General features: G+C 33.9%; 4 protein-coding genes across 5 annotated transcripts; 2 read left to right on the forward strand and 2 right to left on the reverse strand.

The window, feature by feature from the left end:
- Nucleotides 1-1,100: 1,100 nt before the first annotated feature.
- Nucleotides 1,101-37,591, reverse strand: LOC126886616 (retinol dehydrogenase 11-like). Its single transcript, XM_050653606.1, has 4 exons — nucleotides 37,300-37,591; nucleotides 14,185-14,547; nucleotides 3,708-3,833; nucleotides 1,101-1,632 (listed from the first exon to the last, which is right to left on the reverse strand). The coding sequence occupies exons 1-4, from the start codon at nucleotides 37,418-37,420 to the stop codon at nucleotides 1,292-1,294; spliced, it is 951 nt and encodes a 316-aa protein (XP_050509563.1). The 5' UTR covers nucleotides 37,421-37,591; the 3' UTR covers nucleotides 1,101-1,291.
- A 2,544-nt stretch (nucleotides 37,592-40,135) lies between these two features.
- On the forward strand, nucleotides 40,136-42,679 carry LOC114342282 (uncharacterized). Of its 2 annotated transcripts, XM_050653603.1 has the most exons (5): nucleotides 40,136-40,636; nucleotides 41,040-41,554; nucleotides 41,624-41,917; nucleotides 41,981-42,362; nucleotides 42,414-42,679. In XM_050653603.1, exons 1-5 carry the CDS (start codon nucleotides 40,618-40,620, stop codon nucleotides 42,581-42,583), a joined length of 1,380 nt encoding a protein of 459 aa, XP_050509560.1. In that variant the 5' UTR covers nucleotides 40,136-40,617; the 3' UTR covers nucleotides 42,584-42,679. The 2 variants fall into 2 exon arrangements, with proteins under 2 accessions (XP_050509560.1, XP_050509559.1); XM_050653602.1 differs by having other exon boundaries at nucleotides 41,981-42,679.
- LOC126886267 (uncharacterized) lies at nucleotides 42,610-44,488 on the reverse strand. The gene is made up of 2 exons (XM_050653136.1): nucleotides 43,870-44,488; nucleotides 42,610-43,820 (listed from the first exon to the last, which is right to left on the reverse strand). The coding sequence occupies exons 1-2, from the start codon at nucleotides 44,486-44,488 to the stop codon at nucleotides 42,610-42,612; spliced, it is 1,830 nt and encodes a 609-aa protein (XP_050509093.1).
- Nucleotides 44,489-46,304: 1,816 nt separating this feature from the next.
- On the forward strand, nucleotides 46,305-47,496 carry LOC126886615 (mitotic checkpoint protein BUB3). The gene has a single exon (XM_050653605.1). It carries the CDS (start codon nucleotides 46,385-46,387, stop codon nucleotides 47,381-47,383), a length of 999 nt encoding a protein of 332 aa, XP_050509562.1. The 5' UTR covers nucleotides 46,305-46,384; the 3' UTR covers nucleotides 47,384-47,496.
- Nucleotides 47,497-52,518: the final 5,022 nt, after the last annotated feature.

The following is a 52,518-nucleotide window of genomic DNA, read 5'->3' on the forward strand; positions in this document are numbered from 1 at the left end:
GATACTATTACTGTTTGATAGAAACAAGTAAAAGCCTTAGTTTATAATAAAAAAATGTGTATTTATACATATATTAAAGTAATACAAATTGAAACTTACTTCTTCCGTAGTTTCACATTTATTATTAACGGGTTTTTCATTGATGGAATTATTATCCAATGAGGAATTTTTCGCTACTAACCCAAGTATTTTTGTGCTCTAGACTAGAAGACGCCACTCTAAAACAAGAGTATAAATATTATACCGGTTAGTTAGACAAGAAGCTGATAGTCAACAAGAATCTAATTAAATTGGATTATCAAAAAATAAGTACATAACTATCAATACAAACATCAAACCATTGCATATTAAAAGTATTACTATTACAATAATTATTGTTGATTTTATAATAAAGTGAAACAAGTCAAAAACGTGAAGGTTTCTAACTACCTATCTAATAAAATAATAGTAGAATATTGAAATAATACTTATTGTACTTTAGTAATTTTTTAAATTTTTAATTAGAAACTGCATAAAGTTGAAATAATACGGCACATAATAAGAAATAATTTCTACTAAAATGAACTAACTCATAAATGAACTAACAAATCTTCAACTAGTTTTCTAATAAAGTGAAATAAATCTGAAAGAATACACTTTTCTAAAAAGCGATAGCAAATAATATACTTACTCGTTAGTAAAACACAGAATTGTTTCGTATTGTATCACTTTCTTTGAAAATACCGGATATCTTACCTCCAAACACAGCCGGAGTATAACTGAATTCCACCACTTTACCGGTACCGGTTTGTGCAAAGGCGTTAGTAAAAAAGAGCGGGAAAAACATTTATTTTTCTCATTTTCATCATTTTAACCTGGCTGTTAAACGGAACAGGTTCTTCTCGTCTAGTTATTTCACTTTATGATTAAATCTCGAAAACCATGAATTTTGAGTTATTTCGCTTTTTTATTAAAGGTGCGTTATGTCAATCAGCCAGTCACAACATGACTACCTACTATATCAAGAAGAATAAATTATAATAGAAGATTTAATATAAAATGGGAAAGTAAGATGTCTGAATTATCAAATCTATCAAATTATCAGTGAATAAAAGTAAAGATGATATTATGCAAAAATATATTTAGACTTACCTATATACAGAAACTATTATCAATAATAGACATGAATCAAATAATATAAATGTTAATTATACTCCGAAGATAAAATAGTTGATAAGGAAGAATTATATTCATTTTTCAGGAGCGTGTAACACTTAAACTTAATAAGTACATATACCTACTTAAATCAAATTCATAACTTTCTAAAAGGATTAAAGTCTTCTTTTAAACCAACCAATTTCCAACTGACCTCCCATAACTCTTTTGCTGCTGTTTCATTTCTTGCAGCTTGCGATGGAGATACTGGTGCACATTCTGCATAATAAAGCCCTGTTTCGTTTGCACATTTTTCATCTACTGAGCAGTATATTGATGTTTGTGCACCTTGTTTAGGGCTTTTGGCAAACAATCCAAGTACATTCGACCAGATCCAATAACTTCCTGGAAACCATGCGTCATCTAAATTCCTGCCCACCTCTGATCTTACTAGGCCTGGATGCAATGAATAGACATTTACATTATTTATATTCTTTTCTGAAAAAAAGTAATGCACGTAACCATACCACACTACCACAATCAATAATAAAATAGACATTTTGACGTGTAGTTTAAATTGCAAAGCGGTATAGCTGGAGCTAAGAAGAAAAGTCACGAGAGACAGAGGGAGGCATCGAGTGATGGAAGAGATGGTAGAAAGACCAAAATAAAGCCGCCAAAAAAGAGCTGGGTAATAGTGAGTATTTTGTATTTCAGGTCATTGTATCAACTGTCATTTATTTCCTGTCGTTCGTTACTTCAAAAACCTCGAACTTTTCAAATTCTCGGTCCATAAAGCCGAGCTGTCTGTTCGAGTTGGCGCCCTTCTTCTTCGTTCCTTGTCGCACCTTCATATCACTCTATCTCCATCGTTCTTATCTAGTTGCTTTAAATTTTTGTATTGATAGGTCTCATTTTCTCCCTTGTTTCTATCATTTCATTATCCCATATATCTGTTTTATATCTCAGAGCCCATATTCAGTGTATTGAAGCTAGCCCGAATACTCACTTGAGATTTAGTGTCTCTCTGCCCATTTGATTTGTTCTTCTGAGCTAAGCCACTCTTCTTAGTATCTTAAATCACTTCTCTTCCGGGTTTTCCCCTATTTCGTCAGTTCTTCCTCTTCAAAATCTCAATACCCAGAGTATAGAGGTTTCAATTGGAGAAATAAATGTCGAAAAAAGGAGATGTTGCGAAAAACTTGAAAAGGATACCTAGGGAGACGCCTACCGAATAGTTGTCATGGGTTTTAAAGGGGGCTTCTTTAAGATCGAAGAGAGCTGGAGAAAGGAATTGGTCAAGGCTCTGTTTCCACAGAGGGAAGAAGTAATCTTTATACGTCACTCCAGGTGGAGATATTCGTGACTGAATTCATAAGGGATGAAGTGTCGGAAGCTGGGAAAACGCTCCACGCAGGACAAGCGCCTGGAGCTAATAGCGTCCGAGATAAAAACCATAATTGAGGTGAAAGTACAATGGGCACAGGATATTATGAACAAGCTGCTAAGAAGACAAGAGTTCCCAGAAGGTCTGAAAACGGCAAATCTCATACTTATCCCGAAACCGGGAAAGGAATTTGAGGAGCCTGGGTGGTGATACACCGGTCTGTAGAGAACCTACCGCAAGAGTATCTCAGATGAGGGGGTGGACTTTAGTTGGTAAGAAGGGAGCTATGGGTGAATCTATGAGGACGACTACTCTAGGAGGACTGCGTGCGAATGGACCCTTCCACCCTAGATCCAACACACGCTAGGACATCCTTAACGGGACACGGCTTGGTACGGTCCTTGAAGTATTTACCATCTGCTTCCCATAAAAAAGCGGCGTAGCAACTATTTTCAGTTAAAGCATGTTAAAGATACTTATCCCGAAACCGGGAAAGGAATTTGAGGAGCCTGGGTGGTGATCCACCGGTCTGGAGAGGACCTATCGCAAGAGTATCTGAGATGAGGGGGTGGACTTTAGTTGGTAAGCAGGGAGCTATGGGTGCATCTGTGAGCACGACTCCTCTAGGGGGACTACGTGCGAATGAACCCTTCCACGCTGGATCCAACACACGCTAGGGCGTCCTTAGAGTATTTACCACCTGCTTCCCATAAAAAAAGCGGCCACACTGGATCCAACACACGCTAGGACGTCCTTAACGGGACACAGCTTGGTACGGTCCTTAGAGTATTTACCACTTGCTTCCCATTAAAATAGCAGCGTAGCAATTATTTTCAGTTAAAGCATGTTAAAGATACTTATCCCAAAACCGGGAAAGGAATTTGAGGAGCCTGGTTGGTGATCCACCGGTCTGGAGAGGACCTACCGCAAGAGTATCTGAGATGAGGGGGTGGACTTTAGTTGGTAAGCAGGGAGCTATGGATGCATCTGTGAGCACGACTCCTTCTAGGGGGACTACGTGCAAATGGACCCTTCCACCATGGATCCAACACACGCTAGAGTAGTGTTCCTTTACGCAACACGGCTTGGTTTGGTATGATCCTTAGATAAGAGTATTTACCATCTGCTTCCCATAAAAAAGCGGCGTAGCAATTTTCAGTTAAAGTATGTTAAAACATTATTTTACCTTTTAATTTCCTAGCCAACTCATTCATAAATAAAATATTCGCCAGTTTTGATTCAGAGTACGCTTTTATGGCACCGTATGTTCTTCTTTCATAATGTAAGTCACTGAAGTCCAGGCTGGATGCCGCTAAAAAATTTTTGTAATAATTATCTAGAATAACAAAAATATAAAATAATAACACATTATAATATGTATATTTCAGCGCGCGGAAAAGGCGTTCCAAGATTGCAGCTTTATAATTTTAAATATTTTGTCGAGACATTTGGCAAACATACGTAATATAGTAAAGAATGGCGGTACAGAACCCAATTTAAGAAATACCGGGTGTCCCAGACTAATTTATCTAGGCTATATTTCTTAAACGAATAGAGATTTTCGAATGGGACAAAAACTGATCTATTCCCATAGGCGCCCATACACACGGGCAGGGGGGGCCGTGGCCCCCCTAGCATTTCGGGAAAGAACAAAAATTAAAATTATATTACAAAACGTATTTTTATCAAAAAATTATTGGATAATTTTGAGAGATAAATTGGAAACAACATATTTATTAATAAAAAATTCACATATTGGGTAATTAATAGTTTAACAGAAAATAAATCTGTGTGTCTGTGACAGCGGTCTATATGGAATGTGCATAATACACATTTCGCACAGTCACGGTATGCGATTAACGAAAACATTGAAAGATATTAGAAACGTGGAAACATAATATATCTATACTGTAATCGACACCCAAAATTACAAATTAAATGAATTATTTATAATACTGCAAAGCAAATCATATCAGCAAGAAATCCGATCTCTGGCCGATAATTACTAATAGTATAAGTAATGAAGCTTAAAATAGGACAAAACCTCGCAATTTTTACAGAATGGATCGATTTGCTTGAAAATTTTTGAGAAGTAAGTAGTGGATAGTCCAAGGATCAAAATCTATGTCATGCCGAAAGGCGCTTTTACCATGGGGGTGGTTGCCACCGCATCTCGGGGGTGAAAATTTTTTATTATATTTTAATTGCAAAAGTTGGTGAAAACGTTCATTCTAAACAAAAAACGTTCTATACATTTTTTGCCAAAATTGATAATTTTCGATTTATTCGCTATCAAAAGTGTTAGTTTTATATCGAAAAAATCAATGTTTTTAATAAGTTTTCTGCTAATAACTCCAAAAGTTTTCGTTTATCAAAACAATTTTACTTAACAAAATGTACGTTTTGAAAAAATAAACAAAACCATTTTTTTAAATTTTCTTTAAGACCAATAGTAATCGATCTAATGCTAAATATTGTAGATTCGAAGTCAAACGACGGAAAAACAATGCATTTTTCGAGGACAATTTGTTGAAACTAATTTAAAGTACTTAAAAATATTGATCTCCAGAAATTAAAAAGGAGTCTCTAGCTCAAAAATTAAGTGACTTATACTGAAAAGAGTGTCAGTCCCCATTTTTTTCAGCGGAAAAGTGATCGCAAGCAGAGGGTTGATCTTTTAAAAGCCTACAAAATCATTTTTACAAAACTTTCTAAGATAAAAATAAAAAAGTTACGGTTAAAAAATAATATATGTATACACCGTTCTTAGGCGTCAACGCCCTTCGGTAGGGATCTATGGAGGAGTATCACCAAGCCGGAAGCCCTTATCCCTTCCCGTACCGCTCCTCCATAGGCCGATCAGACGCCAGTTTATTCCAGACCAAACCGTAGACTCTATTGAGTTTTATACTACGGCGTTGGCCTTTTATAAATTTCATGACCTAGCTGAGGCTCGAACCAGCGACCGCAAATCGCAAATCCACTAAACTTGTCGATCGACTGAGCCCCAGCTAACTGGACCGTCAAGACCGACGAAAAAATAATATATCTTTTTGAAAAAAAAAAGGAGAAATCCAATTGAAAGCATAATAATGTAAGTTAGCGGTATTTTTAGTCATTGGACTTATTACTTCTTATTTATTTATGCATTAATGATAGATTCTAGAAGTTTGACTGGCTTAGAATGATTAGTTTTAAAAAAACTAGAGTTAAAAGCGAATAAGGAATTTTTGTATTTTGGTAAAAAATGCCATTTTCTTCAGAATAGAAAGATTAGCATCAGAGATACGAAAAAATGTTTCGATATAAAATTGCAGGTTATTTAGGTAATTCCCAAGAACTTGGTTTGAGAAAAATTTTTCTACGGCAAAAATTGAGTGAATCGTAAATGAGTATATCGAAAAACATTGATTTTTTTTTATACAAAACTAACACTTTCGATAGCGAATAAATCGGAAACTATTAATTTTATCAAGAAAATGTATAGAACATTTTTTGCTTAGAATGAACGATTTTATCAACTTTTGAGGTCAAAATATAATAAAAAATTTCCACCCCCCGAGATAGGGTGGCAACCAGCCCCATGGTAAAAGCGCCTTTTGAAATCATATAGATTTTGATCCTTGGACTATCCACTACTTATTCTCAAATTTTTAAGCAAATCGATCCATTCTGTAAAAATTGCGAGATGAAAAGCTTCGGTTCCTGGCCTATAATGAGCCATTTTTTTTAAATTTATTGAACATAGTCAAATTTTAGTTTGCAAAAGTATTTTTTTAGTAAGTAGATTATTGTAAAGTGTATAGTATGATGAACAGAACAATTTTATTTAAATGAAAACAGGTGATCTTTCATGACGAATGAGTGTTATATACAGGGTGTCCCAAAAGTAGCGGAAAGGTCGAATAATTCGCGAAATGAACATCAGATCGAAAAACTGAAAAATATGTGTTAAATATTTCTCAAAAATCTATGCGATGACACTAAACCTGTCCACCACTTTAAACCCTGGGTGTGAAGCATTAAAATCTTAAATGGAACCCCTAATTTTTGTTGCAGATTTGGATTTTCCTTGTAAAAATAAGCAAATTTTATTCGAGCCATTTTGCGAATTGTGGATAGAGAGCGCTATAATCGGAAAAACGATATATCGTGATGCCATAGCAAAATTATAGAAACGGTTTAATATCTGGAGAAATATACTTCCAAATGAAAAACTAAAAAACACGTGTTTAATATTTTTAAAAAATCTATAGAATGACATTAAACAGGATTTTTCATTCCACACTCTGGAGGTGGGGGTGAGAATTAACTTTAAAATCTTAAATAGGAACCCCCGTTTTTTTATTGCAGATTGAGTTTCCTCCTCAAAAAATAAGTAACATTTATTCGAAACTTTTTTTAGAATTGTTGAGGATGCCGCTATAATCGGAAAATGCGATTTATTTGCGCCATCTATCAACGATTCTAAAAATGTTTGGAATATATGTGACTTATTTTTCATAAGGATTCTAAATCTGCAAAAATAAAGGGGGCTCCTTTTTAAGATTATAAAGTAAAACCTTGGTTCGACAAATACTCATGGTTAGTCTACTAGCCAAAGTTGAAGGCAGGGCTTTGCAAGCATTGTATTCTTTTCAAACGGGTTTTAAAGAGAGGCACAACTTTTGTGGTACCCATTACATTTGCATTTAAAAACCTGGTCTAGTATTTAAATGTATGAATAATTTCTCACAACAGGTTCAAATTAGGTTTTTTAGGTAGTTTAAACTACAGTAGACTCCCTCTATATCGAGAACTGAAATGGTGGACTAATTATCTCGTTATAAGCGGATCTCGTTATATCAAACAACAATAATATTGAACTACTTTAAATGGGAAATAATAATTTAAAATAATTTAAAAACAATAATATTGAAATGTTTTGATGCCTCTTACGTAGTTTATTAGGTGTCGATGGTCAACCTGAACAGTAAACAATGAGACTTCGCCGTCATAAATTGTAAATTTCCTATAATATTCAATATCGGTCGATAAACAGGCAGAAGTTTATTACAGGTGGCCGAGTTTATTACAGCACTGGCCTCGATAATAAGACAGATGTTGGGCATTTCTATGTACAGGCAGTTGAGGCATTTATTTATTTATGACCATTACAACGCTAAAAACAGGTAAAGACACGTATTCTTCGATTTCAATTTTCTTCGTTGTAACCAAATATGCCTCGTTGTAAAGCGTTATAGTTCAATAGGAATTTCATGGGACACCTAATGTACCTCGTTATAAGCGAAACCTCGTTATATCCGTGTTCGTTATAGAGAGAGTCTCCTGTATATATTGTCATCCGAAATATACAAAATGTAATGTGCAACATCTTCACGTTTGCCCCCCCTAAAAATTTTTATATGGGCGCCCTTGTCTATTCCATTTGTAATACACTTTAATATGGAGTAGAAAAAGTTCATTCCCTAAATATTCATCCCTTAGTTACTACAGGGTGCTATTAAAAAAATTAAAGTTAGGGGTTGTAACTATAATGATCTAAGAGCTAGCAACGTTTTCGGAAAATCATTTTAAGACGGCTGATTCTTTCATATATTGTTCCCCATGCTTCCTCGAACACCGTACCGGCCATCTGGCTGCTGATACAGGTTGCGTTCATTACTTCGCAGCACACCTGTACAGGTAAACACAAAATCAAAGTGATTGATTAGTGTGAAAAAGCTTAGTAGATCCGCTATAGTAATAGATAGCAATAAAAGTTAATAACAAAAATTGTAGCTAACTTTGCGCTTCACATTATAAAATTAGTTATCGATAACATAGTGGCAGACCAAACTTTTGTTTTTTTAAATGGAACACCCCATATTTTATTTTATATTCGAAATCTTCTTAACATCCCATCACAAAAATATAAAGGTTTGCTATGTTATACAGGGTATTTACAAAGTTATAACCAATGTTCTGTGAAAATCGTAATAAGTTCAGCTCCCTGTATAAATAAAAATAAGCACAACGGCAATGGTTTATTGGTGCCATATTTTTTTGTTGATTGTCAAAATTTATAAAAATGATTGATATTGCTAATTTTCTTTATATCGAATACAGGGTGAGTCAAAACGCAAGTACATTATTTTCACAGTAATTTTAAATAGAACACCCTAATTAATAACTTGCTCTGAAAAACGAAAATATCTCGAAAACTGACAAATTTAGACATAGGGAATATTATACAAAAATTAAAGTACGGTAATAATATTTTTCGATAGTAATATAAAATACAGGGTGATCCATTTAAAATTTCTGAGAAAAGAATGTACTTGCGTTTTGACTCACCCTGTATTCGATATAAGAAAAATTAGCAATATCAACAATTCTTAAACATTTTCACAATCAACAAAAAAATATGGCACCAATAAACCATCGCTGTTGTGCTTTTTTTATTTATACAGGGAGCTGATCTTGTTACGCTTTTCATAAAAAATTGTTTATAACTTTGTAAAAGCCCTATACAGGGTGAGTCATGAGGAACTGTACATACTCCTACCTCGTATAGAGACTCCTATGGGAAATAACAAATGACCATTAAAAAGTGTCTGCTCCCATTGTTTAATAATATACAGGGCGAGTTTCGCATTTTGACAGAAATTTGTATTCGTCATAATTTTTGAACGGTCAGATCGATGTGTCTCTTATTTTGGTGAATCGTTACACTATTACCACCTAATCAACTAATTTATTCAAACTAGAAAAAAATCAGGTCCGGCTTCAAAAAAATTAGTTCGTTTGGGTCTTAGAAAAAATTTCACCCTGTATACGCTTTTTGAAAACTATAATATGAATTTTACAAATTAGACAAATAAGCAATTAAAATGACATATTTATTTTTTTCCCCACACGATTACTTAATTTTTTATAAAAAAATCAAATTTGACTATGAATTAAAAGTTTGGTAAGGTGAACCATAGATTTTAAAAAAATAACTTTTATTACAAAAATTCATTTCTTTTAACAAATATTTAATTTATGTTACCACCCAATCAACTTATTTATACAAAACTAGAAAAATATCAGGCCTGGATTTAAAAAATTAGTTCGTGTTAGTCTTAGAAAAAATTTCACCCTGTATACGCTTTTTGAAAACTCTAATATGAATTTTACAAATTAAACAAATAGGCAATTAAAATGGCATATTTATTTTTTTCTTCACACGATTACTTAATTTTTTATAAAAAACATCAAATTTGACTATGAATAATTAAAAGTTTGGTAAAGTGAACCATAGATTTTAAAAAAATAACTTTTATTACAAAAATTAATTTTTTTTGAACAAATATTTAATTTATGTTACCACCCAATCAACTGTTTTATTCAAACTAAAAAAAGTCAGGCCCGGATTTAAAAAATTAGTTCATTTTGGTCTAAAAAAAAATTTCACCCTGTATACGCTTTCTGAAATGTCTAATATGAATTTTAAAATTGCATATTTATTTTTCTCCCCGCACGATCACTTAATTTTTTATTAAAAAATCAAATTTGTCAAAAACGGAATTTTAACTTAAAAATGAAAAAAAAAATTAAATCACGGTTTAACTCGGTACAACTCTGTTCCATTTTAATATTTTTTTTCTGAAATTTTTACAGCACATATCTCTTACCATTGTGAAGGTTATGAAAATTATTGTAGACTTTCGGTCTTCTTCTCGTAAAAGTTATGAATTTTTAAAAATAAAAGTTGCAGACTCGTGAATTGCAAAGTTAAATCGCAAAAATTAAGTGGAAAAATTTAAAATTTATCTATTTGATCACGTCTATGTTAAACTATAGAATCCAAAGAGAAGTGTTATGGGTTTTATATCTAGACGTGGTATAGAAAAAAAATGGTGAAGCTTTTAATTTTAAGAAAAACGTTGTTTAATTTTTTTTATCTTTATGGTAAAATTCCGATTTTGACAAATTTGACTTTTTAATAAAAAATGAAATAATCGTGCGGGGAAAAAATAAATACGCCATTTTAATTGCCTATCTGTCTAATTTGTAAAATTCATACTAGAGTTTTCAAAAAGCGTATACAGGGTGAAATTTTTTCTAAGACCAAAACGAACTAGTTTTTTAGATCCGGACCTGATTTTTTTCTAGTTTGAGAAAATCAGTTGATTGGGTGGTAACCTAAATTAAATATTTGTTCAAAAAAAAATTAATTTTTGTAATAAAAGTTAATTTTTTTAAATCTGGTTTCTAGTAAATATGGGCCACTTTACCAAACTTTTAATTATTCATAGTCAAATTTGATGTTTTTATAAAAAATTAAGTAATCATGTGGGGAAAACAATAAATATGCCATTTTAATTGCCTATTTGTCTAATTTGTAAAATTCATATTAGAGTTTTCAAAAAGCTTATACAGGGTGAAATTTTTTCTAAGACTAAAACGAACTAATTTTTTAAATCCGGGCCTGATTTTTTTCTAGTTTGTATAAATCAGTTGATTGGGTGGTAGCAATTTTTGTAATAAAAGTTATTTTTTTAAAATCTATGGTTCACTTTACCAAACTTTTAATTCATAGTCAAATTTGATTTTTTTATAAAAAATTAAGTAATCGTGTGGGGAAAATATAAATATGTCATTTTAATTGCTTATTTGTCTAATTTGTAAAATTCATATAATAGTTTTTAAAAAGCGTATAAAGGGTGAAATTTTTTCTAAGACCCAAACGAACTAATTTTTTTGAAGCCGGACCTGATTTTTTTCTAGTTTGAATAAATTAGTTGATTAGGTGGTAATAGTGTAACGATTAACCAAAATAAGAGACACATCGATCGGACCGTTCAAAAATGATGACGAATACAAATTTCTGTCAAAATGCGAAACTCTCCCTGTATATTATTAAACAATGGGAGCAGATACTTTTTAATGGTCATTTGATATTCCCCATAGGAGCCTCTATACGAGGTAGGAGTATGTACAGTTCCTCATGACTCACCCTGTATAACATAACAAACCTTTATATTTTTGTGATGGGGAAGTTAAGAGGATTTCGAATATAAAATAAAATATAGGGTGTTCCGTTTAAAAAAACATAAGTTTGGTCTGCCACTATGTTATCGAACACCCTGTAACAATCTAACTAATTTCGTAATGGGGTGGGTGCCACCTCATCCCGGGGGTGGAAATTTTTTATTATATTTTGACTGCAAAAGTTGATAAAAACATTAATTCTAAGCAAAAAATGCTCTATACATTTTTTTGATAAAATGAATAGTTTTAGATTTATGCGCTATCGAAAGTGTTAGTTTTATATCGAAAAAATAAGTGTTTTTCAATAATATACTAATTTACGATTCACTCAATTTTTGCCGTAGAAAAAATTTATTTAAACCAAGTTCTTGGGAATTAAATAAAAATAACAATTTCATATTTAAACATTTTTTCGTATCTCTGATGCTAATCTTTCTATTCTGAAGAAATCGACATTTTTACCAAACTACAAAAATTCGTTATTCGCTTTTAACTCGTTTTTTTAAACTAATCTTTCTAAGCCAGTCAAACTTCTAGAATCTATTAATAATACATAAATAAAGAAGAATGAATAAGGCCAATGACTAAAAACACCCCTAACTTACATTATTATGCTTCCAATTGGATTTCTCCTTTTTTTTTTCAAAAAATATATTGATTTTTTAGCCGTAACTTTTCTATTTTTTATCTTAGAAAGTTTGGTAAAAAAGAGTTTTGTAGGTTTTTATAAGGTATATAAGCCTATTGATATTAAATCTTTCTAAAATCCTCAGTCGCAAAAAGAGGTGACTTTGAAAGGGTTGGTAAAGGTGGATTTTGCATGTTATTACAAGTTTTAATTATCAATAGCTCACTCAATTTTTGCCGTAGTAAAAATTTTTGCAAACCAGTTTCTTGGGAATTAAATAAGCTAAAATTTCATATTTAAACATTTTTTCGTATCTCTGATGCTAATCTTTCTATTCTGAAGAAAAGGCCATTTTTTTCCAAACTACAAAAATTCGTTATTCGCTTAGAACTCCATTTTTTTAAAAACTAATCATTCTAAGCCGGTCAAACTTCTAGAACCTATTATTAATATACAAATAAGGAAGACCAAATAAGGTTAATGACTAATTTTAATTAGGGTGGCACTTAATTTTTGAGCTAGAGACTTTGTTTTTATTTCTGGATATTTTTAAAATGCTTTAAATTGGTTTGAACAAGTTATACTCGAAAAATGCATAGTTTTCCCGTCTTTTGACTTTGAAACTACACTATTTAGCATTTGACGAAGAAGAGCTAAATTTAATAGTGTATAGCTCGATTATTATTGGTCTTAAAAAAATTAAAAGAAACGGTTTTGTTTATTTTTTCAAACGGTACATTTTTGTTAAGTGAAGTTGTTTTGATAAAACGAAAACTTTTGGAGTTATTAGCCGAAAACTTATTAACAACATTGATTTTTTTCTATATAAAATTAACACTTTCGATAGCGAATAAATCGAAAACTGTTGATTTTATCAAAAAATGTAAAGAACGTTTTTTGCTTAGAGTGAATGTTTTTACTTTTTGCGGTCAAAATACAATAAAAAATTTTGGGGTGGTCAACCACCCCCATGGTAAAAGCTCCTTTGGCATTATATAGATTTTGATCCTTGGACTATCCACTACTTATTCTCAGATTTTCAAGCAAATCGATCCATTCTGTAAAAATTGCGAGGTTTTGTCCTATTTTAAGCTTCATTACTTGGACTAGAATTTGACAATAGACGACGACGCTAATATAGAAGTAGTAAAACATCTTATATACCTGGGTGTAAGAATAAATAAATAAAATAAACTGAGGATGGCAGCGAGAAGGAGGAAATACGGAAACGGATGATGCCAAAGGCACCCATAGGCGACATATGGCGAAGAAATCTAGATCATGACTAAAAATACAATAAACCTTAGGTATTTGAAAGAAAGATATTTAGGAGGATATTTGGACTAATTTGTGACAATGGTATATTGAGAATAGGGTTCAACCACTAGTTATAATAATACCTAGCACAAAGAACCTTCTATTGCAAATTATGCAAAAATACAAAGATTGCACTGGGCAGGCCACCTTATTATGGATAACGACAGAATACCTAGTAGAACGCTTAGCGGAACTATGCTGGGACGTCGGTCAGAAGGAAGATCAATAAAGAGGTGGATAGACCGATCAAAATGCCAAAGAGATATTGAGGGTGGACAACTGGAGGAGAACAGCCAGGAACAAAGATACTTGGATACGAATGCTGAGAGAGGCCAGGGCCAGATTTGGGCTATAGCGCTATGGGAGAGAGAGAATAAATGTAATTTAATAATCTGACAGTACGAATATACAATCCGAACCATCCATCGTATACAAAAATAGCAGAACCATAATAGAAGAATACATAATAAGAAATACATACAAGCAGAGATAGACAAATACATGATAAGAAATACAGACACAAAACGACTTTTTCCAATATTATTTATTATTTTTTCCAAAATATTTTTTTTGTATTAACCTTGTTTTGAAGGTATATTTAACCTGTTACAAAAAATAAACATATTACCTAAGTTTACTAATAGAAATCTAGATCTAAATAAGAAATTTGAGTTCGGTGAATTCAGATATTATAACTTACATGTATGCAATCTTGAAGAAACAGTAACTATTCTGGCAGGACCACTTTTAATTATTATTGGTAGTAGTAACAAAGTAAATAAAAAATGCCCCAAATGATTGGTTGCAAAATTCAGTTCATAGTTTTCTTTACTTCTTCCATATGGAATTCCAAATAGTCCAGCGTTATTGACTAATATATGAATTTGTTTTTCAGTTTTGAGCAATTCTTCAGCACATGATCTGACAGATTTTAAACTCGAGAGGTCGAGACATACAGCTAGTAGTTCGCCCAAGTCTTGTTGACCTATACACTCCGCCTTGATTTTTTCGATGGCTTCATTTGCTCTTTTTATATTTCTGCATGCCAAAATTACTCTACCACCTATAATAAAAACGAACAGTAAATGTTTAATGAATAATAGTAGGAATGACAAAAACTATTGTAATAAAACGAGCGATTCGTATTTATATACGACTTTATTAATTATTTATTTATACAAGTTTTCTTTTACAAACTCTAGCTTAAACTAAAATTATTTACAAAATCCGTTCCTATTTATAGCCCAGCCGTTATTCTGGAACAATCCACGCTCATCTCTAACTATCAGCTTGTCACGCCTACTTGAGGTACTTTCTCGAACACTCTTTACCGCTCCGCCACCGCCTCGAACATTCAATAGCGTCATTATCGAGTTATGTACCGTTATACGGGGGTCGGTCAAGAGTTCTCTTTCGTTACACTATGTTTATTAGGTGATTTGTAGAGAAAGATAATAATTTTTTATAATAATTCGAAGTTATATTTCCGGAGAGATAAAACCTCTAATGGTACCAAGTTTCTGATTACTCCTATTCGTGGTTTCTATTACTTACAAACCAAGCGAATGATGGATAAAGGAAGTCACGGGGAGGTCTTAAAATTGCATGTCGTTACCTGTCTGTTTCAGTCACACTTAAAAATATTAAAAGACGTCAAAGAACTCCTACAATAGACACAAGCAAGCTACACAACAACACGTAAAAGAATGCCTCCAACACGAACTGCATATGAACTGTAGCAAACTGAATATAGACACCAATGATATTGACGAGCACTGGGATCGACTAAAACATTGTCTACTAGAACCGTGCAAAGAAATACTGAAGACTTCCACAAAAAGAAAAGAAGACTGGATGAACGACGAGGTAATCAATATGATGGAACAATGGAGACAATATAAGAACAAAGATAACAATAAATACAGGATGCTAAAGCAGGCAAATGAAAAACACTTTGAAGAGAAATGCAAAGAGATCGAGGACCTTCAAAAAAGATACGATCTATTTAATCTACACAAGAAAGTAAAAGAAATGACAGGGCTAAGAAAACAAAATCTCACTGGTGCACTTCTGGACCCCTATTTTTGACCCTTCGCTTCGTTATCGATCATTCGCTATCTGTATCTGTAGAGTGTACAGATAGCGAATATCCGGAATATCGATAACGAAGCGAAGGATCAAAAATCGGGGTCCTGGGTAGGCACGGGATTACTATAACACAGACCGATGAGAAAGTACAACGCTGGGCAAAATCAGGCGCGGATCCAAGGGGGGTCAATGGAGTCAATTGCCCCCTCCTTGAGACTTCGCCTGGTGTTGCATTTTTTTTTAAGAAAGAGATAATTACGATTGAAAATAAATAGTGGGTTTTGTGTCCTGTTGATAACTAAATAACTGAAACATAAAACAGAATTCCTTCTCCGAAGTACGTGTTCTCAGTCGTACTGTATGGTGTCGAGTCTTGGACTGTGAATAAAATCGATCTAGGAAGGAGGAAAAGGCAGTTTTTGTTTTTATTTGCTTCAGAGTTGGACCAAAATCTCCAGATAGCTATTTATGCATCTCATGCGTCCTCGGTGGAGCTATGCAGTCACAAATCTAAACCAAATATCAACAGCCTGCCTATTTAAGGGAAATCACCGCGATGCAATGATTCCACCTTTGAGATGCAAAACAGCAACATCTCTCGTAAAACAAGGAAGACCAAAGCATACAAAGTTTACTACAATTAAACAATTAAAATAACTGAAATAAAAATAATAAACAATATTTTAAATTCAAGACTTTTCGTTAAAATCGATCTTCGCATTGAGGTTATGAAGGTCGAAATGTGGTGCTATAGAAGAATTTTAAAAGTATCTTGGGTGAAGAAGATTCTAAACTCCACCATACTAGAACTTCTCAGCAAGACTACTGAGATTACAGAAGGCATCAAGAAGAGAAAAGTGGAGTATTTTGGACATGTAATGAGAACTTTCAAATATAGGTTGCTATAAAATATTATGCAAGTGAAAATAGAAGCCAAATGCAGTCCAGAACGAAGAAACACTTCGTGGTTGATTTAGGGTGGCAGTGAATAAAATAATTAAGATAGCTATGATATAAACCAACGTTCTGAAAGGACATGGTACATGAAGAAAAAGAAAGTAACAGCCCATTCCGAAAAAGAATCCTGCGTACGCGAGTGACGAGAAAATTTTTATTTCATTGCCCCCTCCTTGCAAGGTTGCTGGATCCGCCGTTGGGCAAAATACATAGATGAACTGTTCGATGATGAAAGAGGAGACCTGGAAAACATAGAATTTACTTTAGAAGAAATAGGTCCAGATATCACAAGAGAAGAAATAGCACACGCATTAAAAAATGAAGAACGGAAAAAGCCCTGGACCTGACATGCTTCCTATCGAATTAATAAAAATTATAGATGAGCAGCACATTGATGTTCTAGTGATACTCTTGAACCAAATTTATAGCTCAGGCGTATTACCTACCCAAAGAATGGTTAACGTCGATCTTTGTTTGTCTCCCCAAAAAGAAAAACGCAAGAGAATGCGCCGATTACCGCACCATTAGCTTGATGTCCCATGTGCTAAAGTTGCTACTGAAAGTCATCCATAAACGAATATATCATAAACTGGACATACAGTAGGAAAAATGAAAGAATACCCATGAACGAACATATAAAACACGCTGTATTTTCCTGTCACCGTGTCACACAAAAAATTGACCAGCGCAAGTACATTTAATAATTGTTACATGTACTTGCACTGGACAATTTTCTTTGTGACACGGTGACAGGAAAATACAGCGTGTTTTATATGTTCGTTCATGGGTATTCTTTCATTTTTCCGACTGTAGACATTAATGATACTGATACACAGTTTGGGTTTCGCAAAGGCCTAGGAACGAGTGAAGCTCTTTTCTCACTTAATATCCTCATACAAAGGTGCCTAGACGTCAATCAAGATATACGAGTACACTGTGGGCCCAAATAAAGGAGTACATTTTTTAGTTGAAAATAACTTTTTTGTTTTTTGGGCGATTCAATTTCTTTTTGCAGGGCTAATAGCCCAACATATGCTCAATATGACTGCAAATTTGGAAGCAAAAATAACGTACAGGGTCGGACTTATAAAAAAATATGTAACGGTGCATTTGAGCTCGTTGCAAATGAAAACTGTCTTAGCTAAAATTGAACAGATATACTCTTTTGTTGGGTTAACTATCCAGAACACTTCAGTAAAAAGGAAATTTTTCAAAATTGTCGGATTCGCATATCATTTTTTTAAATTAGGAAATATAATATTTTAACAAATAACACATTTATGAAAACAGTTTAATAATTTTAAAACTTAGACTAAAATATTATGAATGTGGCCACCATTATTGTTTACCACTTCTTGAAGTCATCTGCGCCATAAATTGATAGCCCCATTTACTATACCCTGTTCAAAATTGTTCCAAACAAACTGCATTCTTTCTTTGAGCTGTTCGATGGTTTCAAATTGTTGTCCGTCATACAAATTTTGTTCGAAAATTCCCCAAATAGAATAGCCAACCGGATTTAATTCTGAACTGTTAGGTGGCCACATCTCTGGCTCAATATAGTCCGGTCAATTTTCGCTCAAGAATATCCTTGTATTGTGGGAAGTGTGCGAAGGAGCACCATCCTGCTGTAAAGTGTAATCATCGCATACTTCTTCAATTTCAGGTAATAGGTGCTGCAAGATTTGCTCTTGATATGTTTCTGAATTAAGTTTTACCCCGGCATCAACAAAAATCAGACGAGATTTTCCCAACATGGATACTGCAACAGAGATCATTACACCTTTTGAGAAATGACTTTTTTCAAATAAAAGATGCTCTAGTGGAATTTCTCTCTTAAATTGTACGTCAGAATACACCCTATTATTTTGGGTATTTTTAGGAGGCTGTAAATAAAACATTTTTCCATCTGAAAACCATATTTTTCTAATGTCTTTACGAGAGCGGAATCTTCTTAGTAGCAAATTACATCTTTCCAGTCGTTTTTCTCTTACATTGGCAGTAAGTCTTTGACAGTAAACTTTTTTAAATACTTTCAGATGGCAATCTTCTTTAATGATTCTTCGAACTGATGTGCGGGAAGTCCTAGTTTCTTTTGCGATTTTCCTTGTTCCAACAGATTGGCCAGGTTGCATATTTCCTAAAACAACCCTTACTCTTGCAATATTTTCTTCAGTTCTTGAGGTTCGCTTCCTTCCTCTTCCACTTTTATGTTCAATGGACCCATGGGTTTCCCTTAGATGTCTTAACTTTCCTATCGGTCCAATAAGCCATTTTTTTTCAGGAAATGCATTTACAATTTTTCTTGCACCATAATTATATTTTTCACGGTAATATTTAATTAATATGCTGTCCTCTTTGCTTAGAAGTGGCATTATGAACTAGCTAATATACTTATTTAACTATAAAAATGTCAAACAAATTCCATGGCAACCTAAGCAGTCATGGCTTACTAAGTATAATTGACATATTTGAGCGTTTGAGAAATTCCTTTAACAAAAATTACTGCTAATATGACGCAAAAACGATGGAAAAGATGTAATTTAGTGTTAAGAGGATTTCGTTCTGGTGAAAATATTAGAAAAGTACTCGAATAAGATTTCTCAATTTAAGAAAAAAACGATATTTTACAAATTCGGGATTATTTTAAATTTTGTGGTGAAGGCGCTTTCGGAACATTATTTAAATTAACAAATGATATTTTGTGAATCCGGTAATTTTGAAAAATTTTATGTTTACTGAAGTGTTCTGGATAGTTAACCTACCAAAAGAGCATATCAGTTCAATTTTAGCTACGACAGGTTTTATTTGCAACGAGCTCAAATGCACCGTTACATCAATTTTTTATAAGTCCGAACCTGTACGTTATTTTTGTTTCCAAATTTGCAAAATTAGTCCTGCAAAAAAAATTAAATTTCCCAAAAAACAAAAAAAATATTTTGAACTAAAAAATGTACTCCTTTATTTCGGCCCACAGTGTATATCTGTGTTTTATTGACTATATAATAAAGCTTTGGATAAAGTACGACATGAACAATTAATGAATGTCCTGAAATTTATTTATTTATTTAGCGTATGGCTTAAGTATATCACAGAATATAGTTAGATTTATGCATTATACAATGCATCACAAACAGATGTCCAATTTTTTTATATATTCGATTGACCCTTCGGTTGCCATTACAAAGTCTATAGGGTCGCCTGTGTATGCTCTGCGTGGGCAGTCCTGAACAATGTGACTGATCGTCTGTCTTGCAGCGCCGCAGTCACAAGAAGGCGAGGGGAGTTTACCCCATCTGTGGAGGGAGTCGGCGCATCTTCCACAGTTTGTTCGAATTCGATTAAGGGCTGCCCAAATCTTACGGGGACGTTCAAATTCGCCAGGTTTCCCTATGATGTCCGGTAGACTATGGTAATGCGGATCTGTCCTACTTTCCCAATCTTCTCTCCATCGGGTATTTAAGTCAAAGTTGGATTGCTGCAGCGCTTGAGCAGATTGTAGAGGGGGTAACCTGGATCGGAGACGGTTTCCAAGAATATCGGGGATGTCGTTGTGGACTAGAAGCTGGCGACTGTCCATTATTTTGTTATATTCTTTAACCAATGCATGTTCGCGGCGTAGGTTGGGTGGTGCTATATTACTAAGGGTAGGTAGCCACATTGTAGGGGTGGGCTTAATTGTGCCTGTTATCATACGCATAGTACGGTTTAGTTGGGTGTCGACCAGGTGGGTATGCCTGCTATTTAGCCACACTGGAGCACAGTATTCTGCCACCGGATATATCAGGCCAAGAGCAGAGGATCTTAATGTTGATGCTGTGGACCCCCATGTAGTGCCGCAGAGTTTCTGTATTATATTGTTGCGTGTTTTCAATTTTGCTGCTGTTTTCGTCAGGTGTTCTCTGAATGTGAGCGTTCTGTCTAGAGTAACCCCAAGGTATTTCGGGTATTTATTGTGTTTTAACAGCTTGTTATTAAAATACACTCGCAATTCTCTGTTTGCCAACTTGTTGTTTAGATGAAAAGCTGATACTTCAGTTTTTGTAGTACTTGGCTGTAGTCTCCATTTCTTAAGGTATTCGCTGAGGATGGATAAGTCATTCGTGAGAGTGATTTCTGTAGTTTCTAAAGATTGGTGGCTTGTTGCAAGAGTCCAGTCGTCAGCATATCCAAACTTCCGAGATTCGGTTTCAGGCATGTCAGCAATATAGAGGCTGAAAAGTAAAGGGGCAAGGACAGAACCCTGTGGAAGACCATTGTTAAGTTTCATCTGTCTACTCGTCTCCTTTCCCATTATAACCTGGAAGGCTCTGTTGGTCAGCATGTTGTCAATGAGGTTAATTATCTTTCTGCAGGGGATAATGCGGGCCAGTTTATTTATTAATCCCTGTCTCCAAACAGTATCATATGCTGCTGTTAGATCTATAAATACTGTTGCTGTCTTTTGTTTCTTTTGAAAAGTAGCTTCTATAAAAGTTGTTAATGACAGCACTTGGTCCGTACAGCTTCGATGAGGGCGGAAGCCAGCTTGTTCAATGGGGACATTTTCTAGTATCCTGTGACTAATTCTGTTGAGGAGAAGCTTTTCTAATAGTTTATATACCATGCTGAGTAGAGCTATGGGGCGGTAGTTTTCTGGCTTATCGTTTGATTTGCCCGGTTTCGGAATTGCAATTATCTTTGTTCGCTTAAGTGAGAAAGGAATGTTACCTGACTGAAGTATATCATTAAAGAACATTGCAAGCCACTGTTTCGTGTATGCACCACTGTGTATCAAGAACTCTGGATGGATACCATCAAACCCAGGTGCTTTACTGATTTCATTTCTTTCAGCGCATGTGTGATTTCAGAAATAAGTATTCTTGCTGAATATTCGGAGTTCGTTCTGTTCATTTGTTTTAATGCCCTGAAATTAAAGAAGATAGACTACAATAGCCTCAGGATCATATCTAATTTATACTATAAGCAGCGAGCGAAAGTACGTGTTAACGAACAGTTGTCAGAGGAAACTAAAATTAGACGTGGGGTGAGACAGGGATGCGTATTGTCGCCAGTTCTCTTTAATGCCTACTCGGAAGAGATCCTAAAAAGGGTATCCAGGGTGAAACATCTAGAATAAAGGTGAACGGAGTTCCCATTAACAACATTAGATATGCGGATGATACTGTCGTCTTAGCCGAAAATATTGAAGATCTTCAGAGGCTGGTTAACAGAATAGCGATAGATAGGCAAGAATAAGGTCTAACAACGAACATCAAGAAGACAAAATTTATGAGAATATCTAAAACTCAAAGACATAACCAGAATCTCCAATCTCCTCATAAACGGAACCAGTGTCGAACGAGTAGACCAATATGCATATCTTGGAAAAATTATCAACTCCACAAATGATTACTTCCAGGAGATTAAAATTAGAATAGAAAGGGCTAGAGCGAATTTTAACAAAATGAGAAAAGTGCTCTGCACAAGAAATCTAAGAGCTAAGAGTAAGGTTGGCTATGTGCTACGTTTTCTCGACTCTGTTTTACGGAATGGAAGCTTGGTCCTTGAGTGCGGCATCAATGAAAAACTGGAATCATTCGAGTTGTGGGTATATAGAAGAATTCTGAAAATATCATGGACAGAACACGTCACCAACAAAGAGGTTCTGAGAAAGATGAATAAAGAAATGGAAGTCTTAAACACAATCAAAACCAAAAAAATTGGAATATCTCAGACATATTACACGTGGAGAGAGATAAAACTTGCTCCAATTGATTATGCAGGGAAAGATTCAAGGAAAAAGAAGCATAGGAAGACGCAGAATATCGTGGCTGCGCAACCTGAGAGAATGGTACGGATGTACATCAAATGAACTTTTCAGAGAAGCCGTCTCCAAAGTCCGAATGGCTATGATGATTGTCGACCTCCATCGCGGAGATGGCACTTGAAGAAGACCTGTCTATTCATTATGGCCAAATTCCAACCAAAACTTGGTTCCGATACTCAGTTAGGAGTAAAACTAATACAAAACAATTCACTGTAAAACCAAATCAAGAGACGTCATTTATTTCAGTTCGTTCAGAGAGCGCCTTTACGTATGTTTCACTCTCGTTAGAGATCTTCAGGGGGTGTATATTTTTAAAATGTACCACATATTTGTAAATGGTTAAGTAAGATTATAGAGACCTGGTAATAATATGAAATTTTTTTTAAATTTATATTTTTAGGCATTAAACAAACACAACTCGATAAAAACTGGCTTATCGAAAAAATACTATGAGGCAAAATAGTTTTAAAACATGGTGTTTAACAAATGGTACCAGAATAATAATTTAATTGGAATATACACAAAAATTTATAGGGTTTAAGGGAACAAAACCTCCATAACATTTTTATGTATAGGTACATATTAAAAAGAAGCCGCATCTCGATAAAAACTGGCTTATCGAAAAAATACTGAGAGGCAAAAAAGTTTTAAAAACATTTTGTCTAACTAATTGTACCACAATAATAATTTAATTGGAACGTACACAAAAGTTTGGGGAGGTTTAAAGGAACAAATATCATTGTATTATATATTTTTTAAGATGTTTAAGATATCATAAGAATGCCATATGTCCAGTTTCAATAAAAAAGCTGTAACAGTTTCCGATATATTGGAAAAAATCGATTTTCATTTTGTAACTTCAAAGGGCTGTAACTATTTTTTGTGCACATTTGTACTAAGGTAAGTTAGGTTCAATCGAACTATTTTAGTACGTTCTTTAAAGGTAAAAAATTGCAAATCCTCTAAATTTTAAAGAACCGATTGGATTGACATGAAATTTGGCATACACATAGCCAACATGTCAAAGAAAAAAAGTGATATTGTGCCGATATGTGCTTTTGCCCTGGGGGTGGTTTTCACCCCCTCTTGGAGGTGAAAAAATATTCGTCCAAAGAAAGTTGAAACAGGCTGGAAGAATCACAATCTAAATATCGCAAAAGTCCGTCTCTGTCGTTATAGATAGAAGTAAGACGAAATGTACTTCCCAACGCGTTTCTCTTGGGCCACCCACAAGAAAGCGGAAGGATTAATATTTTAAGAAATTCTAGACGCCTAAGCTGATAATTTAGCTATTGCAGGCAGTAAAATTACAAAGACACTTTAGAGCTCGAAGACAGCTTTCCTAAGAATTATTTACTTTGCACAGGATATGCCTCATAAAAAGAAGAATAGGAAAGATTGCTAAGTGTTTGAGTGATAGAAATCTCAGAATTCCACAAGGTTACAACGCAGTAACTTTCGTGGGAACCCTTAAACGGTTACAAAAAGGACACTCGTGGTGATTGGCCGAAAAAGAAACGTATGATCATAATAAGGCTGGTCTAAACATTATTTCCCAGCTATGTGATTGGTACGAAAATTTCGGAATGATGATTATTGGTCAATTAGGTGATAGCTGTGAAAAAGGGAGGTGAATATAGAGAGCAGAGAGGAATCTTGTCGGAGATTAGGACAAGAAGGAAGAAACTTAAGTTCTAGCGGTCATGCAGTAAAGACCTGCATTTTTTCTTGTCTGTGCCTAAATAGGCAAGATGGAATCTTAAAGATTCTGTAGTGAAACTCGCAAGTGCGATATGTTGTCTTAAATACCATACCGGTATATTCTCTGTGTTGTGTCCGGTACGATAAAATAATAGTTTTCTTAGTACAGCGTGTAATATTTTTCGTTCAAACAGAATTTAGTTCAACATTTGCGGATAAGACTTCCGTTTAATATGTCTCATATAAACCACACTTAATTCAATCTTCGTGGAACGCCGTTCCATTCTTTTTTAAGACAATGGTCTAAATAAAATATGTTTAATTATCAAGTCAGTGAGAAGTATCACTCATAATCATGAATACAGTTATTTTCTTTTCATAAAACAAAAAGAACTATGGAATTTTTATTTTTCGTATAATATAATAACAACTATGTAACAGTACTTTAACTCTAAAAATGAAAGTGAAAAGTGAAAGTGATTTCGTCGTATCCACAACTCTGGCGAGCTAACCTGATTCCAGCAATTCAACAACAATGGATCATCACCAGGTATTTTGCAATAAACTGTTTCGTTCCTTTTTCTTTTTTTTGAACTTTTAAGATGAAACGCGAAAGACTTATTTTTTTATTTTTCTAATCAACTCAGTTTAATGACTATTTTCTATCTAAATAAATGGTAACTATGTTAAAACTTATTTCGTCTTTTTCTGTTCGCACAATCCATCTATGTATCCTTATTGTATTAGGAAACGCAGCCTACTACAGACAACAAGGGTAAGTACCATTAGTAGTCAAAGGGATACCATTTTTTTTTTCGTAACATTTTTGTAATTTTTATATAGATAAATAGTAATAGATTCTGATCTATTAATGGCGCCCAAAAAATTAATAATTTCTTTTCTCTAGCATAAATATTATTGTATGAACTCACACCCTAAAATCTCTTGATGATTAGAGCCGCCGGTGCGATTTTAAATTATGTAGCACGTATTTTTTTAAGTTTATGTACATCACATGTTTAGCTAATTTGCCGTGCTTCATAAAATGGCACCCTAGAACGTGGGGCTATCTTTTGTCTAATTCTTATTAGTTTGTTTTCTTATTTTGTCCACGTTGTTCTGCTCACTATTGATTCATAAAATAACGCTAAGTTTTTCATATAACTCTTAATTAGTAATGTCACAAAAAGGCTTTTTTATTTTTAACGCAACCTAAGTTTTATTCATAAAACGGCGACCGCACCTAGAGGTTTCTGTCATTTTTTTGTTTCTTTTTGCTCCGTGTTAACGAGTACTTAAAAACAACGTCATTGCATTCCTTTTTTTGTTTTACACGTAAATGGTATTTTTCCCAGCACTAATTTAAAATGTGGCTCCTTGTTGTCTAAAGGTGTCTGAATAGAGATTTTATACTGTTTATAAAATTTCGATGGATGCGCAGATAAGAAATAAGATAGTAATGTAAATACGAAAAGAGAAAATTCCAAAGGTAAATAAAATAATAACTGCTAGTTTCCAATTCCAAGTTTACAGTAAATTTTGAGTTTAAATATTTTTGTTGAATTTTTTTGCATAATTTTTGAAAGAATATAATTCAAAATGGAATCCTCCGTGGTTCAATACTTAAAAAATGACGAAATTGATTATGAATTGTTTATACGAGGGGTTAAGACTAAGAAAAATCTTAGTGACAAAAAAACAATGCTTCGTAAATTACTTAGTAAAAAGGCCGTTATTGATTTAGAGGAAAATAGGTTAATATTCAACGATGAGAAGAAGCAGATAGACGAAACTGCTGTTGACATCCGTAGTTTAATTGGAGATTTCGAAGGAGACGTTAGAGATTCGGTCTATCGTAGGGCAAAGGCTCATCTTACGCATTTATCTTTTAGAATAGCTAGGTTACCCGTAGAATTTGAGGAAGAAGAAGAGTATAAGGCAGAGGCTTCTGCAGATTGTTTACTTTTAGAAGGGCAATTAGATGACAAAGTCGTTCCTGTTGGGCCATCAGTTTCTTCGAATATAATTCCTTCACAGCCGGTCGTTAATATTCCAGCTCCCGTCGTTCAGGTGTCGCATCCAACTAATTTAGCTGATTGGAACATTAAGTTTAGTGGAGATTCTAAAGGAGTTTTCCCTTTCATAGAAAAAGTTAGAGACCTGGCTGAATCCCGTAATGTAGGACAAGAGGTTCTTTTCAGATCAGCTGTCGAGTTATTTACAGGTAGCGCTGCTGTGTGGTTCAGGAGTGTTCGTAGTACCGTTTCTTCATGGAACGAATTGATTGGTCTTTTGAAGGCTACGTTTCTTCCCCAAGACTACGACGAGGATTTATGGAACCAGATCAAATCCAGGAAGCAGAAGAAAAATGAGTCGTTCGCTTTATTTCAGGCACAGGTTATGTCTTTGGCAAAACGGCTGACGGTGCAGCCTTTAGAGAAAACTATCGTGAAACACTTGAGGCAAAATATTATCCCTGAATATATTCCGTTGATTGCATTAGTCGATACCAATACTGTTGAGGAGTTGTCTGCTGTTATTCGTAAACTAGGGAATAATGTGGTCGTGCCTAGTGTCAAGAAGGAAACGTCCGTCGCTTATGTTAATCATGAGTTCCCCGGTCCCTCCAGAAAAGCCAATGTTCCTAACGGAAAAACAAATTTTAAAAATAATGACGACCGTTCGGCTCCGCGAAATTCTGAGGCGAAAAACCTTAGTAAAAGTATTTCGAATAAATCGAAGATGATCGTTTGTTTTAATTGCCGAAGACGCGGGCACAATTTCAACGACTGTAAACAGCGTTTTGATAGATATTTTTGTTTCCGATGTGGCGCAGATAATGTTACGGTAAGGACATGCCCAAACTGTGTCAAACCTTCAAAAAACGAATAACCAACACCCTTAAGTTCGGTAAGAGTGTTCACAATAAAATTTCAAACCCCGAACATTCATGTTTTGCGGCCGATAATAAGTTTCCAGAAAATTTTAATGTCTCTGATTGGTACAAATGGCTAGGTACAGTAAAAAATTTTTATAAACATTCGTCAAAATTATCTCCGGTCATTGCTTCAAAGCCATTCGATAACAGACCTTACTTGGAGGTTCAAATTCTTTCGCAACCCTTTACGCTTTTATTAGATACCGGGTGTTCCACTACTGTAGTCGGATCCAAGGGATTGGATTTTCTTGAGAGAAACAACATTGAGATCGATTTACCGTGTAGTCAGAATGTGTCTTTAGCCGACGGATCGAGTAAAAAGGTTTCTGGTATTGTAAATTTGCCGTTTGTGGCGAATGGAATTTGTCATGTGATTAGTTGTCTTGTAGTGCCATCGCTACCAATAAATTTTATTTTAGGAAGTAACTTTATTTCAAAATTTTCTTTAGCGATAAATTTCGAACAAAATAAATGGAGTGTTAGAAATCCTTGTTGCGAGATAGTAGTAACTTCAAAACCTGAAGGCGATGTTTCGTTCCCACAATCTTTGTGTTCGATTGATTCTCTTGCCGCCGAGTTAAGACCTCTTGCGGATGCTGTCATCCATAGTTTTCAGGAGGTAGACAAAAAGAATGGTATAGGAAGAACAGATAAGATCAAAATGACTATCGATACGGGTGACGCAAAGCCTTTTCGACAACGTCCTTTTCCTATGTCGCCATACATGTCAGATATTTTAAATCGCGAATTAGATGAGATGCTCAAACTTAAAGTTATAGAACCGAGTAACAGTCCTTGGTGTAGTCCAGTCTTGCTTGTAAAGAAAAAGACAGGCGAGTTTAGGTTTTGTTTTGATGGCAGGAATCTTAATGAAGTTACTCGTCATGACACATATCCTCTCCCCAATATTGACCGAATTTTGTCATTATTGCGTAACGCTAAATATATAAGTTCGATAGATTTGAAAAAAGCTTTTTGGCAGATCCCTCTTGATCCATCTTCGCGAGAAAAAACTGCTTTTGCTGTTGTTGGCCGTGGATCATTTCAATTTACTGTGATGCCTTTTGGTCTTTGTAATAGTGCTCAAACCCAGCAAAGATTAGTAGATCAAATTTTTGGACCAGAATTCGAACCTTTTATTTTTACTTACTTGGATGATATTATTGTTTGTTCTTCCACTGCTGAGGAACACGTTGCCTTGTTAGGACAAGTGCGAGATAAACTAAAGGATGCTAACCTTACGATAAATGTAGACAAATGTGAATTTTTCAAAACAACTCTGAAGTATTTAGGCTATATCGTTGGTGATAACTCTCTTCGGTCGGACCCCGACAAAATTTCCACTATGGTTAATTATCCCCGTCCAACTAACACAACGGAGATTAAACGTTTTATTGGTCTTTGTTCTTGGTATAGACGCTTCGTCAAAGATTTTTCTACCCTTGTTTCCCCTATCAATGATCTTTTGAAAGGAAAGAAAAAGAAAGAACCTATAGTTTGGACATCAGAAGCTGAGAATGCTTTTGGTGGACGGTGGAGAAAAGGTGATTTCCTATGCTAGTCGGTCTTTGACAAGAGCAGAACGTTCGTATGGAACCACCGAGAAAGAGGCCCTTGCAGCTTTGTTTGCTGTTGAAAAATTTCGTCCTTACGTAGATGGTGTTGAATTTACTCTCATCACTGACCATTATTCGTTGTTATGGCTTAGAAATTTAAAAAATCCCACAGGCCGTTTAGCTCGTTGGGCTATGCGTCTCAAACAGTTTGATTTCCGAATCGTCCATCGTAAAGGAGCATGTCATAAGGTGCCTGATGCACTTAGTAGGATTCATGAGAATGATCAAATTGCTTATCTTGAAGTTGATACTGATCGCATCGATCCTTGGTACGATGATTTGCGTACAAAGATTTTGTCTAACCCAGAAAGTTTTCCACAGTGGAAAGTAGAGAACGACCTCATATACAAATTTATTCCGGCTTGTCTTCCTTTTAATTCAAATTTAATCGAGTGGAAAGTCCTTGTTCCCAAACCTCAACGTGAGGATGTTATTAAGTCGTGTCATGATCCTGCAACTTGTGCCCATCCTGGTGTTTATAAAACTCTTGCTCGAATCCAAGAAAATTATTACTGGCCAAAAATGCGAAGAGATGTTGTTAAATATGTCCGTGCCTGCAAAACGTGTGGAGCACAAAAAGCACCAAATATGGCGCAAATGGGTAAAATGGGTAAAGAGAAAAAAGCCGAATACCCATGGCAAATTATCGCCGTTGATTTAATAGGCCCTTTAACCAGAAGTAGAAACGGTTTTACGTGGTTGCTGGTGGTCTCAGATTGGTTTTCTAAGTACACTTTGTTACATCCTCTTCGCAAGGCTACTGCTTCAAATATCTGTAAATTTTTAGAGGAACAGGTGTTTCTCATATTTGGAGTTCCACAACATCTCATGTGTGATAATGCCTCTAATTTAAATTGTAAAATAATGAAAGATCTTTGTGAGAGATATGCAGTCCAAAAAATCTGGTTCTCTGCGGTTTATTCTCCCCAAGTAAATTTTGTTGAAAGGAGCAATCGTACTATTGGTACGGCAATCAGAAGTTATATTGACGAACATCGCGATTGGGACAAACACATACATGAAATTCGGCAAGCCATGAACACAGCGAAACATGAAGTAACCAAATATTCACCGGCATTTTTAAATTTTGCTAGACACGTACCGTTGTCTGGAAATTATTACGGTCAAATACCCCATGATTTTGTTGATATAGAAATCCTACCGGGTGATCGCGATAATTACGCGTCCGAAGTAACGGGAATAAAAGAAGTTTTCACGGCCGTGCGTAAAAATTTGTCTCGTGCATATCAGAGAAATGCAAAAACATATAATTTGCGTAAACGCGACGTACAGTTTAACGTTGGCGATCAAGTTTGGAGAAAAAATATGGTTTTATCTAGCGCCCCGAAACATTTCATGGTAAAATTGGCTCCCAAATATATTTTATGTACCATAATTAAAAAACTATCCTCGTTAGTTTACGTTCTTAGGAATCCAGATGGTTCCAATGCTGGAAATTGGCATATTAAAGATTTAAAAGCTTATTCATCCGTCAATGTTTCGTCAGATGTTTCAGATCTGTCCGATAACGAATAGAAATGTATATTCCGTTATTTACAGGGCGATATGAACCAACTTTAAATAATTTTTTTAGATATTTTTGATTTTTTTATTTTATAGTACAGGTGCTTAAAGTTTTTTGAGAGAAATAATTTTTTTGTTTTGTGCACCAAATTTTTTTATTAGTCGAAATTCTTAAATTTTGGAAAGTGTGATTTCAAATAAATGATTTTGGACATATGAATTTTTGATCTGAAAGCCTATTATAATCTAAATACTTCGGTAATTTTTTTAGCGACACCCCCATTTCCTCCGTGGTCCGTGTTAAAGGAAAAGTCGCGCAAATTGCGAACTTTTTCCTGGAAGGGATTTGTTTCTCTTCCAACAAATTTTGGCGTGGGATCAGTAATGCACTGATACCCTAGTACGTAGTACGTTGAATACAACTTTGCTTCGGCAAAACCGTCCCCAAGTGCCTCGTTCCCTTCAGGACGAGAGACGCGCATTAATTTTTTTTAGAGCTGTCTCGACAACCTTTTTTTTTGATGTGTGGTGTAGACCAATAGTAGGGAATTGTCCCGCTGCGGTCAATGTTTATCTATTTGATATATTTTTTTGATGTTGTCGCGAAGGAGACGAGCCTCTGGAAGTAGTGTAGGGGATTCCGCACGTTGATCTCCAGAGCAACTCAGTTTGGCTCACACCCCAGTTCTTTGAACTGTTTTACCTAGTTATAAGAATAAAATTTTTTTGTTTTGTTGAAAGGAAATATTAAAAATCCTTCTTCTAATGTTTTTATGTCGTGCGTTAGTCCGATATAGAAGTAAAACTTTCTTTTACATAATAAAAAGTTTGAATTTTTTTTTATTTTTTTTTGGTAGGTATCCTTCCAGGATATACTACCTTCGCTTATATGCAATCCAGCTTAAGCTTAGGGCAAATGTTTTTTATATTTTTTTGAAAAATGTTTTTTATTTTTTTGGTATCTAGATTGATATCAGAAGTCCTTAGTACAGTTACTAGTGATAGTTCGTAATAGAACCTATTTGTTTTGCCTAAGTTTATTCTTACTTCAAGGACCTATGAATTTCAGCCCCCTCTATTAAAGTATGTTGTCTAACCCCCTTTACGGTATGGATGGCCAGACACTGAGAAAGGCTAGGGATGAAGTGAGCGGATTCCCGCCAGTTGACTCGTCGGAATGAGAAGCCATTCATAATCGCAATTTAGCCACAGACCTTAGGTGATGACTTCCTATGTCATTTCCTAAAACTTCCGTTTGGTTGTGTAACTTTGAATAATAGACTCTACCGACTATGACCCTACCTTAAGTTGACCCCACCGAAAATGTTCCTATGATAGGCGTATGATACGCGTCAGTTATCGCTTGTTCTGGTTACCACAACGAAGTTAAAATATCAATATTTTCCTAATCCCCCCTGTTCTTAAAAGAGTAGTAAGTGTCTGAAAAGCAATGTGTCCATTTTTCCACAATAAACTAATTACAGGTTTATCTTTATAGAATTACAAGGTCCAACTTAGAACTATCAGTAACTCCTTTTTTTTTGTTTTTTTGTCCGTAAGTAATAACTGCCTATGGCGTTATTATATTGTGTTATCTCTGGAATAAGTCATGAATGAGAGACTTTATGCATCCAAGTCAAGGATAACATGTTAATTTTTTATGGCGTTAATGATACTAAGACATCATTATTCTTATGTTATTCGTGGTGTTAGTCTAGGTTGAAAGAAACCTATGCATCCGAAAAAACGTTAACATATCTTGCCCTATTTTTGTGTTTTTATTTTTTTGTGTCTACGATGACGAATTGCGTCGTTGTATTCTTGTGAATTTTTTGTGTTATGATTAACGCGTCCATGTCTAGATTGTAAGACATGTATTGATCGTTAGAGAAAGCCTAAGGCCTCTGAACGATATTACGATATGGTGACTAACAAATGTTGGTTTTCATTTTTTTTTTGCTGTTTCATTTTTTTTTTTGTTTGTTCCTTTTTCGATTTCAAACTGGTTAGCACGAAGTTGAAATCGTGGGGGAGGCAGTGAAACAGGCTGGAAGAATCACAATCTAAATATCGCAAAAGTCCGTCTCTGTCGTTATAGATAGAAGTAAGACGAAATGTACTTCCCAACGCGTTTCTCTTGGGCCACCCACAAGAAAGCGGAAGGATTAATATTTTAAGAAATTCTAGACGTCTAAGCTGATAATTTAGCTATTGCAGGCAGTAAAATTACAAAGACACTTTAGAGCTCGAAGACAGCTTTCCTAAGAATTATTTACTTTGCACAGGATATGCCTCATAAAAAGAAGAATAGGAAAGATTGCTAAGTGTTTGAGTGATAGAAATCTCAGAATTCCACAAGGTTACAACGCAGTAACTTTCGTGGGAACCCTTAAACGGTTACAAAAAGGACACTCGTGGTGATTGGCCGAAAAAGAAACGTATGATCATAATAAGGCTGGTCTAAACATTATTTCCCAGCTATGTGATTGGTACGAAAATTTCGGAATGATGATTATTGGTCAATTAGGTGATAGCTGTGAAAAAGGGAGGTGAATATAGAGAGCAGAGAGGAATCTTGTCGGAGATTAGGACAAGAAGGAAGAAACTTAAGTTCTAGCGGTCATGCAGTAAAGACCTGCATTTTTTCTTGTCTGTGCCTAAATAGGCAAGATGGAATCTTAAAGATTCTGTAGTGAAACTCGCAAGTGCGATATGTTGTCTTCAATACCATACCGGTATATTCTCTGTGTTGTGTCCGGTACGATAAAATAATAGTTTTCTTAGTACAGCGTGTAATATTTTTCGTTCAAACAGAATTTAGTTCAACATTTGCGGATAAGACTTCCGTTTAATATGTCTCATATAAACCACACTTAATTCAATCTTCGTGGAACGCCGTTCCATTCTTTTTTAAGACAATGGTCTAAATAAAATATGTTTAATTATCAAGTCAGTGAGAAGTATCACTCATAATCATGAATACAGTTATTTTCTTTTCATAAAACAAAAAGAACTATGGAATTTTTATTTTTCGTATAATATAATAACAACTATGTAACAGTACTTTAACTCTAAAAATGAAAGTGAAAAGTGAAAGTGATTTCGTCGTATCCACAACTCTGGCGAGCTAACCTGATTCCAGCAATTCAACAACAATGGATCATCACCAGGTATTTTGCAATAAACTGTTTCGTTCCTTTTTCTTTTTTTTGAACTTTTAAGATGAAACGCGAAAGACTTATTTTTTATTTTTCTAATCAACTCAGTTTAATGACTATTTTCTATCTAAATAAATGGTAACTATGTTAAAACTTATTTCGTCTTTTTCTGTTCGCACAATCCATCTATGTATCCTTATTGTATTAGGAAACGCAGCCTACTACAGACAACAAGGGTAAGTACCATTTGTAGTCAAAGGGATACCATTTTTTTTTTTCGTAACATTTTTGTAATTTTTATATAGATAAATAGTAATAGATTCTGATCTATTAATGGCGCCCAAAAAATTAATAATTTCTTTTCTCTAGCATAAATATTATTGTATGAACTCACACCCTAAAATCTCTTGATGATTAGAGCCGCCGGTGCGATTTTAAATTATGTAGCACGTATTTTTTTAAGTTTATGTACATCACATGTTTAGCTAATTTGCCGTGCTTCAAAGTCAGGAAATGGATAAACTGGCTAATTATAAGTAACTTTTGTTCTATAGAGTTTTTTCACTAAGTCAAAGAAAAAAAGTGATATTGTGCCAATGTGGGCTTTTGCCCTAGGGGTGAGTGTCACCCCTATTGAGGGTGAAAAATATATGTTCGAAATAAGTCCGGAAATAGATAAATAACTAATTCTAAGCAACTTTTGTTCTATAAAGTTTTTTCACCAAATTAATACTTTTCGAGTTATTTGCGAGTGAATATGTTAATTTTTCTACAAAATAGCCACGTTTTCAGACGGTTTTTCGCATATAACTAAAAAGTAAGTATTTGCTCGAAAAAAAATTCTTATCAAAAATATAGCACGTAAAAAAGTGAAAAACAAGGTGTATATAAATAGGTCACTATACCTAGTAGAAGCAGAGTTATAGCTAATAAAATATAGGTTCAGGTTCATATTCGTCAAATTCCAAATCGAATATTTTAACGTGCCATAACCAAAAAACGAAACACTTATTTTGGAAAAACTCATTTTAACTTTTTTAAAGTGTTTAAAAATGCTTATTTTTGTTTAAAAAAAAATTTTTAGCATCAAAAGTAAACAAGTTACGCTCAAAATAAAGAGTTGGTCTCTTTTTTTTTGGTAAGAAATCTGGAAAATCACCCCCTAATTAGCATTTCAAATGAACTTAATTGTTACTCCTTCACAAGTTTTTTACTCGCGTATGTACTGATCATATGATCTGTAAGTTTCATCGGTTCAAAGTGCTTATTTTCGAAAAAGCTGTAGTTAAAAGGGCTTGAACGACTCACTTATCACGAGTGTATGCAAATTTAGAAACACCGAATCTTAACCAATTTTTGTCTTACAGAAAAACAATAAAATACAAAATATTTAGAAAAGTAAAGCCGACTTTTTTAGTGTTTAAGATTTTTGGTATCTCTAAAAATTTTTAAGTTATTTTGAAAAAAAAGCATTATTTTCAAAATTAAAATTTTTAAAAATTTTACTTTAAAACCAATTTTTTTCAAAAATAAGCACTTTGAATCGATGAAACTTATAGATCATATAAATGAACACAACATAAGTAACTTGTGAAGCGGTATAACGATTAATTTCATTTAAGTTACTAATTGGGGGGTGATCTGTTGAGCGTAACTTGCTTACATTTGATGCCTGAAATTTTTTTTATAAAAGCTTTTTTTAAACACTTTAAAAAATTGAAATGTTTTTCTCCAAGAATGCTTCATTATTTGGATATTTCACACATTGAATTATTCTATTTGGAATTTTTCGAATATGTACCTATTTTTCATTAGCTATAACTCTGCTTTTGCTAGGTATAGAGACCTAATATGTACACCGTTTTTTTCACTTTTTTATAGGCTAAAGTTTTGCTAAGAAAAATTTTTTATCGACAAAATGCTTACGTTTTGAGTTATTTGCGAAAAACCGTCTAAAAACGTGGTTATTTTGTTCAAAAATGAACATATTCACTTGCAAATAACTCGAAATGTATTGATTTGGTGAAAAAACTCTATAGAACAAAAGTTGCTTAAAATTAGTCAGTTTATTCATTTCGTGACTTATCTTGGGCATATATTTTTCACCCCCGAGATGGAATGAAAGTCACCCCCGGGGCAAAAGCACACATCGGCACCATATCACTTTTTTTGTTTGACATGTTAGCTATGCGTACGCCAAATTTCATGTCAATCCAAGCGGTTCTTTAAAATTTACAGCAAAAACCGTGAAAGAATGTACTTGGTCCCAAAATATGTGATTTAATTTATGGCTTGCCTTTTCGTTACACCCTATTCTTCTTGTAGTGCCTATCCGTTTCGGATGTTGGCGACCATCATGGCAATCTGTACTTTGCACACTGCTGCTCTGAAAAGATTTGTAGTGGTTGTGTTGAACCACGTACGTAGATTTTTCAGCCACGAAATCCTTCGCCTTCCTGGTCCTCGCTTTCCCTCTACTTTTTCCTGTAAGACCAGTTGCAGCAGTCCACACTAGTGATGTAACGAATGTCATTTTTTGAACATTCGCGAATACGAATGCGAATGCGAATATCTGCTACCGACATTCGCGAATGCGGATGCGAATGCGAATATTCAGATTTTTTAAAATTTGTTTCTATTTTTGTAATGTTTCCTAAATTCATAATGAAAAGTTAATTGCTATTTAGTTTAAATCAATCTGAATCTTAAGCTTTATTACATAATACCAAATAATAAAAAAAGTAAAGGCTGATAATGTGATTATACAAGGTTAACTTCTATCTATCTATTGCCCTTCATTTGTCCATAGGCCTCCCCCTTATTTTCCACTCTTCTCGGTTCAGTGCTAATGCTGTCGATCTGGTCCCTGCGTATCTTTTTCGGTCATCCGATCATCTCGTCTGTGGTCTGCCCTTCCTCTTTTGTAGTCCTAAGGTCTCCAGTGAGTTATCGCTTCATTCCATCTTCCGTCTCTTTGTCTGCTGTTGTGTCCTGCATACTTCCATTTGAGGTTAAGTTATCTTTTCTTAATAAAAAAAGATGAGAAGTAAATAGATTTTGATTTTATCAACCTAATATTATCTTAAAATTATTTTTTTTCTGGTTTTCATATTCGCAAAACATTCTCACAAATTTCGCGAATGCGGATGCGAATGCGAATATTCGTTACATCACTAGTCCACACCCTATATAATATATAATTCATGGGTTTGTATTATTATTTCTATGTAAACAGGGTGAACTCTTGAAAAATAATCTCTTAAACTACATTTCAACGGGAGAGGATATTGTTTTGAGTGATTTCAGTTTAACCACTTTACCTGCTGTTTAACTCATTTCATAGGCGTGGATCCCGCGTACCAAAAATAGTTTATTAATAGCAAGATGAAATTTGTTAATTGTTTAACGGTGTCTAGTCGGACAAATTTTGATGTACGGGAACATTAACAGGGGAAGTTTTAATTGTGGAACAGGTTACAGGTTTCGAACGTTAGACTACGAAAACGTCCCATTTATTTTGTCGGACAGAATTTCCAATTGATTTGTTACCCTTTATTAAATTCTCACGCAAAAATCAGATTGCTATTTATCACCAACATAAATCTTGTCATTTAACATGTTCTACGTGTCGGACTTATTAAAATGCCCAACATATTTGTCGGAGAAACATTTTTTCATTATTATAAAATATAAAGTTTGCTATTGAATGAACTTAAAAACAATCTGCTAGTTTTCACAATCATAAACTTATCAGGATGACAAGCTCCACAATTGAAATCACGTTTCACAATTAAAACTTTCCCTGTTCCAGTATTCCCATACATCAAAGTTTGTTCGACTAGACACCGCTAAGCTATTGACAAATTTTCAGCTTGCTATTAATAAACTTTTTTGGTACGCGGGATCCAGGCCTATTAGGTCGATATAATTTAAATATGTAACCTTATCCATAAATTATTACCGCATGATAAATACTTAGATAACTAACAGTAAAACAATTATTTATTAATGCTTACATGCTTACCCCTTACATAAAAATCCTTAGCCGTCTCTTTACCAATTCCAGTGTTAGCACCAGTGATCACTGCATTTTTACCATCTAATCTAGCTTCAGAATCACACGAAGCAGAAAAAATTGAACCCATTTTTTTATTTTACACGAAAATTACACAAGCTAAACTATATACCTAATTCGATGAAATAAAATCAAGAATAAAATATCAAAATTTTGTCTGTTTTTTTAAAATGTGTTTCTTCAATTTTTTAACCAGATTACAATCAAAGTGACGACATAAGTAGGTAACTATTTATTATTGTTTTAAAGATTGCTTAAACATTAATAAAATATCCTAACCGGTTTCTGTGTGGTGACCTTTATTAAAATTATTATAATTATTGTGGCGATCAAAACGATTTTATAACTAAGAATTTGACTGTTTCGTAATAGCTAATATAATTATGTAACGGCTGATTCAATGAAATGGTACCTACGATTTCAAACAAACAAAAAAAATCAAGTATATTCAAATGGGAAATAAGCCACAATTTTACCTAAAAATGTTTTTATTAACGTTTCGACGCCCAAGTCGGGTGTCACACAAGTCGGATGACATTAAACAAAAAAAAAACTGAAGAAATATACTTTTTATTAAATTTAATAAAGAAAAACGTATAGTAAACAGATAGAAATTAATATGTGTAAGTGAAGAAATATTCAGTTTTTGGAGATAGGAAAGGTGGCCTCCATTTTGTCGGACACATTCTTGCAGCCGTGGTACACAGCTGTTCACGACATTGGGTAATATTTCTTGAAATATTGCTTCCAATTCTTCGCTATGCGTTCTTTTAAAGCCTCAATAGCTCTTGGGGGGTTACTTTGAAAAACTTTCGACTTTAGGTACCCCCGACTATGAGGTGGCCAGGGAATATCGCCGTTTTTACTCATAAGACGCGATATCTTTAGGATTCGTCGATAGCACCACAATTCGAATGCTTTTATTTTGTTTAGCATTGTGGTTTTTAACGTCCATGTCTCACAACCATACAATAGGATAGACCACACATAACATTTCAGCACCTTTTTTCGAATATTCATCGACAGGTTTCTGTTGCATAAAACTGGTTTCCATAGGTCATAAAAGCCTTCCGTGATATTTCGATCCTAGTTATTATCTATCTCTTCATCAGAGTCACAAGATCTTGTAAATTTTCAGCAAGAATGGCTGTATCGTCAGCGTATCTAATATTGTTGATTACTTCTCCGCCTAGCCTTACTCCATCTTGTCTGTGATCCAAAGCCTCCCTAAAGATTTCTTCAGAGTACAGATTAAAAAAGGGTAGGTGATAAAACACAACCTTGTCGTACTCCACGTTTTATCGGCAGTTTTTCAGTACGACTGTCTCCAATTTGGATAGAGGCTACTTGATTGTAATATAAGTATTTCAGCAGTCTTGTATCGTAGTGGTCAAGTCCTGCTGCCTGCAGGCAATCGAAAAGTGTATCATGTTGTACTCGGTCGAATGCCTTCTCGAAGTCGATGAAACAAACATATACGTTCTTTCGGAATTCACAACTTTTTTGTAATAGAACGCGCATACAAAATAGTGCTTCTCTAGTTCATAGACCATTTCTAAATCCAAATTGCCTGACTACCCATTCTAGTTTCGCACAGAAGGAATACTCGGTTTTGTATAATACTTAAAAGTATCTTAAGTGTGTGACTCATCAAACTGATTAGTCTAAAATCGCTGCATTGGGTGGGCCTGCTTTTCTTTGGTAATGTTATAAACAGTGACTCCAACTTCGTTGTAAATTTTGTTAAAGAAAGAAGTCAAGTAGGTAATGTTTTCCTCATCTAAAAGTTTAAGTAGCTCAACAGGGATTTGATCTGGTCCAAATGCTTTATTGTTTTTGGCTTGCTGTATTGCTTTTATGACTTCTGACTTCAGTATACTGGGAAAGTAATCCAGGGAAGACAAAAGAAAGATCAGAAACCACCACAAAATGGCAGGAAGGGTGAAGAGTGAGTAAACGAGCGGAGGGATGCATGGAAAATAATTTTGATCCCTGTCGTGGAGGAATGGGCGGAGTGAAAATAGCAAATATAAAAGAACGAACAGAGCTAAATGCAAGGGTAGACATCTTTGGAGCAAACAATTTTATGACCGTAGTGGGAATGGGGGGATAAGTTTAAAGAAGTGCTGGAGACTTTGACAAAAATTGGTAAAAGAAAAGAGATTTTAGAAAGAAGGGATCGAACAACGGGGGTAAACATGATTAACATCAGCACAAGAGAGACAAAAGAAAGGGTGGCTGCGTACGAGAGAGCGGTCTGAAAAGACGTGCCACTGACTGTGAGTTTAGTTTATAGGCAGGGTATAGTTCATCTCAGAGCCTTCTTTCAGTGCGTCACAGTCTTTCGATTTCCCAACAAACATTTTAAGTTGATTTAACGTTTCATCAGCTAATTTTAGAAGCTTGCATGTTGAACAAAGGTAGTCGATTAGTTTGTTTATGCATCTGTTCAGATTCTAAACAGGCGAAAAAGGAGAAGATAATCAGCTTAAAGCTGAATAAAGTAGCATTTATTAGCGCTTCTTCAACTTTTATATGGCTATTCATATTGCTACTGTACCACTTCTGCAAAATGAAGAAATACTTATTCAGTTTCTAAACAGCTTTACTTTCAGCCTTTGTTCAGCTGCTTTTGACCAATTTTCACGTGTTATATAATTTGTTTCCTTGCTGAAAAGTAGCTTTTGCAGATATTATACAGTCTATTTTTCAACTCTTCTTCAGCTTTTTATAAATAAAACAAAAATGTTTTTTTTTTATATATTTATTACGATTTATTATCGACATTAGCTTTCTTTTAACTTCAATTTCACACTTATTTTATTATTTTATTTAAAATCGTAATACTTACTTTTTTTATTTTATAGTGTCTTCTGTGCGATTTGAACCTGCTACCTCTCGATCCATATATCACTGCCTATCCCACTGAGCTAATCGGGCACTTACCAAAAATGTGTATTTTATTGTATAAATGAAATGCTTTGGAAGCTGAACAACAGCTGAAATAAATTTGAAGAAGCGCTGTTTATTTGTCGAACAAAAGCTGAAAATAATTATCGGAATTTTAGTTGAATAACTTCTGAATACTTTCTGCAAAAGTAAACAACGCCACATTCACTAAATTTTAGCTGAATTGAGATTGATTATTAGCAGAACAAAACACTCCTGGGATTTACCGCGAAAATACTGTCTTGTCTGTAAACGGAGATCAAAATTTATTTGTTTTTCCTATTTTTATAGTGATTTTTGCGTAAGTTTTAAGTCAAAATGAATAGGTGTAATCCAGGTAAGTACGTTGTTTATTATTTATTCTTTAAGTATACAAAGTGTTTGTAAAAATGGATATTAATAATTATCAATATTATACATTTAAAAAAAGTTAGGTTAATTATTTTTTTACATTTAGTATTAAACTTATTAAATTATGAAATATTTTGGTCTTAAATAATTAGAATAAACCTGGGATATATTTATTTATATAAGGAGACTGATATTAACAAACTACTAATAAGTTACAAATCTTCTAATTAAAATAATGGGTAAATAAAAAGTATACTTTTATTATTATAAGAACGTAATATGAGTTGCCTATGCATTGGATGAAATTTAAAACTTCTTTTTTTCTACTTATGTACCTATGTAATATTGTAGTTAATATTTGAAATTTTAATTAGTTTAATTTATTACAGAACCCCATTTTAAAATCGTTGAGACGATAGAAGCTGGAAGGTCGGTCTTAACTGTTGTTCCACACAAGTGGATAAAAAACAAAATTTTATTTTGGCCACCAAAAAACGTGAAAAATCTGATAAAGGATGTCAATTCTACTCCAGACATTACGTGGAATAAAATAATATGTCGCATCAAAAGAAATTATTATAAAAATCGCATTGCAGCTGAAACTGAACTTTTAGAAATGTCGGGAGGTTCGGCAACGTCTTCAACTGATTCCGAGGTTTTAGGAGAAATGAAAGAAAAAAATAAAGTAAGAAACACAAAAAAGGTCACTAGTCAACAAAATTTTGAAACTCTGTTTGCATCATCATCGTCAAAATTTTGTTCGTTTCAACCAATCATACCGGAAGAAACTCCTGAGCCTGTTGTTGAAAGCGAAAATATAATTTTGGAAACCAATTTTTCGGATGAGGCAATTATTTCTCCTGAAGCAATTGCAAATGCGCAGTTTTTAAATGTCATCGAACAGGTAAGTTTTTATTGGAAACATTTAAAATTATTACTTTAATTACTTTTTTTTTGCACCCTTAATTATAAGCCTTTGATTGGAGAAGAAAGTAAAAACGACATTATTAACAAGTTGAATGACATTGAGCAAAAATTTAATCAGTTTAAAAATGATATAACAGAGAGCGTAAAAGATATGTTGGTGAAGGCAGTTGCGGCAATTAAATCAGATTTTGATGCCAAATTATTGTCAGCAATGCAGAATTTTAAAAACAATCATCAGGATGATGACAATATTCAATTTGAATTTCATGCCGTTTCAACCTCACAGGAGTTAAGTCAATTAGAGGAAAATCTCAAAGATCCAAATTATGAAAAGAAAGTAGTAAGTTATATTATTTCAGTTTTCATTTAATCTTTTAAATTTAATGTTGATACTGTTTTCTAGAGAAATTATTTTAAAAAAATTATTGGTAATATTCCTGATACTAGTAATGGTTTGGATACCTGCTATAGTATTGTAGATTATTTTTTTGAGAAAAAATTTATGGTGCAGTGTTCGTGGACGGGAGGAAGTAGAAGCAACACTGAAAAATGTTGTATTAAAAATTGCAAAAATATTTTAGAAGTGTTTTTTACAATAGTCCAAAGTTCCAATAAAGATTTTTCGAAGGCTTTGTTGAAAAAATTTATAATTGGAATTACAAGAAATGCAAAGAAGCGTAGTTTAACTGGAGGCATCCGCCAATCTTCAATACATAGAAGAAAAAAATCAATGGTTAAAAAACAACGTTTAAGTGGAAACAGAAAAGGTGTTGCTCAAAGACAAGGTAAAGGTACCTATATTAAAAAAATGTATAACATAAAAATTATTATTTCAGGCGAAAATGAAATTTTTTATGAAAATGAGCAATCATTTAATGAAGAAAAAGAATATGATGAAGATAACGATGAATATGGTATGGAAAAATATGAAGCTGACGGTGAAGATGCTATAATAGAACATGACGAGGTTGAAGAGGAAGATAATAATGATACAGACACGGACTAAAAGAACATTTTTATTAAAAAAACTTTTTAATTTACATTCAAGTTTTGTTTATTTTTAATAGTGTGTAGAAGAGGAATAAAAACAATTTTACTTTCATTGTATTTTATAACAACCATTTTACAAACAACATTCTCTAGCAAATAAAGTTTCATATTATTTAAATTTGTAATGTTGCAAATATATATGTGTAAATTTGATGATCGAATGGGATAACTAAAGAAATCTTCTTTTTTCTTAACAGATTTTCCATGTATGAATATTTTACCACCTTTTTCTGATGCAGAATTCATTTGAACAATGTCATTGTCATTTGTTAAAAACCATGAATTTTTGAAAACATTACTTAAACAAAAATTATGAGAATAAATGTAGCACTTGATAACATTCCCCCTTTTCTTAATTTCTGGCTGTAAACTTGTCTTTTTTGTATCATTGCTCAATATTAAATTTCTTTCGCCAATTCTATTAACAATTTGCTGCAAACTGTTATTTCCTTGGCGCAATAATTTTTTTAGTTGAAATAATGTATTCTCAAATGGGTACGTAGATATTGTAAAAAGTTGTCCAAATCTATTAACATCATCAACCACATGTTCTAAGTTATGAATGTTGCTTGTAATAAATTGTACGCCATAAATAATCTTAAAATCATCTATATATTTTTCAAACATTAATTGGGCAACCGAACGATTTTCAGCATACATGTCAGAAGAACATATTCTAACAGCAACAAAAAGAAGTAAAAAATGTTTATAAACGTCAGTGTTCAACACATCTTTTAAAATAACAATTCCAATATAATTAAGAAAATTGCGCCATTCTACTCCTTTCCAGTATGCCAGGCAATCTAATCCTCTTGTGGAACGATGAATTTCAGATGGAAGTTTCACAGATATTAAATGTTTGGAGATCCTCTCAATATCACGAGCACATAGCTTACTTGAGAAACCCATAGAACCATCTTTCCATCCTGTTAGACAACGCTTCATCACACCTAGCTCTAAAAGATGTAGTTCATCTGCTACTATAAAATCCTGCACCATGTCAACTTCGGAAATTTTCAAAATTGGTGACTCTTGCCCTTTATGGTGCTTACCATAATGTTTACTTCTGAATTTTGCATCAGTTCTAAGAGGACATTTTATATCAGGAAATACAACAGTTCGAGAAAGATAAGAATATTCGCCTTCAGTAGTGCATTTAAGGCATCCATTAATCCCATTGAAATTGACTACACCTGTAAAATAAACTAGTCAATTTAAGCAATAATTAAAAAAAACAGATACCTTTAATAAATGCCCGTGCAGGTGAATCGCAGATAAAGCATCTAATTTTTATGTGAATCATATGCCCATTAACACAGAGTCCATTTGATTGCAGCCGCTTAACATCCTCAACAAAAGGCTCCAAAAATTCATTTATATCTAGAGGCTTGTTATTTCCATGGAAAATGCCAACAATCATAGGTTGTATATCAGGCATTTCATATATGCTACATAAAATTGGCCAAAACTGACGTTTGGAACTTTTATATATTGGCAACCCATCTATATTTACATTGAGCTGTATTAACATGTCTTTTGACAAGTTTTTAAAAGTGTTCGTTAGACAAACGTCAAGACCTTGATGCCAATATTCTCCACCCTGTATAACTTTACAACTTTTTTTCGTATTTTTTGGCGTTTTTAATAATGTTCTAGCATCGATAAATAAACTAGAATCATACTGTCTCTTGATTATTTGTAGGAGATCTTTTAGAGCTGCATGTGTAATATTATGTCGGATTGCCCAATTTCCTAATTCGGTACTTGAACAAGGCAATAATTGCGTTTCAGTATCATCTGTTTTAAAAATGTCTTCATCAATAAACTGGTCACCATCATCTGATGTTTCACTGGTTTCCATTAGATTATCGTCAAGATCACTTGATGTGCTAGAAATACACTCCTGTTCTTTAGAACCTATGTAACAAATTATTTTTTATTTAAAATATACTCACAAAATTAAAACAAAATTACCTGATCCTGATGCTGTGTCGTTAGCTTTTGAATGAGAAGAAACACTACTTGGTGCATATAGATTTTTTAAAAACTCTTCATAATTTGAACGGTTTACCTTTAATTTTCGGTAATAATGGCCAGATTTTTTTATTTTTTTAAAATTTTGAATTGATTTTTTATCCATATTTTTTAAATATTAAGTAAAGCACAGTGTATATCTTTTATCTAAATAATTAAAATTATATAGCAAATATAAGCAATTGTATAATACTTAATAATCATCAGCTGCAGAAGCCATTTTTCATCGAACTTAAGTATACACCTTTTGCAACGAATATGAACGATTTAATTAAATTAAAGCTCCTTTTCAGCTTTATATCAGCTTTTATAAAGTTGCTGATTAAAAGTACTTACAAAAGTTCTGGACAAGCACTATTTCAGCCCAGAATATAACTGAATAGAGAAGGTTGAATAATGTATTATGAACTGACTTAAATAGCGCTTCCCCAGCCTCTTGTTCAGTTTTTTTTACATTGTTGATCAAAAGTAGACAAAAATTCTGCAGCAGCGCTAGTTCAGCTTAGCATTCAGCTGAATAAGATATGCTGAATACTATAATACAAAGTGCCTTAAATAGCGCTTCTCCAGTCTAATATTCAGCTTAAGTCAATTGGCTGCAAAAGGGCTTACAAATAATCTGAAGCAGTGTTTGTTCGACATATTAAACAGCAAAATAGCTTAAACAGCCTTTGTCACTTTTATGCGACTACTAATCAGCTGCAGTACTCAGTATTTAGCTTGACCAGCTATTATATGTTTGTTGGGTTCTTTCTAATGCAAAGTTGGATGTGACGGAAAAAGCTATACGTCCGTGATTATACACACATTTCCATTACTCTAGTTGTTGATAGATGGCGCTATAATCGGAAAAAAATAATGTAGTTACCTGCTATACCTATTATCTATATCTATTATCGACATAGAGACGCACCATAAAGTGCTCAGCTCAGCGCGGCGGCATGCAGCCAAAAGTCGAGAGAACGCGCATAATTAACAATTCAAGAACAACAGTCTAAATTGAAATAAGCCCCGATAACTCGTCAGAATCTTGTAATTGAATTTTTAAACTTCAATTTAGGCGCTTGGCAATCTCAAAAATAATCATTTATGTATGAGTTTTCAAGCCTCAAAAATGCCTTTTTTCGCATTTTTCAGATTTTAAATTTTTAAACTTTTGAGACAAAGAGAATATCCTTTTTGTTTGAAATGAACCAAAAACCCTAAAAAATATTTTTCGGGGCAAAAATGGGTGATCTTTTAAATTTGTTTGAAAAAATTGTTTAAACAATTTCTGTCCAAAAATTTGGCCCAGCACTACTTTGATTTGTTTAAAGCGTACATTTTGAACAGGAATACGCAAAGAAGCCGAATAAGAAATTTTTTCATACGGGAGCGGTCTCACAATATCGACTAAAACATCTCGATTTGACTAAAGATCTGAATATCGAATCGAACCGATTAATATAATAATATTCTATTATTAGTTTAATTAATACAGTATAAATAAATTATAATATAATAGATTAATATAATATAATACGGAGTATGTTTCTGATATAATAATTATTTTAATAATATTTTGAAATTTGTGTCGTGCTCGATTGTATAGAATATTTTTAAATCGAATGATCACAATATATCGGAAATCGGATAATCTTCAACCTTCAACTTCAACGCCGTTAAGGGATTTTCGTATATTTTAGGTTATGTTTATGAAGAAAAAATTGAATTGAAAACAAAGATGAAATCTCAAACCGAATATAAATTAAAATCAGCCCCAGAAGATGCAATTTCAGCTGTAAAGTTTGGCCCAAATACAAACCAATTTTTACTAGTAAGTTCTTGGGATGGATATGTAAGATTGTACGATGTAATCGCTAATAACATGAGACACAAATATGCTCACGACGATGCAGCAGTATTGGATTGTTGCTTCACCGATGCAGTCCACTCATATAGTGGAGGCTTAGATGCAGTATTAAAATCTTTTGACTTCAATTCAACCAAGGAAAGTTCAGTTGGAAACCATGCAGCCCCTATCAAATGTGTCGAATATTGCAGTGAAATTAATGCTATTATTACTGGAAGTTGGGACCACCACGTTAAGTTATGGGATCCTCGTCAACATGCATGCAGTGGCAGTTATAATCAAGGAGAAAGAGTGTATACGATGAGTGTTTGTGGTGAGAAATTAGTTGTCGGAACAGCAGGCCGCAAGATTCTAGTGTGGGATATAAGGAACATGTCATACACGCTACAGAAACGTGAATCAAATTTAAAATATCAAACTAGAGCCATAAGATGTTTTCCGAATAAACAAGGTTACGTTTTAAGTAGCATTGAGGGTAGAGTTGCAGTAGAATATTTGGATACGAACCCAGAAGTACAAAAGAAAAAATATGCTTTCAAATGTCATAGAATTAAAGAGGATGGTTTAGAAAAGATTTATCCTGTTAATGCTATTAGTTTCCATCCTATACATAATACTTTTGCAACTGGTGGATCAGATGGTTATGTCAATATTTGGGATGGTTTCAACAAGAAACGTTTATGCCAGTTCCATCAATACCATACTTCAGTGACTTCGTTAAGCTTCAGTCACAACGGATCAGTGTTAGCTATTGCTTGCTCATACTTTCTTGAAGAAGATCCGTTACCTGAACCTCTGCCAGAAGATGTAATTTATATTAGAGCTGTTACGGATCAAGAGACAAAACCTAAATATGTTGCCTCAAATTAAATTAAAGACTTCTATATATTTAAGTAAGTAATGTAAAGTTAATATTTATCCCGACATTTTGTGTATTTTCTAGTTAATTAATCTAACTGTATAAATAAATTTTAAAAACAAAATTTGGCCTAAATATTTATCATTAAAAATATTACTTACCAACAGGATATAGTTTAAATCAAATTATGTGAATCGACTGTTAAATACCGAAACCACATAACGATGGCTTAGTGTGAAAACCTCGTATCTCATTAAATTACAATTTTACAGGAGAGGCAAAAAACTGATTTTCTGCATAATATAATCTAAAAACAAAAACTACTGTTACATATTTTAATTTGAGCACATTGAGACAAATATCTGATCTTGGCCCAGAGCTGAAAGTGTTAAATGTTGCTATTAAATTGAAAATACAAATATTAACTATGAAAAGCACGTAAATATCCTTGCAGTATATAGAGCCTTTGCCCAAGTAACTATGATAACCTCGTATATCTTGATGTACGTGTTTTTCATCGAAAATGAGGTTGTGTTTATGATTATTCATTGAGGTTTTCATTTTTCATAACTTATTGCACACCTCCAAATACTAGGTTGATACAGTACAAATCTTTTGATTTAAGGTTTGTAAAATGTTTCTATATACCGGACTACCTTTTGTTGTTCACAAAAAAACATTTCTCCAAGTCGAATTTCTTAAACAAACACTCCAAATTAAGTACCAAATTCTTGGTTATAAATATACATGGTATTCACACTAAATCAAGAGAGCAATAATTGATACACATGGTTTCTTTTTTCGGCTGTAGAAAATAGTCTGGTGTATTTGGATTTTTTCTAACAGTTGTAAATCGTGAGATACAAGGTTTTCAAACTAAAACCACCAAAATGTGATTTTAGAAAAAAAATGAAATATGCAGTTTTCACACTAAGCCATTGATAAGTCAAAATCTACAACTTTTTAGGAGTGCGAAAAAACTTTACTGCTCAGTACATGTTTTTTTTTCTTCTTTCTTTTCTGTTGAAAAGTATGTTTTGGCACATTTTTTCAAAGAAATAATTAAATAAATACTGAGAAAGAAAAATTTAAGCAGCCAAGTTTTTTCACTCTCTTGAAAAGTTGTAGATTTTGACTTATGGAGGTTTCGATATTTAACTGTTGATATTGTCAGTTTAATTCTAATAGCCTGTATCTGCCAAAAGAGGTTTTTTCCAGTAGTAGATTTTTTCTGTTTTTTACAATAGGTACCCCATATCTTTAAAAACATTTGTATAAAAATTACAGCAATATCCCAAATGAAGAATAGACTATGCCGTACCTGGGGTATTCTGAGTACAAACCCAAACAAATTATTATGATACGGAGAATTACTTTTCAAGTGTATTTGCTGTGTGCAAGTACTTGGAGGGGATACGAGAAATGATTGTGTGCGAATAGCGGAGAAATCTTGCAACTTTCTTAAATAATTCATTGTCAAATTGACGTATATTTCATATCTACTGTCAATGAAGAAGAAAAATTATATGTTGCTCCACAATATTGATATTATATGCAATTATTATATAAAAGTAAATTTAATTAATTGTATTTTGCTTGTAGTAGCGCATTTTAATATTTAATTTTATTTACTACATACAATTGTTTACCTTTTAATAACATAACCTTAATATTACTTTTTCTTCTTATAATTTTTTGGGCCATGGTCTTGACAATTATCCTGTAACCAGGACCAATATGATTGACCAATATAATTAAAAGTGCGAAAAATGTTGCTGAGCTATGAAACCAGGTGTCGCTTTTCCGAACTTGCATGGTCCCAATAGATATTCTATTAAGGGGTATTAGGTGACCTGTATTAGAGGTTCCTAAAATTTTTTTGTTTAGATCAGAGTTTTGTGTATACTTACGTTATAGTCTAAACCCGAAGTTCCAGCACTCCTAGGTTTGACTGGTCAAACCTCAGGTCTGACTATCGGGCTTAGTCAAACCCCGAAATAAATTCCATTTTCGGCCTTTGACTAGTCAAACCTAGGAGAGACTAATTCGGTCAGGCAAACATTGAAACTTAATTTTACGAAATCATGCTTTGACCAGTCAGTCTCAGATTAGATATTAAATTATCATAATTTGTCAGGTTGAGTTTAATAAAACGTCATTTTTTAATTTTAATGTTTATTGTTTTTATATTGTCGTAATCAAAATAAAAAATTAGTCTATTCTCACATGGTGAAACATTATAACATTGCACTTTTTACATTTACATCATCTTGAAGAGCATTCTTTATTGCAGTAGCATTTTATAATGACTTGTGCCCCTTTAGAATATTTTGCACTGACTTCTCTTAAAGACACCTGAACGTCTGACACATCCCCTTATTTAAGAAAATTATTTTTGCGTTATTTCATTCTACTACCTACTGCACTTCTACTACCCAACTCTGTATAAACCGTCAACGATTTTATCTTGTATACCTAATACCCAAAACATTTTGAGTATCTCCTTTAGCTCTCTCAAAGCTGGGAATAGATATGGTTACAGCTTTTCCAATCGTAACTGGCTGAAAATTTTTGTTCAGTTACTTAATTGTTTCAAAACATTAGCCTGATCATGAAGACCTTCAATCACCTTTTCTTTATTTATTTTTATATTTTCTGTTTGTACACAATTAGAGATTGCAATTGCTGGATGCAGCGCTTTTTTTCACATGCTGGATCCAGCAGTGCGGATATCTTAATTAGCCTCTTTATTCAAAGCCGGGAGTCGGTAACTTGCCATTCTATCTCGCTGGCAGTAGCTCAGTATGCTGGAAAGTTTCTATAGCTTAAAAGTTTGCATCGATAAAGCGTTGATATATGTACATTGATTCTGCCATAAAATTCTCTGCTGGCGAATTGTCAATAATCAATGAGTTAATCGCCACTTTTAACCAGCTGTAGAAGCTCTTTACAGAATAAACTTTGATAACGGCCGACACAACCATGAAATTTGTCTTACACAAACTAAATAGCCAGGACTTTAGCCTTAATGCCGATCTATCAGAAGCACTACACAAAAGAATCACGGAACGGCGTCTCTATGAGATTACAGGTACATTAGTGTATTTACAAAATCAAAAAAAGTATGACGAAGGACTAAACAATCCTGGTTACTTCCCCATGTCGAAAAAGAATGCAATGCGACAAGAGATGAAAAATTTGTTGCTTCATATAAATAAACAAGTAACTGTGAAATCAGTGCAAGAGATAATGGAAGAAGATGGGCCAACTAATCCAGAGCCTGTGAATTTTACTTTGGAACAAGAACTTGAGATTGAATTGAAACGAGAAAGAGAAAATATTTATAGCCAAAAAACTGATTCTCAAAAAGATACGAAAAGATTGTGGAAAAGTATATGGCGCTTTATGAGCCCGAAGGAGTGAAAGGCGATCGTTTGTCAATAGTCTATGACTATTTGATGACCTAAAAGGTCCGCACAGAGGCCCGAAGGGCTTTCTCCGCAGCCGGCTATATGTACAGTCTGTGCGAAGTACGTAAGGCCTATGTTTTTAAGGTATCCATAAAACTAAATAATTCATATTTCTGTTGTTTAGAAATTTAGCATACAGACAAAAAAAAAACATTAAAATCGTGTTTTATTTTGATTCCACATTTTGCTGCCAGCTGGATTCAGGCCAATCTTGCAAAAATCCAGCTGGATTGAAAATGATGCTGGATTGCAATCCCTATACACAATGCATGCATGGAATTTTAAAATTTGGCACTTATGTGTGCCAGAACAAACACAACAAGCACCTCTAAAGAAGTAGTCTCACTTATTGAACAATTTTCTTCCTCTCTTAGTAACGTCGGTCCAGCGGATTTGTCAGTATGGTGATCTTAGTTTTTTCTCCTACTGAAGTGTCTGATTTCACAGTTGATGATGGCATTCCCTTTTTTATATCTTTGAGAAAAAATACGATTTTTATTTTAAGTTGACACATTTTTTTATGAAATTTTTAAAATTCTTGGTAAAAAAAGAATAAGGCACGTATAGTCGTACACAGTGAAGTGCAATGTATAGTAAATCAGTTTAGTCTGCAAGTTATAAAAGAAATATTATATAAATCAATAGTTAAGTAAATCTAAAATTGCAGCACTTAATGAGAAAGTTGCCACTTAATAGTATCATCAGTATCATTTTGCATCTCAACAGACCAATTGATAGTGTTTTCTACTTTTCCCCTGTCTGTCTGAAGAACCTTTCTTATCGAATTTGGAAGTGTACAGTACAGATCAATGTTTGACTGAGTCTGTCAGTCGCTTCTAGGATTGCCTAGGCCCGAAACAGATTATTTTTCTTTCAACGTTTGACTGAAAAGTTAGACAATCCCTAGTTTTGACTAAAAACACTTCAGTCAAATGCCGAAAATGGAATTTGTTTCGGGGTTTAGACAGTTAGTCAGACCTGAGAATTGAGTAGTCAAACCTAGAAGTACCCGAAATTCGGGGTTTGACTGTAACATATGGATGGATAACTGTTTTGTTAACCATTTTGAACTGTTCCGAAAATCAGAAATTCAGTTTTTTTGCAGATACGGGGTATTAGAATTAGGCTGACGATATACTATTCTATGATATTCTATATATACCTCGAGTTATATACCTCGTCCAATTTACTTACTGTTGCACGTCATCCGCGCCATAACCTGTGACACGATACCAACACGAAATATTTAGGCGGTGGGTGTGTTCTTTTTTGGAATCAAAGTGATTCTAAAGGGGAACGCACCTACCGCCTAGATATTTCGTGTTGGTATCGTGTCACAGGCTATGGCACTGATGACGTGCAACGGTAAGTAAATTGGACGAGGTATATATAAATGAGTAGTCAAGCTAATCTAGCATAACAAATGACGAAGGCTGCCAAGAGGGCTGAGCAAGCCCTATCAGCTTGCTCAACTATCATCTAAAAAGGGAACTATATACATATCGACAGCGGAAAGGCACGACCTCGTAACTGAAAAATTTGTATAAAATGAGTTACTTCGGTTTTCGCTTTAGAATAAGTATATCGGCACCTAATAAACAGCGGTTATAGCTGGGAAAATTTCCGGAAGGCTTCGAGAAGGCTTTCCCAGCTGTAACAGCTGTTTAATAGGTGCC

The sequence above is a fragment of the Diabrotica virgifera genome, chromosome 6 (assembly GCF_917563875.1).
Source record: "Diabrotica virgifera virgifera chromosome 6, PGI_DIABVI_V3a".
Taxonomy (NCBI): Eukaryota; Metazoa; Arthropoda; class Insecta; order Coleoptera; family Chrysomelidae; genus Diabrotica; species Diabrotica virgifera.

Excerpts from the sequence above, each read along its gene's own strand:
- LOC126886616 (XM_050653606.1), bottom strand. The coding sequence starts at position 37,420 with ATGGGTTCAATTTTTTCTGCTTCGTGTGATTCTGAAGCTAGATTAGAT. Across the intron at positions 3,834-14,184 it reads TTCTTCAAGATTGCATACAT|CGGCATCCAGCCTGGACTTC; the intron begins GTAAGTTATAAT and ends AAAATTTTTTAG. Across the intron at positions 1,633-3,707 it reads GTTGGCTAGGAAATTAAAAG|AAAAGAATATAAATAATGTA; the intron begins GTAAAATAATGT and ends ACTTTTTTTCAG.
- LOC114342282 (XM_050653602.1), top strand. Across the intron at positions 41,555-41,623 it reads TTTTAAATGTCATCGAACAG|CCTTTGATTGGAGAAGAAAG; the intron begins GTAAGTTTTTAT and ends CTTAATTATAAG. Across the intron at positions 41,918-41,980 it reads CAAATTATGAAAAGAAAGTA|AGAAATTATTTTAAAAAAAT; the intron begins GTAAGTTATATT and ends ACTGTTTTCTAG.
- LOC126886267 (XM_050653136.1), bottom strand. The coding sequence starts at position 44,488 with ATGGAAACCAGTGAAACATCAGATGATGGTGACCAGTTTATTGATGAA. Across the intron at positions 43,821-43,869 it reads TGCACGGGCATTTATTAAAG|GTGTAGTCAATTTCAATGGG; the intron begins GTATCTGTTTTT and ends TTTATTTTACAG.
- LOC126886615 (XM_050653605.1), top strand. The coding sequence starts at position 46,385 with ATGAAATCTCAAACCGAATATAAATTAAAATCAGCCCCAGAAGATGCA.